Source organism: Hemiscyllium ocellatum, chromosome 6, assembly GCF_020745735.1.
Source record: "Hemiscyllium ocellatum isolate sHemOce1 chromosome 6, sHemOce1.pat.X.cur, whole genome shotgun sequence".
Lineage (NCBI taxonomy): Eukaryota > Metazoa > Chordata > Chondrichthyes > Orectolobiformes > Hemiscylliidae > Hemiscyllium > Hemiscyllium ocellatum.
The window spans coordinates 118,610,462-118,682,550 of NC_083406.1; the positions used below are offsets into that span (position 1 = coordinate 118,610,462).

The following is a 72,089-nucleotide window of genomic DNA, read 5'->3' on the forward strand; positions in this document are numbered from 1 at the left end:
AATAGTGAATTCACCAAAAATTTATTTTTTCTTCAACAGATGTCGAAGTGTGCAGTGGGTGATGATGGCAAGCCTAATGTTTCATCTCCTTTCCTTGCTACCTTGACAAGGCAATACTGGAATCGTGCTCTCAGTGCAATCTATACGATTTCACAATAGTTTTTAGATTACTTACAGTGTGGAAACAGGCCTTTCGGCCCAACAAGTCCACACCGACCCTCCGAAGAGCAACCCACCCAGAACCATTCCCCAACATTTACCCCTTCACCTAACACTATGGGCAATTTAGCATGGCCAATTCACCTAGCCTGCACATTTTTGGACTGTGGGAGGAAACCCATGCAGACACGGGGAGAATGTGCAGACAGTCGCCTGAGGTGGGAATTGAACCCGGGTGTCTGGCGCTGTGAGGCAGCAGTGTTAACCACTGTGCTGTCTGCAAGGTGTTACTAAGGACACCCTGGAGCAAAAATCAGAGATAATGAGGAATGGTGATATAATTGCCGTAAGTCAGGTTTCTGTGTGAGTTTGTAGGAGACAGGAGAGGGCCTTCCAAATAATTCCTGCCTTTCCTCCTGTTAGTGGCAGAGATTTCAGGAGAGAGAGGGGCTGATAATTTCTGCTTATTTAAGGAGGGGTTGGAGACTGAGCACCCAGTAAGGAAACCCAGCAAAACTAAGTTAAAACTCACACAACACCAGGTCATAGTCCAACAGGTTTAATTGGAAGCACACTAGCTTTTGGAGCAATGCTCTGAATTAAACCTGCTTCCAATTAAACCTGCTGGACTATAACCTGGAGTTGTGTGGTTTTTAACTTTGCACACCCCAGTCCAACACCGGCATCTCCAAATCAGCAAAACTAAAGTCTTTTAGTCTTGAAGACTGACAGGGAACTGATTGAATGGACGACAACATGCCATTATTAGAGCCCCAAGTAATACAACCTGAAACGTCAAACCGGTCTCACCCACAGTGCACAGTCAACAATCGGGGAAAGTGAGGACTGCAGATGCTGGAGACCAAAGTCGAGAGTGTGGCGCTGGAAAAGCACAGCAGGCCAGGCTGCATCCGAGGAGCAGAAACATTGAAGTTTTGGACATAAGCCCTTCGTCAGGAATGAGCTTGTTTCTGATGCGTAACGTCGATTATCCTGCTTCTCAGACGCTGCCTGATCTGCTGTGTCTTTCCAGCACCACACTCTCTTTCCAGCACCACATCAGCCGGAATCAGTCCTGGGGTTAACACTGGTAAATCAACAGGAGATAAAAGCATCTTTGTTATTTCACTGGGAAGCTCTTAATTAGTCCCTGAAGCTCCATCACTGAATATCACCCTCCTAAGGAAATCTGCAAGCAGCTTACACTCTCACACCAGAAGCTTCGGCCGGAATAGTTTGCTTTTGCTGCTGGCGTACAAAATGAGAAACAGAAAAGCAGCTTCTGCCCAAGATGTTGTTGAGGTTTTAAGTCTCTGTCGTTGTTGCCCAGGTGGATAGGGACTGTTCCATCATTGTCTCCCTGCTGTAGGAAAGATGTTGTTAAACTTAAGATGGTTCAGTAAAGATTTACAAGGATGTTGCCAAAGTTGGAGGGTTTGAGCTACAGGGAGAAGCTGAATAGGCTGTTCACTCCATCAACTTCTCTGTGTGCTTTTGAAGTTTTTTTTTATTCATTCATTGGACTTGGGTGTCACTCACAGCCCAGCATTTATTGCCTGTCCCTAGTTGCCCTTGAGAAGGTAGGGTTGAGCTGTCTTCTTGTTCCCCTGCAGTCTATGTGCTGTAGCTAAATCCTTAATGCCCTTAAAGAGAGAGTTCCAGGATTTTAGCCCAGCGACAGTGAAGGAATGGTGGTGTATTTCTATGTCAGGATGGTGAATGATTTGGAGGAGAACTTGCAGGTATTCCCATGTATTTGCAGCCCTTGTTGTTCTTTGTGGAAGTGTTTGTAGGTTTGAAAGGTGTTGTCTAAAGATCTTTGGTGAATTTCTACAGTACATCTAATAGATAGTACACACTGCTGCTACTGAGTGTTGGTGGTGGAGGGAGTGGATGCTTGTGGATCAAGCAGGTTGCTTTATCCTGAATGGTGTCAATTTTCTATTGTTGTTGGTGCTACACCCATCAAGGCAAGTGTATTCCTCACACTCCTGACTTGTACCATGTAGTCAGTGGACATGCATTGGGAAGTCAGGAGGCAAGTTACTTGCCAGGAATTCCAGGCCTCTGACCTGCTCTTGCAACCAATATGTTTATGCGATGAGTGCAGTTGAGTTTCTGATTAATGGAAAACCCAAGAAATGTGGAGAGTGGGGCATTCAGCGATGGTAACAACATTGAATGTCAAAGGGTGGTGACTAAATTGTCTCTTATTGGAGATGATCAATGCCTGGTATTTGTGTGGCGTGAATGTTACTTACCACTTGTCTGCCCAAGCCTGGATAGTGTCCAGGTTTTGTTGCATTTGACTGTTTCAGTATCTGGGGATTCGTGAATGGCGCTGAACATTGTGCAATCATTGGCGAACATCCCTATTTCTAATCTCATGATGGAGGAATGGTCATTGATGAAGCAGCTGGAAATGGTTGGAACTAGGACACTGTCCCAACCTGGACCTGAAATGACTGACCTCCAACCACAACCACCTTCCTATGTACCAGGTGTGGCTCCAACCAGTGGAGATTTTGCCCCTTGATTCTGAATGACTTCAGTTTAGCTAGGACTCCTTGATGCCTATCCATCAAAAGTGGCTTTGATATCAAGGGTTGTCACTCTCACCTCCCCTCTGGAATTCAGCTCCTTTGTCTGTGTTTCAACTAAGTCTGTAATGATGTCAGGAACTGAGTGATACTGGCAGAACTCAAACTGGGTGTCACTGAGCAGGGTATTGCTGAGCATGTGCTGTTTGATAGCAACCTTCCATCACTCTACTGATTTGACCACTATCCTTCTCATAGTTTATAATTTTCTCAAACATCCACAAATGTTGAAATTGTGCATTATACACCAATGGCCTGATACTTAACTGGTTGAGGAAAATAAGAAGTCTCCAACTCTCATCTTTATGGAACTCCACTCCAGCCTGAAAAACATCGATTAACTATTACTTTGTTTCCCATTGCTCAATCAATTTTGTATCCACATTGCTACAGTCTCTTTTGTTACATAAGCTGTAATTTTCTCACAGTCTGTTATACCCCACAGTATTAAATGCCTTTTAGAAATCCATCCACATTGCATCACTGCACTACTGTTAGCTCTTCAAAAATAATCCTGCTATTGTTTTCCCATAACAAATCTGTGCGGGCTTTCTTTCGTTCATTTTCTTTTGTCTGTGTGACTATTAATTTTGTCCATAGCTTGATTCCCCATTTGGCTGACAAGGATAATCCCTGGAATTGAGGGATTGTCTTATGAACAAAGGTTAAACAGGTTGGGATGATCTACTCACAGGAGTGGAGTAGAATGAGCAGTGATCTCATTGAATCACAGGATTCATAAGCGGCTTGACAGGATAAGTGCTGAGAGGTGCAAAACCTGACCTACTCTTGGGAAATAAGGCAGGGCAGGTGACTGAGATGTCAGTGGGGGAGCACTTTGCGTCCAGCGACCATAATTTTATTCATTTCAAAATAGCGATGGAAAAAGATAGACCAGATCTAACAGTTGAAGTTCTAAATTGGAGGAAGGCTAATTTTGATGATATTAGGCAAAAACTTTCAAAAGCTGATTGGGTGCAGATGTTCGCAGGTAAAGGGACGGCTAGAAAATGGGAAGCCTTCAGAAATGAGATAACGAGAGTCCAGAGATGGTATATTCCTGTTAGGATGAAAGGAACGGCTGATAGGTGGAGGGAATGCTGGATGATGAGAGAAACTGAGGGTTTGATTAAGATAAAGAAGGAAGCATATGTCAGGTATAGACAGGAGAGATTGAGTGAATCCTTAGAAGAGTACCAAGGCTGTAGGAGTATACTTTAGAGGGAAATCAGCAGAACAAAAAGAGGACATGAGATAGCTTTGGCAAATTTGGTTAAGGAGAATAAAAAGGGGTTTTACAAATATATTAAGGACAAAAGGTAACTCGGGAGAGAATAGGGCCCCTCAAAGATCAGCAAGGCAGCCTTTGTGTGAAGCTGTAGGAAATCAGGGAGATACTAAACAAATATTTTGTATCAGTGTTTACTGTGAAGAAGGACATGGAAGATACAGAATATGGGGAAATCTTCAAAAATGTCCATAATACAAAGGAGATGTCTTGAAACACATAAAGGTGGATAAATCCCCAAGACCTGATCAGGTGTACCCGAGAACTCTGTCGGAAGCTAGAGAAGTGATTGCTGGGCCTCTTGCTGAGATATTTGTTTCATCAATAGTCACAGGTGAGCTGGAAGACTGGAGGTTGGCAAATGTGGTGCCACTGTTTAAGAAGGGTGGTAAGGACAAGCCAGGGAACTATAGACCGGTGAGCCATACGTCGGTGGTGGGCAAGTTGTTGGAGGGAATCTTGAGGGACAGGATTTACATGTATTTGGAAAGGCAAGGACTGATTAGGAATAGTCAACATGGCTTAGTGCATGAAAAATCAAGTCTCACAAACTTGACTGAATTTTTTTGAAAAAGTAACAAAGAGGATTGATGAGGGCAGAGCAGTAGATGTGATCTATTTGGACTTCAGTAAGACTTTTGACAAGGTTCCCCATGGGAGACTGGTTAGCAATGTTAGATTCATGGAATACAGGGCGAACTAGCCATTTGAATACAGAACTGCTTCAAAGGTAGAAGACAGAGGGTGGTGGTGGAGGGTTGTTTTTCAGACTGGAGGCCTGTGACCAGTGGAGTGCCACAAGGATCGGTGCTGGGCCCTCTACTTTTTGTCATTTATGCAAATGATTTGGATATGAACACAGGAGGTATAGTTAGTAAGTTTGCAGATGACACCAAAATTGGAGGTGTAGTGGATAGCGAAGAAGGTTACCCCAGATTACAACAGGATCTTGACCAGATGAGCCAGTGGGCTGAGAAGTGGCAGATGGAGTTTAATTTCGATAAATGTGAAGTGCTGCACTTTGGGAAAGCAAATCTTAGCAGGACTTATACACTTAATGGTAAGTGTTGCTGAACAAAGAGACTTTGGAGTTCAGGTACATAGCTCCTTGAAAGTGGAGTTGCAGGTAGATAGGATAGTGAAGAAGGTGTTTGGTATGCTTTCCTTTATTGGTCAGAGTATTGAGTACAGGAGTTGGGAGGTCATGTTGTGGCTGCACAGGACATTGGTTCGGCCACTTTTGGAGTATTGTGTGGAATTCTGGTCTCTTTCCTCTCTGAAGGATGTTGTGAAACTTGAGAGAGTTCAAAAAAGATTTACAAGGATGTTGCCAGTGTTGGAGAATTTGAGTTTAAGGGAGACGCTGAATAGGGTGGAGATGTTTTCCCTGGAGTGGCAAGAGGCTGAGGGGTGACCTCATAGAGATTTATAAAATCATAAGGGACATGAATAGGATAAAGAGACAAAGTCTTTTCCCTGGAGTAGGGGAGTCCACAATTAGAGGGCACAGGTTTAGGGTGAGAGGGGAAAGATTTAAAAGGGACCTAAGGGGCAACTGTTTTACACAGAGGGTGGTACGTGTATGGAACGAGCTACCAAAGGAAGTGCTGGAGGCTGGTACAATTGCATCATTTAAAAGGCATCTGGATGGGTATATGAATAGAAAGGATTTGGAGGGATATGAGCCAGGTGCTGGCAGGTGGGACTAGATTGGGTTGGGATATCTGGTCGTCATGGATGAGTTGGACTGAAGGGTCTGTTACCATGCTCTACATCTCTGTGACTCTATGATATTTCACCTCATGGGAGAGTCCAGGACCAGTGGGCATAGTCTCAGAATAAAAGCGCATCAAGTTAAGACTGAGATAAGGAGGAATTTCTTCTCTCAGAGGATGTGAGTCTTTGGAATTCTCTGCCACAAAGAGCTGTGGGAGCAGATCCCTTGGATATATTTAAGACTGAGAATAGATAATACATAGATAGATAATCGTGAGTTATCGTAAAGGGCAAGAAAGTGGACATGAGGAATGTCAGATCAGCCATGATCCTATTGAATCATGGAGTAGGTTCAAGGGGCTGAATGGCGTACTGTTGTTTCTATTTCTTCTGGTCAAATAGTTCCAAATTATTGTTTCTAGCCTTTTGGAAATCTGTGCACACTACGTCCCTGCATTACCATTATCAACCCTCTCTGCTAGCTCTTCAATCAAACTCCTGCAAGTTTGTTAAATAAATTGGAGAGAAGTTATGAGCAGAGGCAGCAGCCTATTTAAATATGATGGGGATCAGGTACTGTGTTAATAAGACGCCAGCAGCTGTAACTTTGTATTCCTCACTCTGTCAATCAATCTGATTTTTATACGCAGAGGTGGGTACTCTCAGCTACCTGCTCCCCAGCCCCACCCTGCCCCCATTTATCTCTCCAATTCCAAGGTTCCCAGCTCATTCCTGATGAAGGGCTTTTGCCTGAAACAATAATTTTCCTGCTCCTGCGATGCTGACTGACCTGCTGCACTTTTCCAGCACCACTCTCGTCTTGACTCTGATTTTTATGTCTTTGTATGTTACGTTCTGCTTATACGGCACACAAAACAACATTTTTCATTGTACTTAGGGACATGAGACAATAATAAATCAAATATTACCTTACCATAATGGCTAAACCCTGATTCACTGACATCACCCACAATTTCAGAAACATGATCAAACTTTAATTTCGGTGTATCTGACTGACTGTACAGTTGACCAAAAAGTGAAAATTGTGGGGTGATCTAATTAAATATAACGAAAATTATGTGAGTCTTTAACAGGTTAGCTGGGGAAAAGATGGTTCAGTTACTTTTCCAGGGGATATCAGTCACTAATTAATCCATTGGCGAACTCAGGAGAAACTAGTTTTGCCCTGAGATTGTTGGGAATCCCTATCACTGTAAGTGGTTGAAGATGAATTTATTTAATGGGAAAAGCCAATTTTGGGGAGACAGGAATAGAAGGCTTTACTGATAGGTTGGGAGGAGACTGGTCTGAGACATACGCTCTGATCCAGATGTTTAAAGTCTATATCTTTGTTTTCCCTGCTGTCGAGGGATGAGAGAGAGGCACCAGGACCCAGCGTCCGACCAATGACTCACCACGACTGAACCTCCCAGATATTCCATGATTTTTTTTTCGCCGTCTTCCTAATATGGTTGTGAGCAGGAGGCATATTTTCTCAACTTCCCCCTCCTCTCCTTTCCCGTTCAGTCAATGGGGATGGGATGTACGAACACAACAGGAGGGAAGAAAGCGCCCTCCCTCGTATTAAATGGGTGCACAGCCAGCGAGCAAGACTTCAGTAAAAATGTGAGACAAAGTGTTGGGGAGAGAGATCTGAATGTTGCTTACTTTCTCTCCATCGGCTCTGCTTCCAGACAGGTAACTGAAAACTTGTCCACTGATTGGGAGGGGGACCGTGCTTGCCTTTTTACGTTGCTTTTGTATTTCAGACCTGTCTTGATTATTATTGTATTCCCCTCTTCCCCTCCTCTCTTGTTTAAACCTGCTTATCACTGATTGCAGCAGACTGTGTGTATAGACACAGATTTTAAAGTAATCTCAGCCCGGAGATTTGATGCTCCTGTTTTCCCCGGGGGCTTTTTATTGAAAACATTATCAGTTTCTGAGAAATTCCACGATTTATTTTGATGAAAAGTTATTAACAAGAGAACAATCAAATGTCAGATGCCTCTTGCTCTCTGCTGTCCTTGGCTAAATCCTCTGTGAATGTCTTATTTTGTTTAATTATTTTATATGGTTATTGTCACATGTACTGAGATGCAGTGGAAAATATTGTTTTCTGTGCTATCCAGACAAATCGTACCTTACATAAGTTTCAAGGTAGTAGATTAGAATACAGAATATAGTGTCACAGCTACAGAGAAGATGCAGAGAAAGATCAACTCTAATATTGGAGAGGTCTCTTCAAAAGTCTGATAACAGTGGGGAATAAGCTGTAATTCAATGCAAGTATTAAGAATTTTTTTAAAAAGTTACCTTTTACAGGTAGGTTTTAATTATGTCTATTTTAATCTGGACAGCAAGCTGCTTAACATATATGATTTTATGCGATTCAGTTCAAATAGGGAGTATACCCAAGGAGGAGAGAAGTTCTTTTACAGAAGTGTTTGGGCATTCTAAACTCCAAGAGGAAAACATTTTATTTCATTCAGCAACAAGGGGATGTTTACTCCAAACACTTCTCCCGAACTCCCCACATTCGAAGAAGAGAGCTGTTTGTCAATGAGAACTTAAATTTAAAGCTGCAACTTTATTTATTACTTTTTAAAAAATTGATACTTAAAGGGGCAACTGTCATTTGTGTTAAGACTCTTTCTATTTTGAAAGGTTCTTGCTGTAGAGACTTGGTGCAAAATCTTGCAGGTGCTGGGAATGAAGATAAAAAAGTACTCAGCAAGTCACATATGACAGCACTTTCAGAACTGCACTGTTGGACATGAACTCCGTATCTCTCTCCATCTTGCCACGGATGCTGCCAGATCTGTTGTGTATTCTCAGCACCTTTCTGCTCTCATAGCTGTCATCTGAAGAGGGTTGGGGCTGATGTGTGCTAATGTGAATGGTTTAACTGCGGTCCCAGTGTGAATGTGCTCTGTTTAGGCTATTCTGCCACCTGCAGTACATTGCTGAGATGGTATAGAATAGATTCCTGAATCTTGGGGAGCAGTTGTAATGTCCCTGTCTCTCATACGGGAAGGTCTGGGTTCAGATTCCCATCTGCTCTGGGCAAATATAACATGTTTTAAACAGCTTGATCGCAAAGTGTAGGGAAGAGATTCCTTAAAAGTTGTTATATTTTGTAATATTTTATTTCTAAAAATTGCATGAATGTTTGATATATTAAGAGTATGAATGAAGTTGATGGGCTTACTGAACCCATGAAGCATATTTAGAGATTTCATTTGTATGGTTCACTGTTGGGGATGTGGACATCTCTGGTATTTATTGCCTGCCTCTAGTTGCCCCTTGAGAAGGTGGGGGTGAGCTGCCTTCTTGAACCGCTGCAGTCCATGTGCTGTGGGTTGACCCACAATGCCCTTAGGGAGCGGATTCCAGGATTTTGACCCAGTCACAGCGGAGGAGTGACGATATATTTCCAAGTCAGGATGGTGACTGACTTGGAGGGGAACTTGCAGGAGATAGTGTTGCCATGTATCTGCTACCCTTGTTCTTCTGGATGGAAGTGGTCGCGGGATTAGAAGGTACTGCCTGAGGATCTTTGGTGAATGTCTGCAGTGCATCTTATAGATGTACACACACTGCTGCTAATGAGCATTGGTGCTGGTTTCTAGAGAGAGTGTATAGGGAAAAGCTATTTGCACTTACGAGCATTTCGAGAACCAGAGGCTATGGTTTTCAGGTATTTTGCAAAAGAAGCAACTGTAAGGTGAGACAAAGCTTGTTTTTTCACTCAGCGAGTGGAATATGAACCAGGAAATACAGTGCCCTGAGGTGTAGTTCCGATGAGGTATTCAAGAGAGCATTGGATCGTTATTTCTACTGACATTTAGTGGAAAAGGCAGGATATTGGCAATAAATATTCAGATACCCAGTGCTAACATGATGGGCTGAATGGCCTCCTTCTATACCATTTCAATTCTGCATTGTAGAACATGGAGCAAACACCACTGAGTTTCAAACCTGACTGGGAGAGGTAGTGGCCTACTGTTAACATCACTGGTCTTGTAATCCGAAGACTGAGGATATTGGTTGAAACCTCCCAGAGCATTTAAATTCAATTACTAAAATCTAGAATTGAAAACTACTATGGGATGATCACTGTCAAGCTGGCATTGTTATGAAAACCCTTTTGGTTCAGTAATGTCCTTTAGGGAAAGATATCTGCCATCCTTACCCATCTTGCTTGCATGTGGCTCCAAACTACCGTCTGAAATGGTCTGGCAAGCCACTCAAAGGCAACTAGGGATCTGCCACAAATGCTGGCCTTTCCAGTTAATGTGGATCCCACTCTATAAATGTAAGACCTTTTCAGACCAAGGTCTATCACACAGTGGAAGCAGTTCAGCTGGTCATTAATGTCATTAGCTTTGGGTGGGATCATACTATGTGCAGATTGGCTGTTGTATTTGCCTACAGAGCAATTAATTGTTTCACCAGGAAGCACTGTGAAATGCTCTAAGGATGTGTAACTTGAGTCTTACTGAAAAAGGGCACATTTTGTCAGAGCTTTTTGGCTGACACTTATCAGGACAATTCGCAAGAATACCAAAGGGAAGCCAACATTGACCAAGCATGAGAAGAGAACGCTGACTGGATCTGTAACTCCCCCTACACCTACCTTTTCTACTAACGTAGGAGATATTGAAGTCTTTGCTTCTCAGACTTGAATGAAAGAACTTGCATTTATATATCACCTTTTATAAGCTTGCTATATCTCCAAAGTGCCGCAGCCAACTAAGCACTTTTTGGAGAGTGCTGTTTGAATTTAGGAAAGAATTTGATCACAGGAAGCTCCCAAAAATTGCCATATCGTATAAAGTTTTTTTTCTGTGCCATTGACTGAAGGACAAATATTGACCGGGACACCAGGGAGAAGACCTCTGTTCTTTTTTCCCAAAATGATGCCTCAAAATCTATTCCATTCACCTAAAAGGATAGATGGGACCTGGTTTAACTTCAAGTGAGAAGGACTGCATTGCCAACCAAGCAGCATTCCCTGAGTTTGTACTGAAATTTCAGATTTTTATGCTCAAGTCTTTGGAGGCAAGATGGAAATCACTAACTGCTGGCTCAAAGTGATACATCGACAAAACAATTTCTCATGAACGTATTGTGGGCTGTGATGTTTAGCAGACATTCGAGTGGTGTCACTAATCAGCTGTGCGACAGGTTTTAGCCTTTATTTTTCCATGGGATATGGGCCTCACTGGCTGGACCAACACTTTTTGCCTGACCCTGGTTATCCCGGACAATGGGATGGTGAGCTGCCTTTTTGAGCGGCTGCAGTCCTCCCGGTGTAGATGCCGATAAGCAGGAAAGGAGTTCCTGGATTTTAATTCAGTCACAGGGAAGGAATGGCAATGTTATTGCAAGCCAGGTTTGAAGGGAAACTTGGGTTCTCCCATGCATGTTTGTCTTTCTAGAATGTAGAGGTCACAGGTTTGGAAGATGTTGTTGAAGGCGCTTTGGTGAGTTTCTGCAATGCATTTGGAGGTGGTACACACAGGGAGAGGGAATGAATGCTGAATGTGGTGGATGTGATGCCAGGTTGTTTTAATGAGCTCCTTGTATTGTTCAAGCAGACTCCATAACCTATCTCAACCATGACTTGTCCCGTTTAGGTGGTGGGAGAATGTGAGCATTGCAGATGCTGGAGATCAGAGTCGAGACTGTGGTGCTAGAAAAGCACAGCAGGTCAGGCAGCATCCGAGGAGCAGGAGAATTGACGTTTCAACCATAAGCTCTTCATCAGGAAAGATCTTCATCTGATGAAGAGTTTATGCTCAAAACATTGATTCTCCTGCTCTTCAGATGCTGCCTGACCAGCTGTGCTTTTCTAGCACCATACTTTTGACCCTTTTAGGGGGTGGATAGACTTCAGTGATGGTAATAATATTGAATATCAAGAGGTGATGCATAGGGTCTCTCTTGTTGGAGGCTGTCATTTTCTTGCACTTTTGTGGCACAAATGTGACTAGCCACTTGTCAGCCCAAGACTGGATAGTGACCAGTCTCGGTGCATTTGAATATTGATTGATTCGGTTTCTGAGGAGTCATGAATCGATCAGTGAACAATTCTGACTTTCTGATGGAGGGAAGGTCATCGATGAAGCTGCTGAAGATGGTTGGGCCTAGGACACTACCCTGAGGAACTCCTGCAGGGATATCCTGGAGTTGAGATGACTAATCTCCAACAACTATGACTATCTTCCTCTGTGCCAAGTATGACTCTAACCAGCATTTGGAGATGCCAGTGTTGGACTGGGGTGTACAAAGTTAAAAATCACACAACACCAGGTTATAGTTTAACAGGCTTATAATTGAACCTGTTGGACTATAACCTGGTGTTGTGTGATTTTTAACTCAAACCAGCAGGGAGATATCCCCCCACCAACCGATTCCCATTGACTTCAGTTTTCCCCAGGCTGCTTGATGGCACACATGGTCAAATGCTGCTTTAATGTCAGGGGTAGTCGGTGTGAAATGGGATTGGTCACAATCTGTTAAAGGCATGTACTTGTTGGACAAAATGACGGCTCCTACTTTCATCTTTTTTTCCTCTCCCTTTCCACTGAAAAGGGCCTGCCCTGGTCAGCTTGAGAAGGATTCAGACATCCCCTTCTTCCCTTGGTGACTGGTCATTCCAGTAACCCTACCAGGGAGGGAATGGGGTGGGCTTAGTCCATGCGTCAATTCATATCCCCACCTAGCCTCCCAGCAATGAATAACCGGGGCTATAATTTCACCATCAAAACTGCAAAGTGTAATTCTGTGATGAACAGGAAGCCTGGCTGATTTTATTTCCTCTCTCTAGCCCAAAGCTAATGACTCGTTTTCTTAATGATAGGGATCTGTGTCTGCATCTGGTACTGTGTTGCCTGTATGAATCAGTATCCACTTTGTCCAGGGTGAGGAAGGAACACACTGCTGAAAGTCTGGAATGAAGAGCTGGAATGGCAAAAGTCCTTTATGGGGTATATAGAGATGTCTTGGAGCAAAGGGCCTGTTAATGTACGGGGCACTCTGTGTAACTGCATGTTACACCTTAGTATGGGAGACAGAGTTATGGTGACAAAGTGCAGTTTTTACATGTATATTGTTGCCTGGAGCTGTGCACAGTGATGGTAGGTGCTCTTTCCATGACATGAGGGGCATGGAGAGGGTGAATAGTTAAAGTCTTCTCCCTGGGGTGGTGGAGTCCAAAACTAGAGGACATAGGTTTTAGGCGAGAGGGGGAAGATTTAAAAGGGACCTGAGGGGCAATATCTTCATGCAGAGGGTGGTACATGTATGGAATGAGCTGCCAGAGGAAGTGGTGGAGGCTGGTAATATTACAACATTTAAAAGGCATCTGGATGGGTATATGAACAGGAAGAATTTAGAGGAACCAAGTGCTGGCAAATGGGACTAGATTATGTTAGGATATCTGGTTGGCATGGATCAGCTAGACCGAATGCCCTGTTTCTGTGCTGTACATCTCTATGACTGACCAGGGATCTCTCCTGTTCCTACCACCCACCAGTGATGTGAGTTCAGAACAACTTGCAGTTTGACAATCAACTGCGTCATGAGAGTGCCTTCCACAGCTACTGATTCCTGGGTGGGAAACGAACCCCGAGCTATTGGCTCTCAGAAGCTGGGACACTAACCCTACGTCACTACCCCCCCCGCTGCTCTGTGCAGCACAGTGTAAATAATCCAAATCAAGAAACTGGTGTATGAATGAAAGGATGGATTTGTGAGACACTTCGGCCTAGACATCAATTTTATTATTCACCAGAAAAGGATATGTGAAACAAGTGAACCACAATGTAAAACATCATGGCTGTGTTTAGATATTAGTGCATTGTAACAATGAGTTAAATCTGTGTGTGTGTGTAGTAATTAAATAGTTGTCTCCTTAATGCAAAGAGCTTTATGGACATCTTCCAGAATCTGAGCTGTATTGTTTTTGCAATAGGAATATTGTTTGTAAATAAACTAATTGGAGCATTGAGCTATTTTTCCTTCTGTCTCTTGGATGTATAATTGTGGCTTTTTTTTTTCATTTTGTACACTGCCACTAGGCTTTCCTATTTGCACTCTGTGTTCCCTTGCCAGTAATCTGATCTCCAGCCGACAGGAGACAAAATCACCCAATGCTGCTTGGTACAGCAGGGAGTTCTAGGAAATGAGAATACCGCTCTCCCCATCCCACCACCCAGCCTGAGTGGCATTTCAGGTTCTGGATGTGAATCTCTGAACTGTTCCCCAATGTAAATGGTTAAAGGTCTACAGCCACACCTTGCCCGCTACGTTGACTCCTGAAGTGTGCTTTTATACAGACAGTTCATATGTAGCTTTGTGCCATTTTGCATTGAGTTAAGTCAGAGTTAAACAGGTTAATTAGGAGGACAGATTTGTAGAGACAGCCATCTTACTACATCAGTCCACGTTCTCTGGACTACAGGTTAGCGGGTGAATGAGGCGATGACAGTAATTGATAGTGACTGTCCATCTAATGTATTTCCTTGAAGTAGAGTCAAGGATGAGGAGAGCATAAAGCAATAACCCTAATTTTAAGTCATTCAGGAATGATGTCAGGAAGAAAACCAAAACAAATTGCTGAAAAAAATTCAACAGATCTGGCAGCTCTGGGGAGGGGTCACTTGACCCGAAACGTTAACTCTGATTTCTCTCCACAGCTGCTGCCAGACCTGCAATGTTTTCCCAGCATTTGTTGTTTTTGTTTCTGATTTCCAACACCTGCAGTTCTTTTGTGTTTCTTTTGGGGATGTCAGGAATTACTTCTTCACATTTAGAGCACACTCAACATGTGTCTGAGCCAGTAAAATCGAAACTGAGGTGGATAGATTTTTGTTGGGTGAGGGTATTAAGAACTATGGAATCAAAGCAAGTAATAAGTCATGAGCGTGTTTGAATACTCCCCAGTTGTCAAGATGGATGGGGAGTACAACACTGCAGAATCTTAGCACTATCCAGAACAAAACAGTCCCCTTGTCTGGCACCCCAAGCATAAACATCCACTCCCTCCAGCATCGATGCTCAGTAGTAGTGTGTACCATTTCACCAAGGCTCCTCAGACAGCACCTCCCACAGCTACTTCCATCTCAAAGAACAAGGCTAGCAGACACATGGCACCATCACCCCATGCAAGTTCCTTTCCAAACCACTCACCGTCCTGACTTGGAACTACTTTGCTGTTTGTCATTAAGCCAAAATCCCAGTATTCCCTCCCTAAGGGCATTGTGGGTCTACCTTTTGGACTGCAACAGTTCCAGAAGGCAGCTCGCCACCACCTTATCAAGGGCAACTAGGGACGGGTAGTAAATTCTGGCTCAGCTAGAGATGGCCTCTCATCCAAGGAATGAGTTTTCTTTTAAAAACAAGGAATACCCTGAATTAAAATATAGGTCAACCATGCTGTGAAATGAATAGGTTCAAATCCTGCTAAGATAGATGGTGGAATCTGAATTCAAAACAAAATATGGAAATATGAATCTCATGGTGACCGTAAAATATTGTCGGAAAACCCCATCCAATTCACTAATGCCCCTTTCAGGAAGGAAGTTGCTATCCTTACCTGGTCTTGCCTTGTGTATCACCCCAGAGCCACAGCAATGTGATTGACTCCTAATTGTCCTCTGGGAATATATGACCAAGACAGCAATACCCACGTTTCACAAATGAATAATTAAAAATAACGACTTAGTTTGCATCATTTGGAAACTCCTGGATTGGCTAAGGTGACAGCTAGTGTTGGATTTTGTTTTCCCTTTATACTGCTTATCAAATCTGCCATGAAACCTGATAATGCAAAAGGCTGGATTTTCCCTGCTCTGTACTTTCCGGTTCCTACCACTGGGAGCAAAACACTGGCAGACTTCCTTGATTTCAGAATGTTGTAAAATCAGTGAGTGATTTCTCCTGTTAGCCCTCTTTCTCACATGAACTCCTTGGCAAGAGTTAACCTCAGTTTTCCCTGCACCATCCTGGTAACATCCTCCTGGTCACTTCTAAGCTGTTGGCTACCAATTGGATTGAATCTCAGCGCAGGTATGTGTGGTGAGTTTCATTCTGATCGAGTCTGTGCAGTGATGATGCTATTAATCCACCTTTCTTGGTTATAAAATTCACATCTCAAGGGGAATTTCAAAAAGGCTAATGGTTTGAAAAGAGGGGCGTGTTGGGGGTAAGAGGTAATGTGGTTTCCCAACAACTGAAGGGAGTGTGTTGGTGGGGCCACTACTAGATAATTGAGTGTCTGTCATTTGGAAAAACATGACCGAATTAAGATACCTTTTTATTAAATGCAGTTTGCTGTAGGGTGTGCTGCACATCACACAAAGTTAGCTCTGGTAAGAAATCAGACTCTACAAAACTCCAGTGGGAGATTTGATGGATCACACCTTGATAGATTAGTGGAACTTCAAAACAGGGAGTGGTCTACCAACCACTGTACCAACCAACCGATAGATAGATTTTACATTTTTTAAAGGAATGGAAGGTAGGTGGGTGCAGTACTGAGGGAGTGCAGCACTGTTGCAGGCTGTCTTTGGAATGCGACTCCATAGCAAAGCTCTGTCCACCCCTTTAGGTACATTGTAAGAGGTCCCACAGCCAACATGTAAAGCAGTTAAGATCTCCCCAGTGCCCTAGCTAATATTTATCTCTCAACCACTGACAGAACAACATATTACCTCTCATTATTGCATTGCTATAGTGGTAGCTGCTGTGCACCAGTTGGCAGCTGTGTTACTTGGGGGGACTATCAATCCAGAGACCCCTGTTTATATTCTGGGGAAGTAGGTTAGATTCCCTTTTTGAAAGGTGACCTGTACAAATTTGTTCTTTCGTTTAGCAATGGTTTCTGATCATCGTCTAGGGTTGGATGTAGTTAATCAGGAGCTCCTAGTCTCACCGAGGTAACAGCCCAGTAATGATCAGCCATGATCTAACTGAACGACAAAGGGGGGTCAAAGAGTTGAATGGTCTACTATTGTTTCTTGTGCACATTATTTGTAACCTGTTGTACCATCAGTCCTGCTAGCAAGTTGATACAAGTTTCTTAAGCTTTCATTATTCATTTGCAACACTTGCTGAACAGCTCTGCGTGTGCTAATAACTGCTGGTGACTACTTTAAGATAATCAGGACATAGGAATTGAGAGCGACAGTAAGTTCTATAATCCTCGCCATAGTCTGAATCAGTTGAGCTCATAACATGATTTATTCATACTTGCGAGGAGCAAAACATATTCATAAGTAGCACCCCCGCCCCTCCATATCTCTTCAAAATAAAAGGAATATGTTCAACTCTCGTGCCTTCTTTGAATTGCCAGGAGAAGTGGTGCCTATTGATCGCCATTAGCAATGATGTTGTCATGGAGGAAGCAATCAACTTGCCAATGAACCAATTTCCTTTTCTCCTGTAGTATAAATGTGTGTGCCTGTTAAACATCCTTGTATTTGCCCTGATGATTGCAAAACAAGAGGATTGGTAACATGTCTTTTTTTTCCAATAATATTTGATAGAATCATAGAATCCCTATAGTATGGAAGCAGCCCATTTAGTCCACACCAACCCTCCGAAAAGCATCCCACCCAGACCCCCTACCTCCCTTCCCTATCCCTGTCATCCTGCATTTCCCACGGCCCATCCATCTGACCTCCACATCTTTTGGACTGTGGGAGGAAACCGGAGCACCTGAAGGAAACCCAGGCAGAGACAGGAAGAATGTGTAACAACAAAAGATCGAGAGTTTGCACAATCAACCCTATTCAAAGTTCCTGAAAACTGGTCAGTTGAGTGAGGAGCCTGCTCAATCTGTTGTGAGTCAGTGCCTTCAGATGGGGAATTCATTCTTACTAATTCATGGGACGTGAGTGTCATTGGCCAGGCCTGTGTTTATTGCCTATCCCTAATTATGAATCATCCACATAGCTCTAGGTCTGGAGTCACATGTAGGCCAGATCAGGTAAGGACAGCAGAATTCCTTCCCTCAAGGCCAGGAATGAAGTAGATGGGTTCTTTTCTCCCCTCACAATCAACAACAAAGAGAAAGGAATGTCTCACAAAATCTCCCCGTCAGCCACCATAACCTCAGAAGATTGGACATGACTTGCATTTATATAGCACCATTCATAACATATCAGAGTGGGTTTTCAAAGTGTGAACAGCTGAAACCATGATGAAGTTTTAAAAGGGATTCTTCACTGTGAGTTAGGGTGTGTCGTTGAGGGGGTGTTCTGTGCTTTGATTTTAGCCAGCCTCTCCCTTGGTACCCTGTTGCCATCTTCTGTCACCTATTGAACATTAACTCTAATCTGGTAGAAAGATAGCCAAAGACCACTTGTCTTTAAGTGATAAGAGACAGTGCTGCTTGCTCTCTTTAGTCTGGACAGATGAGGTCGGAGTCAATTGTCTTCAATCTGAAGCGCTTTGACTTTGATGTTTTATCTCCAGTCAGCAGAGAGATCAGAAACTCACTTAGCCACCAGACAGTAAATGATTTGAGAGAACTCCATGAAGCTGAAGGTTACTCCTATGCGGGTGTCGGTCTGTTACAGAAACATTCCTGCGGAGTGTTTATCTCAAACCAGTTGCATTTCTGAAAATGGTCCTGCTCGAAACCGCCTGAGGTAAGAGCATATTTCTTCAGCCTGTTGACTTTCTTTTCAGTTCCTTCAGAATCAAGGAGACCATTTGGCCTGTCATTGCTGTGCTGACCCGTCTAATGCAAGCTACCCAGTTAGTCGGTATGGTGGCTTACTGGTTAGCACTGCTGCCTCACAGCGGTAGGGCCCTGGGGTTCGATCCCACCTTCTGGCGAGGGTCTGCATGGAGTTTGCACGTTCTCCAGTGTCTGCTTTGGTCCTCTCTGGGTTTCCTTCCACAATCCAAAGATATGCAGGTTAACTGGATTGGCCATGCTAAGTTGCCTTCGGAAGAGCAGGCTAGGTGGATTAGCCATTTGGAATGCAAGGTTACAGGGATGGGGTGGGAGGCTGGGTTTGGGTAGGATGCTCTTCGGAGGGACAGTGTAGACTTGATGGGCCAAGTGGCCTCTCTCTGCACTGTAGAGATTCTATGGATCTGCTCTTTTCCCCCTTGCTTTGCAAGCTTTCTCCCCTCTGTGACCAATTCTTTGCACCTTTTCCCACCAAGCTTTCAGGCAGTGTACTGTAGCTTGCCACTTTATATCCCAGAGTTAGCAAGTAAACACTGCAAGGCATGTGGGGATAGACTGGCCAAGACACAAGGCATGTGGGGATAGACTGGCCAAGACACAAGGCATGTGGGGATAGACTGGCCAAGACACAAGGCATGTGGAGATAGACTGGCCAAGACACAAGGCATGTGGGGATAGACTGGCCAAGACGCAAGGCATGTGGAGATAGACTGGCCAAGAGGCAAATATAGAAAGCATCCCTCAAATCACCAAATCCATCCACTACTCCCCACTCCAGTGCAGACCTTTTTTTTCCACAACTCGATTGGTTCACCTGCACTTATCTTTAAGATCGATTTTGGAATGACCAGCGATGCTGAAAGGTGCTATATAAGTGCAAGTCTTACCAGCCGGATTTTTTTTTTTAAAAAAAAAAGAAAATCATACTATTCATCTCCTCTGTGGATCTTTGGCTGTGTTAACAGAAAGGGGAATAGCTGGAGAAACTCAGCAGGTTTGGCCGGAACTGAAGGAAGGTCAGTTTGTTCCGTTTCTCTCTCCACAGATGCTGCCAGACCTGCTGAGTTTCTCCAGCAATTTCTGATTTTGTTTCAGATTTACAGCAGTTCTTCGTTTTAGGTGAAGTCTGTGATCTGTGATTAGTGATCACGGGTCGTTCTTTATAACGTGTTGCGTCAACCCGAATTCGGTCTTGACAAGTTGGGGATACCGCTTCCACCGTGCAAGCGTGTGTCGGCTGTAATGCAGTTACAACACCAACACTTTCAGTGCTGTGTCTTCAAGCGCAAATCCTTCTGTGAAGCGGGGTTAACACACAAAAAAAACATCCATCATGTTATACAAGAGCTGACTGTACCCTGTGTCTAACTACTCAGTTAAAAAAAACTCTAAAGAACTGCGGGTGCTGTTCTGAGGATGGGTTACTCAACTCACATTCTCTTCACAAAGCTTTTCCAGCAATTTCTATTCTAGTCTATCCACTCCCCTCTGTCAAAATCACTTGAAAATTCAAGTATTTGTTAAATCTCTCCTCCTGCCTTCAATGGAGGACAATGTTTTTCCAAGAGTAACCATTTAACCTGGGTGAGCTTCCCCGGGGTGTCCCAGCGATCTGGCTGCTCCCATTTCTAACTTTTTCCAGGCAGTGCTGGAAAATTGTGGATAACAATTGTCTAACTCCTATGGGGAACAATCCATCTGTTTAATTAATATCGCCAAGCGCAAGATTTCATTGGTTCCGTGCTTGAATTAAAACCCCGGTTCCAGAGTTGTTTATATTACTCGCTGTTAAGTTTCTGACACTGTCCAAATGAAAGAGCTGTTTATACAACAGATTGTTCAGACCATGCTTATAGCAACGTGTTCCTTATTTATCTCGGGACGCTTTTTGTATTTTCATCCCTTTTATATGTAACAACAACAACTAGCTTAATATGGCACCTTTTTTTTATGAAACACACTAAAACTTCTTGCAGGAGTGTACTGAAGCAAAATCTGACACCGACCCACATAAGACGATGTTGGGTCAGACAGTCCAAACCTGATTCAGAAATAAAGAGAAACTCCAGAGAGAGAGAGAGAGGGAGGCTGGGGGAGTTGGGTGGGGAAGAGAGAGAGGCTGCAAATAGTGAAGGAATGCAAAAGGTACATTCTTGAATGGCTGGAGTTTTTTTTATTCATTTATTGCCCATCCTTAGCTGCCCTTGAACTGAGTGGCTTGCTGGGCCATTTCAGAGGACAGCTGAGATTCAACCACATTACTGTGAGGCTGGAGTCACATACAGGCCAGACCAGGTAAGGATGGCAGTGTCCTTCCCTGAAGGACACTAGTGAACCAGATGGGTTTTTCCTGACAGTGGTTTTATGGTTATTAGTAGATTCTTAATTCCAGAATCTTTATTGAATTCACATTCCACCATCTGTAGTGACGGGTCCCCAGAACATTAGCTGAGTTTTTCGGTTAAGGGTCTGGCGATGATACCACTGGGGCATTGCCTAGGGATAGCGAGACTGTGGGGTTGAAAAGTATTTGAGATCAGAAATCTGTGAACGGATTTGTAAAAGTTAAAAACCACACAACCCCAGGTTACAGTCCAACAGCTTTATTTGGAAGGAAGAGCTTTCGGAGCGCCGCTCCTTTGTCGGGTTACAGTTCTCTGAAAACTTATATTTCCAAATAAACCTGTTGGAATGTAACCTGGCTTTGTGTGACTTTTAACTTTGTCCACCCCAGTCCAACACTGGCACCTCCACATCATGGACTTGAAAAGGAGGGTGTGTTTTTTTTTGTAAAGTGTAGCATTGTTTCCAGGTTAAGTAATGTGGGCTCTGCAGCACAAACATACAAACAAGGGGTGGGAGTAGGTCATCATGGCCTCTGAACCTCCAAGACCATTCAATGAGACCCATGGCTGATCTACCTAATCCACTCTTCGGAGGGTCAGTGTGGACTTGTTGGGCCGAAGGGCATGTTTCCACACTGTAGGTAATCTAGTTTCCATTGGTTAGAGAGACCAGGACCTGAGGACACAGCCTTAGAGTAAAGGGAAGATCTTTTAGAATGGAGATAAGGAGAGCCTTCTTCAGCCAGAGAGTGGGGAACCTATGGTACATTGCCACAGAAGGCACTGGAGGCCAAGTTATTGAATATGCTTAAGACCGAGATAGATAGGTTCTTGATTATCAAGAGGATCAAGGGTTACGGGACGAAAGTGAGAGAATGGGGTTGAGAAACTTATCAGCCATGATTGAATGGCAAAGCCGACTTGATGGGCTGAATGGCCTAATTTCTGCTCCTTTGTCTTATAGTCTAACCCCAGACCTTAGGTATTAGTCTGATTTTAAAAAAAACAGGAAACGAAGGATAATAATTGACCAAAATGTTTACAACAGGCATGTGGTTTCAATGGCTTTCCACAGGGCTCTGTTGTGGTTCCCTTGCTATTTGTGGTGTTTCTTAATGACTTCGACTTGAATGTGGGAAACAACAGAAAAATTGGCCAGGTTGTTTCCAGTGAGGAGGATGGCTATTGATGGCAGGATGATATCACTGGTGTGGTTGAGTGGGTGGAAAGCTGACAAATGGAATTGAATCTTAAGAAGAGTGAGATAATGCATTCAGCGAGGACAAACACTCAAGGTAAACAGGAGGGTATTGAGAGACCTTGCAGTACATGTTAACAGGCCCCTGAAGTTGGTAAAGAAGGTTTACGAAATATTTACATTCCTGTTCTTATATTCAGTTCCTCGCCCAATGCAGGAATGCTGGAAGTATATAAGTAAGTGCTGCAAATGTGTTGCTGGTCAAAGCACAGCAGGCCAGGCAGCATCTCAGGAATAGAGAATTCGACGTTTCGAGCATAAGCCCTTCATCAGGAATAAGAGAGAGAGAGCCAAGCAGGCTAAGATAAAAGGTAGGGAGGAGGGACTAGGGGGAGGGGCGATGGAGGTGGGATAGGTGGAAGGAGGTCAAGGTGAGGGTGATAGGCCGGAGTGGGGTGGGGGCGGAGAGGTCAGGAAGAGGATTGCAGGTTAGGAGGGCAGTGCTGAGTTGAGGGAACCGACTGAGACAAGGTGGGGGGGAGGGGAAATGAGGAAGCTGGAGAAATCTGAATTCATACCTTGTGGTTGGAGGGTTCCCAGGCGGAAGATGAGGCGCTCCTCCTCCAGCCGTCGTGTAGTTAGACACAGGTTAGGCCACAGCTGGGGTTTTGTGTACAGTTCTGGTCACCACACTACAGGAAGGTCATGATTGCTCGAAGAGATTACAAAGAATGTTGGAAGGGCTGGCAGCTATGAGGAAAAAGAACGGGGCTGCCACGGTTATTTTCCTTAGGACAGAGGAGACTGTCAGCTCACCAGCTTCAGGTAAACTAAGGTGGGGTCAGAGGTGAGAGGAGATGGTCTTTGTGTTGGTGCGTAAGTGGGAGATGAGTTTGACAGCAAGATTGCCAACATTCTGCCCGTCCTGAGACAGGGAAAGGGATGCAATGAAGCTCTGACAGGGGTGTGTAGTGAATAAAAAAACTGTCCCTTTTTATATATAAACCACATCGGGTTTGGAGTTGATCAAGATCAGGTGTCGCTGATTGAACTTTGCATTAATTGAAAGGTTTCTTATGCCACAGCCCCTATCTCTGAGTTAGAAGGTCTGGGATCACATCCCACCTGCTCCAGAATTGCGCCTTTATGTCTCAGAATAGGTTGTTTACAAATAATATTTTGATTAATTATGTGCTTTTGTAGCGCAGTGGTAATGTCCCTGTCTCTGGACCAGGAGGCATGGGTTTAAATACTACCTGCTCGAGTGGTGTGTGATAATATCCCTGAGCAGGTTGATTAGAAAATATGCAATGCAATTGGAAACACAGTGGTGGATAATAGATAAAAGAGGATTTAGTGGGAAAGGGCAATCAATTGTATGTAATACCACTGCTGGATGTTTAAAGAAAACTGTTCTCGATTTCTTTTCAACTTGGTTCCCTTCTGTGTTTCTACACTATTTTTAATTGGTTATTGTTATACTTCCCCTAATGTTTGTAATTTGTTGTTTGTTCATTAGGGGATTGCTTCAGATGGTGGTGGAATTATCAAACTTTAAAAAAAATGCTTGATTCTCCACCCATGAGGGAGGTTGGCTGCTGGATGGGGATAGGCTCTGGAAGGGATTGTTAATGTTAAACTATAGATTTACCATCATACCCTTGTAAATCGCTGAAAGTCTTTCTCTGCTTTATTCAACATTTGGATAACAGTCTGTTAAACTGTGAGCAAAGGTATTGTTTTCTGTCTTCGATTTTTCTGCTCATCCAGTGTGGATGTTAGATGAAAGTGAGGACTGCAGATGCTGGAGATCAGAGCTGCAAATGTGTTGCTGGAAAAGTGCAGCAGGTCAGGCAGCATCCAAGGAGCAGGAGAGTCGACGTTTCGGGCATTCCTGAGGAAGGGCTCATGCCCGAAATGTCGACTCTCCTTCTCCTTGGATGCTGCCTGACCTGGATGTTAGATGAGCAAACTGACAATATTATAACAGCGTAGGAGCCAAGAGGGGTGGTTGTGAGCTAGCAGTGAGCATAGACCAGTGGATTTTACGTTGTTCCTATAGAACAGTTTAATCAAGTACAACATTGTCTATATGATAGGAATTTTACAATGTTTTACTGTTTGTAATCTAGTTAAAGAGTTATACAGCATGGAAAAAGACCCTTCGGCCCAACTCATCCATGCCAACCAGGTATCCTAAACCTGGGCATCATCTACAAGCAAGCGATCACATATTTAGGACAGAGATGAGCAGGAATTTCTCCTCAGAACTGTTGAGGTTGTGTTGTTAAGTATATTCAAGGCTGAGATAGATGGATTTTTAATCAATAAGTGAAGGTATTGGGAAAAAGGCAGGAACTGAGGATTATCATATCAGTCATGATCGCATTGAATGGCAAAGTCATGTCTTGTGGTCTTAAATCTCGCTGAAAAGTGACACATCTTGTTGAAGCTTTTTGTATCACTTTCATCAACATTCTCTTATGAATAATGAGTAATAATGTGTAGTGGGAAGTTCCATACTGTAGGGGAAGAGAATGTTGATAAATGGACTCCCAGTTTGTAAAGTGGACAATGTACAGTTAGATAGAGCTAACAGTCAACTGCCAAACCTGGTTTAAATTGAAACCAAACCAGTGGAATCTGATTGGTCAAGGCATTGCCCTGAAGAATGAATCCAAGAATAGTCATGTCCGCTTTGGGGACCTGCCTAGACCCACCTTGCTGAGAGGAGGTTTTAAGGTGAGACTCCACCTTCTGTCTCTGGAGGATTCCCATTTAACCTGCACCCAGTCCTGACAGGTCTTTAGCCCCAACAGCCACTGAGGAGTGGCTCAGTGAGGAGTGGTGAAGGGAATGAGGGCTAAATTTGAGAAGCTGATGAGTCTAAGAGGGGTGAAAAAGGGGTGGGGTGTTTTGGGGTGTGAGGTGGAGAGGGGAGAATGGGCCAAAGGAGACCTCAAAGGAGATTACCTCACCAACCCCCACCTCCACACCCCCTGACCATCACCATGGCGAAATATTGGTAGTGGTGGGATGAAGTCCTTTGGCCATTAACTGGCCACCTAAAGAACATGATAGGCCCAGGTCTTTGCCCAACTATTTTTTCTCTCCTCCACCCTCTAGCAAACAATGGTTCAAGCTGGCTGGCCTGGTGAGCAGTCAGCTGGAAAGCCACCCATTCAATTTTGCGTGTTCCCAGCTTCAATGCTCATGGGGTGGGGAAGGAGGGTATATAATCAGCTTCAATCAAGTTAGCCCTCAACCTTCTCTTCCCTCACTCCAGCCTACCTACACTGCAGTAATTTAATGACGCCTATCAACAATAGTCAACGATATGGTACTTTTAAATTATATGTTATATCTATTTCTACAACTCAAAGTTGTTCAACATTTATGTTAGAACTGTAAGCATTTCCACTTTCTTTACATTTACAATGTGTGCTGTTTGCTGTATTTTGTCACTGATTCCTATTACTAAACATTGTTTTCATCTTATATTCCCTGTAGAAACTATGGAACATTTCCTCCTCCTTCTGATAGCTGTGCGCAGTGTGGCAACAACTTCCCGACCACTGGAGTTCCATCCTTGCCAGACGGTGAGTGCCAGGAGACTTGGAGTTGAGGTTTGCTACCTCACGTATATAGATGCAGTCACAGCAGTGCAGCCGTATTTGTGGAAATCAGGAAAAGAGAAGTTTTCTCCCCCCTTTTTATTCATTCATGGCATCGCTAGCTAAGAGGCAGTTAGGAGTCAATTACATTGCTATTGGCTTGAAGTCACATGTAGGCCAGACCAGGTGAGGATTTCCTTCCCTAAAGGGCATTAGTGAACCAGATGGGTTCTTCTGACAATTGATTTATTGTCATTATTAGACTCTTAATTCCAGATTTTTAAAAAAAATTGAATTCACATTCAACCATCTCCTCTAGTGGGATTCAAATCCAGGTCTCCAATCTATTGGATTAACAGTCTATGGATTGTTTGGCAGTTGACTGTCAGTCCTTATCTAACCGTACATTATCCACGGCAACGCTCTACAAATTGGGAGTCCAGTTATCAACACACTGTATGGATCTTCCCACTACACATTATTACTTGTTATTCATGAGACAATGTTGATCACCGTCTAGTGGATTAACACTCCAGTGATAATGCCACTTGGCCATCACCTTCCTAGTGTGTAGAGTGTTTCTGCAGTTCAGGGTATCGCAAAGTACGTTTTAGCCAATGATGTACAGTTACTACTGTAATATAGAGAACAATTCAGCTAGACTGTGCAGCGTAAGATCCAATAACTATCAAATAAACTGGGTTTCTCTCTTTGAAGTGTTGGTTGAGGGTTAAATATTGGCCAGAACTCTGGGGAGAGGCCCCATGATCTTCTTCACAATAATGCTATAGAATCAGTTTTATATCCACAGAGAAAGGCAGAGGGGATTTTGGTTTAAAATCTCACCTAAAGCGCTGATCCGCATCTGTGCAGTATCCTTGTGTGGTATTGCGCAGGGAGTGTCAGCTTCAAATACCGTGCCCCCTGGTGTTGGAACTTGTAAACTGCTGACAGTTCTCTCAGCCGCCATTTGTATAAAAAGACAGGTGAAACGGAATTGAGAAAGGCTTACGGTGCAGAAGGAGGCCATTCGGCCCAGCGTGCTCCTCAAAGGAGCATCGTTACCTGGTGCCATTCTCTTGCCTTGCTCCATATTCTTACGCATTTTTTTAATCCAAGTAATTGTCCAATTGTGAATGCCTCAATTGAACAGGAAGTATTTCTAGAAAGGAAGACTTTTGTCCACACTTAGGCTAAAATGAGGAGTGCAGATGCTGGCGATTAGCGTCGAGAGTGTGGTGCTGGAAAAGCACAGCTGGTCAGGCAGCATCTGAGGAGCAGGAAAATCGGTGTTTCCGGAAAAAGCCCTTCAAAGGAATTCCTGATGAAAGGCTTTTGCCCGAAACGTCGATTCTCCTGCTCCTCAGATGCTGCCTGACCTGCTGTGCTTTTCCAACACTACACTCTCGATTTCTCTCCGCATTCACTATTCTAAGGTGATCCCTTAATTAGGAAACCATTTCATCACTGGATTTATTTGCAAAGAGCTAGATTTAAGGCATATTGAATCTGCAGGATTGAACCTAGCATTATGGTACGGGGAGATAATATCAAATAACAAAGTAAAGTTATTCCAGCGATTGCTAAGACCTTGGATATAATTAAAACCATACTTTGAAAACATTGAGGCCTAGTTTGAAGAGCTGACTTTGAGCAGTAGAGTAGCAGTCATATTATCATGCCTGTGCAGTAACCGAGAGATTGATTTAGACCAATTGACTGCTCTGAATGGTCAGCTCTAGTTCTGGACCTAAATTCACAGGACTACTTTCTCGAGGTACAAGGGGTGATCTCATGGGGATGTGAGCTTGTACTCATAGTAATATTTCTGCCCTTGGCCTCCTGCCATGGTGAAGCCCAGTGTAGACTGCAGACATTTATTCATTCATGGGATGAGGGCATTGCTGATAGGCCAGCATCTAGTGCCCATTCCTAATTGCCCAGTGGTCAATGAGGAATCGATCAGGTTGCCATGAGTCTGGAGTCCTATGTAAGCCAGAACTGGGTAAGGGCAGCAGATTTCCTTTCCTAATAAAAAGAAGTGGATTTTTATGACAATCGGTAAAAGTGACATGGACTCCATGAGACTAACTTTTTTTAATTTCAGGTTTTAATTTAATTAAATTTCCAGTAGCTGCCATGGTGTCCATGCCTCCACAATTTTAGCCTAACTCGTCCAGTAATGTTAGCACTACACCACTGCCTTCCCAGATCTTTAGCACCTTGTATATGGTGCTTAGACACATTCAGATATCAAGCCACAACATTGAGTTCAACAAGTTCAGAGAATAAACACTGTCCTCCAATTTGAGGTTCACTAACCTCCTGTATGAAAGCTTTCCAAAAAATCCAAATACACCACATCCACTGGTTCTCTCTTTTCTACTCAGCTAGTAACATCCTTAAAAGGAACTTTCCACCAGTTTGTCAAAACTGATTTCCCTTCTTTAAATCCATATTGACTCTGCCTCAGGAGAAAGTGAGGACTGCAGGTGCTGGAGATCAGAGTCAAAGGGTGTGGTGCTGGAAAAGCACAGCCGCTCAGGCAACTACTGACGAGCAGAAGAGTTGACATTTCAAACGTCGACTCTCCTGCTCCTCGGATGTTGCCACACTGGCTGCGCTTTTCCGGTTCCACACCTTTTGACCTTGACTCTGCTCCACCCTACCATTATTTTTAAAATACTAGTTATGCAGAGCTTTGTAATAGGTTGTAGTATTTCCCTTACTACTGACACTTACTACTGACAGTTCTGTAGTGCCCTATTTCTCTCTCCCTTATTTCTTAAATGCTGGGGTTATATTTATAATCTTCCAACATGCAGGCACTATTCCAGAATCTATAGCATTTTGAAAGATGATCACCACTGCACCCATTAGCTTGATAGTCAACTCTTTCAACACTCTAGGGTGGAGAACATCTGGTTCTAGGGAGTTGTCAACTTTCAGTCCCTTTAGTTCCTCCAGCTCAACTTTTTTTTAATGATTTTTTTTTCATTTCCTTATTCTCAGTCCCTTGGACTGTAATTTCTCTGGAAGATTTTATGCATCATCTTCTGTGAAGGTAGAAACAGGTATTATTTAGCTTCTGTGCTACAACTTGTTTCTCTGCTGATTCACATCCTGTCTGCCTGTAATAGACCCACATTTGCCTCTGTTAATCTTTTCCTTTTCACATAGCTATCGAAGCCTTTACCATCTATTTTGCTACTATATATTCTATTCCACCCTTTGTTTTATCAGCTCCTTGACTTTCCTTTGCTGAATTCTTAAGTACTCCCAATCTTCAGGTTTTACATTTTTTGGCAACTCTATAAATGTCTCCTTTGACCTAATGCAACCTTGAACTCCTTTTGTTGGTCAAGGTTAACTCTCTTTGTCTCTTGGGGCTTTATGCTTTACAGGAATGTATGTTTCAAACCATGCATAATTCTTCAAATACTTTCAATGTATTTTCCCAACTCACTGCAGCCAATCACCTGTCAACCTTCAAAGTTTTCCTGCCTCAGATTTAAGGCACTCATTTGGATCAAGCTACCCTATGACATTATGTTTGAAGACATTCTGCCATATTATGGTCACTCTTCCCTATAGATTTTTTTACAACAAGATGGATTAGCCCTTTCTCATTGCACACTACGAAGTCTAACGTAGCCAGTTCTCTTATTGGTTGCTGTCCTTGAAAACCATCTCATACACATTGCAGAAATTTGTCCTCCTCAGAATTGGTGCTCATTAGATTCAAGGAGAAAGTGAGGTCTGCAGATGCTGGAGATCAGAGCTGAAAATGTGTTGCTGGAAAAGCGCAGCAGGTCAGGCAGCATCCAAGGAACAGGAGATTCGACGTTTCCGGCATAAGCCCTTCTTCAGGAATGGATTCCTAAAGAAGGGCTTATGCCCGAAACGTCGAATCTCCTGTTCCTTGGATGCTGCCTGACCTGCTGCGCTTTTCCAGCAACATATTTTCAGCTCATTAGATTCACCCAGTTTATGTATAGATTTAAGTCACCCATGATTACTGCATTACCTTGTGACAATAATGGTCGTTCATTCATTCATTGCTGCCTGCATCTCTAGTTTTCTGATTTATACAACACCCCACATTACCAATTTCCATTTATTTTGATACCCATTGCCATTCATTAGCTCCACCGAAGGAGATCAAACATCCTAAGCAAGGACCTCCATTTCATGGAGAGAATGCAATGGAGATTTGACACGCTACTTCCTGGGATGGAGTGACTATCCCATGGAAAGAGATTGAGGTATCTGGACTTGTATTTTCTGGGTGATCTCACTGAAGCTTGCAAAGTTCATTAAAAGGCTAGACCGTATGGGTAAAGAAAGGATTTTTCCTCAGAGCTGTTGGGGTGGTCTAGAACCATGGGATACAGTGTCAGAATTAGGCCATTTCAAGAGGAAAAACATTGATGAACCTTTGGAATTCACAACCGCAGGAGACTGGAGCAGCTCAGTCATGAAGTTCAAGACAAATACAAATAATGAGAGAATGTGGGTATAGATGGGAATCATTGGAATAGATAATCAACCATGATCTAGATTAATGGAGTAAACTCAAAGAGCTGAATGGCCTATTTCTGTTCCTATTTTTATGTTCACTGGGCAATGTCCCTTTGTTGTTAGCCTACAATGGAAGACAATAATGTCAGTAGCACCCTCATATTTAAGACTTAAGAGCTCACACCTATCAGAGGGGAGCCCCTTTCTCTAGAAAGAGAAAGATTAGAGGTAACTTCCTTCTGGTGATATTGGTAGTGAGCATCAATATAATCTGGTCATTAGCCAACCCATTCGGGAATTCAGAAGGGAAGTATGCCAGAGGTTTATGGAGCCAGGTAGGTGGGAGAAGTTGGAATGTAGATGAGTCATGAGATGATTGAATGGTGGGACATTTTCAGGGGGCTGCCTACGTTGAAACAAGAGATTAAGATTTGGAGCACATACCCGGGTGACTCAGTGGTTAGCACTGTTGCGTCAGCACCAGGGACCTAGGTTCCAACCTCGGGTGACTGTCTGCGTGGAGTTTGTATGCTCTCACCATGTCTGCTGAGTGCCCCAGTTTCTTCCCATACTCCAAAGATGTGCAAATTAGGTGAATTGGACATAACAAATTACCCTGCAGGTTTTAAGGCTGTGTAGGTTAAGTGTTAGACATGGAAAATGCAGGATTACAGGAATGGGACGGGTCTGGATGGGATGCTCTTTGGAGGGTTGGCATGGACTTGTTGGACTGAATGGCCTGTTTCCACGCTGTAGGGATTCTCTGAATACCACAAGGAGTACTGATGGCATAGATGCATTTCAGGGGATGCTGGCTGAACATATGTGAGAAAGAAACGAGTAGATGATTATGTTTGTGAGGTTAGGTAGGAAAAGGCTGATGGGGACTGGCCCATTTGGGCTGAATATAGAGTCATACAGCAAGGAAACAGACCCTTTCATCCAACCTATCCATGCTGGCAAGTTTTCCAAGCTGAACTAGTCCCATTTTCTTCCATTTAACCCATATCCCTCTAAACCTTTCCTATTCATGTATCTGTCCAAATGCTTGTTAAATGTTGGAACTGTCCCTGTACCTACCACTTCCTCTGGCAGTACACTTCACATATGAACCACCCTCTGTGTGAAAAATTTGCCCCTCAAGTCCCTTTTCAACCTTTCTCCTCTCACTTTAAAATTACACCCTCTAGTTTTGAGCTGTCCTACCCCAGGAAAAAGGCCTTTGCTGTTTATCCAACCCCTTATGATTTTGTGAACCTCTATAAGATCACCCCTCAACATCCTTTGCTTCTGTGATAAAAGTCCCAGACTTTCCAGTCTATATTTATACTTCAAACAGTCCATTCCCGCCAACATCCTGGTAAATCTTTTCTGAACCCTGTCCAATTTAATAATCTCTTTCCTATAACAGGGCGACCAGAACTGGACATAGCACTCCAAACGTGGCCACACCAATGTCCTGTACAATTCAACATGACAACTCAACTCCTGAAGTGAAAGAGTTTTGGAGATTGAAGTAAGAAGGAAGGTTGAGGGCTGTGTCCTGTGCTGTGAATTGACAGCATCAAACAACACGTAATGTTCACAGATTGACAGTGGTTGCTTTTGTGTAAAATGAAACCCAATACAAATATGACACAGCTTAATGCAAAATAATATGGTTCATGTAATTGAGATTTTGGTGAGGAAGCAATGCAAAAAACAATGTTGGGTAACAGTTGGGGAATACCGGACAGTACGTACAATGCCATTTCATTGCAGGGGACCTGTTAACAATTAAAACAGGATGTTGGTTGTGTTGAAATTGGGTCATTAGATTCCTGGATAGGTTTCACTTGGAAAGAAAGGTTTGCATTCAGACAGTGTCTTTTGTCACCACGAGATGTGCTGAAATATTTTACAGCCCATTAAAATGTTTTATTGAAGGAGTGATTATTGTTGTTCGTAGTTCCTTGCAAGTGGAGTCGCAGGTAGGTATGATAGTGTAGAAGGTGTTTGGTCTGCTTTCCTTTACTAGTCAGAGCATTGAGTATAGTAGGTGGAAGGTCATGTTGTAATATTGGAAACACAACAATCAAGTCCCCCTGCACAGAGGTATGATGATGACTAATAGCTACCTTTAGGTTGACCACTAAAGACTTTGTGGTGTCAATGTTCAGGTGAATCCAATAGATACCAGAGCACACGGGACATGGATGGGAAGAGCTGAGAGATGGGGTGTGAGGTTGCGGAGGCACTTCTGTCCAGTGTCCTCGGCCAATGTTCAGCCTCCATCCAAACGTTTTGCAATAGGCCTGTCAGAAATCATGTCATGTAACTACCTTTCAATTCCAGACTATTAAGTGACAGTCTAGCAGCTGCCATGGTGGGATTTAACCCGGTGTTCCCAGGGTAATGGCCCAGATTGCTGGATTATTCAACCAATGATTTTCTAACTTATCACCATCCTTATTTCCCCCCGCCCCTCCAATGTCTGTTACCCAGACATTCTCCTGATGTATCTCGATAGACACAGATATACAGCATGGAAACCAACCTTTTGGACCAACTTGTCCATTCCAATCAGATATCCCAACCTAATCTAGTCCCACTTGTCAACACTTGGTCCATATCCCTCTAAACCCTTCCAATTCATATACCCATCCAAATGCCTTTTAAATATTGTAATTGTAACAGCCGCCAGCACCACATCCTCTAGCAGCTGATTCCATACACGCACCACCCTCTGCATGAAAGAGTTGCCCCTTAGATCCATTTTAAATTTTTCCCCTTTCACCCTAAGCCTATGTCCTCTAATTTGACCCACCGACCCCAGTGAAAAGACCTTTGTCTATTCACCCTATCCATGCCCCTCATAATTTTATAAACCTCTATAAGGTCACCTCTCAGCCTCTGACGCTCCAGGGAAAACAGCCCTAGCCTGTTCAGCCTCTCCCTATAGCTCAAATCCTCCAACCCTGGCAACATCCTTGTAAATCTTTTCTGAACCCTTTCAAGTTTCATAACATCCTTCTGATAGGAAGGAGACTAAAATTGCACACAATATTCCAACAGTGGCCTAACCAATGTTACAGCTGCATCATGACCTCCCAACTCCTGTACTCAATACTCTGACCAATAAAGGAAAGCAAACCAAGATTATTAAATTGGACAGGGTTCACTATCCTATCTACCTGCAACTCCACTTTCAAGGAGCCATGAACCTGCACTCCAAGGTCTCTTTGTTCAGCAACACTCCCCAGGACATTACCATTAAGTGTATAAGTCCTGTCCTGCTTTGCCTTCCCAGAATGCAGCACCTCACATTTATCTAAATTAAACTCCCATCTGCCATTCATCAGTCCAATGGCCCATCTGATCAAGATCCCATTGTACTCTGAGGTAACCTTCTTGATGTTAAACTCTGTTCTGTAATACTTCCGTAAAGGATGTTGAGATGTTCCGTTGCATAAAAGGTACTGTATCAGTGGAAGTTGTTGTAAAGTGCTCTGGAACGTTCTGACCAATGGTTTCTCAAAACCTGGATGTTGTGACCAATTCTGAGAAGGAGATGCCTCTTGGGAGTTAATTTAGTGCACTTTGGCTGCACTGAAAAAGTAGTTAGGGGGGCATTGGTCTTGAGGTGGTGGCGATAAAAATATCAGCCCTCCTTTCCACATTTCTTTCTGACAGCAGAAGTTTCTGTTTTAAATGGCCAAAGCAGATGTTGTCACTTTGTCACTTTTAACTGTGTGAATAGCTCAGAGATGCTAAAGAGTGAAGTCCAGACAATATTAGCTGACAGACCGCGGGTGTAACAGAACTGAGGAGTTGCACTTTATAATAGGACACCTTCTGTAAGATGTGTAACCAGGTCTACCCCTTTCTTTCTAAAGGCAAAACATTGAGTGACACCAAACCTGGGTTTTAAAAGCCAGTGGACTGCAGGCAGAAAGGAAAGAGGGGTTGGGTGGAGGGGGGAGAGGACAAGGTGAAGCCATCTAATGCATACCAGGCACAGTTTGGATTTGCAAACTGTGTATAACACAAATTTGTTCTTTTGTTTTCCCCTTTCTCCTTTTTTAGGTCGAGTCAGAAGCATTATGCCAGAATAGAGACCTTAACATAATCCCCACAGGTCTCCCTTTCGACATATGGAAACTGGATTTATCTGTTAATCGCATTAAGAGGCTGACAATGGAGAATCTGACTCTCTACCACTTCATTCAGTACCTGGATTTACAATCCAACCGCCTGGAGTTTATCCAACCAGGGACCTTTGCCAGCCTGTCTCACCTGGAGGTGCTTAACCTCGCAAACAACCTCTTGGATCTCAGTAAATATGGCCTCGGTAGGTTACCGCATGTGAAAAGGCTGGAGCTATCGGGTAACAGTTTGTACACTGACGTGGTTGAGGATTTTCTGAAAGAGGCCCCCTTGCTCGAGGAGCTGTCCTTGGCTAGGAACAGCATCACCAAACTCTCGGACCACACCTTCCGAGGGTCCCCCTCTTTGACCCACGTAAACCTACAGCACAACATCATCATTGAGATTGAGTCGGGGGCGTTTCAGTCGCTCTCCAATCTGTCTGTGCTTGATCTGGCCATGAACTCCATACCCTGTATCTCTGACTTCGACCTCAAGCAACTTCAGGTGCTGAACTTGAGCAAAAACAGCATTGAACACTTCCTCATGGCTGAATCGGAGGAGGAGTACTCTCTGCAATGGTTGGATCTCAGTGACAATAATTTGCTCTATTTTCCCCTCTTTCCCAAAAGGAACCGCCTCCAGCACCTCGACCTCTCACGGAATTCACTTCAAGGGCTGTCCCTACCGCCCTCCCACCTGGAAGGGAGCCTCAATCGGAATTTGCAGACAAACGTGACCAAGTCCTCTCTCTCACTGCACTTGACTGAATTGGTCTACTTGGATTTGAGCTACAATGAGATAACCTCCATCCCATGGGAATTCTTCCGAAACATGAACTCCTTGCGGTTCCTCAACCTCAGCAGGAACTGCCTGCACAGTTTCGTCATCGGTGAGGCCAACATGCTGAACTCGCTGGTCAACCTCGACTTGAGTTCCAACGCGTTACTGAACCTTTCACTGGCTTGGGGCAGCCTCAGCTTCCTGGAACACTTGCACCTTCAAGACAACCATCTACAGAACCTACCTTCCAATACCTTCAGGGGCCTGACCAGGATTCGGATCATTAGCCTTCATAACAACAATGTCAACATTTGTTGGGGCACCCGTTGGCCTGAGGACCATGAGAATGGGTGCACAAGTTTCTCCCGAATCAATACACTCGGGTATTTATATCTATGCAACAACAACATTAAGCACTTGCCTCCTCATGCTTTTCATCAAACTCCTCTTGTGGAGTTGGACCTGTCCTTGAATCCTGGAATGAGCATTCATCCTGAGGCTCTATCTGATCTGGAGGCTTCATTGACCAACTTGTCTTTGAAAGGCAACAGGCTTCTCTCGTTGGGCGTGAACCTGTCACGTTTTTCCAATCTCCGGACGCTGGATGTGTCTGAGAACCAGTTGACTGAGCTTGCCATCTCCAGCAGGAGCTTGTCGCTAGAAACCGTGGATCTGCGCAACAATCAGTTCAGTACCTTGCAGCAAACCTCCATGGAGCTGCTGAACGGGACCCTACGTACCCTGCTGCTCTCTGGCAATCCATTTGACTGCTGCCGGTCGACTGAGGTCCGGTGGCTGACCTGGGTCGATGTCCCAGACAAACGGTCAGTGCTGTGCCATTACCAGACCAAAGATGGATACTCGCAAGCGCAATTGTTTAGCCCACGGCCCAGCCTCTGCCAAGAGGGCACACGAGACTGGACGACATGGAGTCTCTTGTTGCTGATACTGATGATTGTAATATTTCTCACCATTGTCGTAGCTCTGGGTTGCTGCCTGACACGGAGGCAGAAGGTCAAAGGGATATTCTTGCACCATGTAAAAGCCTAGGCAATGGGCTTGCTCTTTTCTTGGTCAATGTTTAAATGAAGCGAAGTGAGGAGAATAAACATTTTATATAATCTGCGTATCAGATGGCCAACACAACCAAAGGGGTTTCGTAAAGAAGGCCAGGCATTTTGCACTGGCTTTTCCCATCTTTTGAAAGTTGGTCTTCTCCTCAAACCAAGGGGTTCGCAGTATCCAGCAATTCACAGAAGCTCCCCACCCCACCCCAAGTAAATCAATTTCAGACTAGATCGCTGACACTAGATTACTTCCCTCACCGAGTGATTATGAGGACAGTGGCCTTAAAAGGTAGGATAACCATGGATCCATCTTACGACTGTAAGGTCTGTAGTCTGCCCCAACGGCTCATGATTAACGGCACAGTTGATCAGGTAGTACATTATGGTGGAAGCGAGTTCAATAATAATTTTAGTACAATCGTAACAAATGAAGGAAAAATGTTTACAGCGCTACATGGAAAGGGTAGGATTGCATCACTTGCATCAAACTTTCTGGGAGGTGTCACAGGCCCAAGGACCCAAATGGCCTCCTTTTGGTAGTTTCTCATTTTGCATAAAACCGGTTCACCCATCCTCATTGTTTTTAAAAACTCTGTTAAGAGAGAACTGTTTGAGTTGATGATGGGCTTATAGACTGGATTAGAGTAGAGGGTCTTGAGTCTAGATCAGAATGGCGCTGGAAAAGCACAGCGGGCTAGGCAGCATCCGAGGAGCAGGAAAATCAACATTTCAGGCAAAAGCCCTTCTTCAGGAAGGTCCTGAATTCAGTCTGCAACAAACTCAAAAGTCTAAATTTCCTATTCAGTTTTCAAGGCTTTGTGAGGTGGAGAAAAACAAATCTTTTGCTCTGGATCACTATTCAACAAGCAGGAGGGAATGGGATTTGCAGACTGGGTTAGGTGACTAAGGGGTTGCGTATGTTCATATGTTGTGTAAGATACCAATTGCGCCAAATGGCCTTGTTCTCTGTTGTGCATTCTCTCCCCTTCTGTCTCTTTTTGGAAGTGCCACTGTTGATAACAATCAGCTGGTGATACCACCCCACTGTCAAATTACCAAGCAATTCCTGACACCTAGGCTCTGTCGGTAGTCCCCACATTCACAGATGCCAATTCGATTCATTCCATGCGATAGCATGAAACAGTTTAAAGCACTGCAGAGTCACCTTGAAGAACATTTCAGCAATAGTACAGAAGCCTTGTCCTCCAGAACCTGCTGCACCTCTGGATGAGCTGTTCCAGTACAGCCACAACATTGGCATCTACCAGCTACTGTCCAATATGTCCTGTCCACAAAAAGCAAGGTAAACCCAACTTGGCCAATTACCAAAACATCACTGTACTCTCAATTATTAGTAAAATAATGGAAGGTGTCAGTTACAGTGCTGTAAAGTGACAGGAGGTCCTCAGGGTAGTGTCCTAGGCCCAACCATCTTCAGCTGCTTCATCAATGACCTTCCCTCCATAATAAGGTCAGAAATGGGATGTTAGTTGATTTGCGTAATATTCAGTACCATTTGAAACTGCTGAGATACTGAAGCATTACATGTTCAATTGCAGCAAGACTTGGACAATATCCAGGCTTGGGCAGACAAGTGGCAACCAGACTCCACACATGCCAGGCAATTACTATTTCCAGTGAGAGACAATCTAGCCATTGTATCTTGACATGAGTGTCATGACCATCACTGAATTTCCCACTATCAACATCTTGGGGGTTACCATTGACCAGAAACTGGACTGGGCTAGCCATATAAATACAGTGGCTGCAAAGGTTAAGAATCCTGCAGCAAGCAACTCACCTCCCAACTTCCCAAAACCTGTCCACCATCCACAAGGCACAAGTCAGAGTGTGATGGAATATTTCCCACCTTGCCTGGATGGGGGCAGCTCCAACAATACTCAAGAAGCTTGACACCTTCCAGGACAAAGCAGCCCCCGCTTGATTGGCACCACATCCACCACCTTCTATATCCACTTCCCTCACTGCCACTGATGCAAACTTTCAGCAGTTTGTACCATCTGCAATGACTCACCGATGCTCCTCAGACAGCACCATCAAACCCATGACTTCAATCATCTAGAAGGACAAAGGCAGCAGATTGGTGGGAGCTCTACCAGCATCACGTTCCCCTCCAAATCACGCCATTCTGATTTCGAAATGTATCGCTGCTCCTTCAGTATCACTGGGTCGACATCCTGGACCTCCCTCCCTAACATGGGTTCCCACACCCCACAGGACAATTGGAGTTCGGCAGCAAATATTAAAATGTAAAAGATTCCTCAGGGGAATCTTGTTGTTTCCCATGTGGGAGAGTGTAGGACCAAAGAGTGTAATCTCAGAATAAGGAATTGCACATTTATGATAGAGATGAGGAGGCATCTGTTCTCTCTGAGGGGAGTGAACCTGTGGAATTTTTTACCACAGAGTGCTGGGTCATCAAGTATATTCAAAGCTGAGATAGACATTTTTAATCAGGAAGGGAACCAAGGGTCATGGGGAAAAGGCAGGAAAGTGGAGTTGAGGGTTATCAGCCATGATCTCAGTGAATGGTGGAGCCGACTCGATGGGCTGAATGCCTAATTCTGATCCTAAATCATATCGTCTTAAATCCATATCCCATGAATAAATCTTAAAAATCATTTAGATTACATAACAACAGGGTAGTAGCAGCTTTGGGATTGTATTACTAAATGAGTAATCCCCAGAAGCCTGGCCTAATTATCCAGGGACAAAAGTTCCAGTCCCTCTATGGATGTTGGCACATTTCAGTTCAGTTCATTAAATATATCTCACAAAGCTAAGGTCGAAAATGGTGACCATATAATTGCGAGATTGTAATTTAAAAACCCACCTGAATCATTAATGTCATTCAGGGGTGGAAATCTGTCATCCTTCCCTGGCCAGGCCTATATGTGACTCCCAACCCAATACAGTGACATTGACATTCTCCAAAATGGCTGCAGCAAGCTTCTCAGTTGTGACTCATTGCAGCCTTCTCAAGGGCAATTAGAGATGGACAATGAACACTGATCTTTAAACAAACAAATTGGCTTAGTTAATCTGTGGTGAAAATGTGTTGCTGGAAAAGCGCAGCAGGTCAGGCAGCATCCAAGGAGCAGGAGAATCGACGTTTTGGTCATGAGCCCTTCTTCAGGAATGAGGAAAGTGTGTCCAGCAGGCTAAAATAAAAGGTTAATCTGCCCTTAGTTAATCTGTGCCAGAAAAGGTACAGTTTCCTACTCACCCCCACCTTGTTTTCCTTTCACTTGGTGGCACAGACAATTGATGGCTTTGGATGTGTAACTGTGTAATACAATACATACAGCAAACCAGGTTGGAGAAGTGGAAGAAGCTGGGAAGTGATTAATCATGATAGCAATGGTTTGTATGATTCCATCTTTGAGTTTGAGGAAGATATGGAGCCCCATGGATTTCGGGTGCTGGGAAAAGGTTATCGGAGATGGAATTTGGAACAATACACCTTGATGTGTTTGGATAACATAGTGAACAATGGGAGGGTGAGCATTCGTGCATTCCACAAATGCTGGTGCTTCTCACAAATGGGAGTAGAAGGAAGCCATTCAGCTCATTGAGTCTATTCTGCCATTCTATTTGCTTGTAGCCGATCCATATACTCACCTCTGTTCCATAACTCCTATTAGCCTTGGCTAACAAAAATCTATTAATCCCCTTCCCAAGCCAACTATCCAATGTAATCTGGATATAGTCAAGATATAGTCACATAGTCATACCATGTAAAGAAGATTGGTGGTGTTCAAGATGGGTGTAAAATGAAAATTCTGTTCATTGACTAGACTGGTGTTTTGTGTAAGTGATTTTGTTTTAACATGATTGTTTGTAATGAAGAGTATTTCTGTAATGTATTATAGATAGGTATACAGTATATATATATTTAAGCAAGTGTCAATGTTTCTATTAAGACAGTTTTACCAATTCATCTTTTAAGACCACCCTCAAAAGGACACCATTGTTGTGTGTCTTTGTAACAATTGACCGATAGAAGGGCTGAACTAAAGAGGTCAGAGAGCAGACAATACAGAGAATGGAAAGTGAGGAAGAACTCAGAATGGGGGCGTAACTGAGATGCTCTTGCAGAGAGCTTGTGTAGGCATGATGGGCCAAACAGCCTCTTTCAGGGCTGTAATAATTCAATATAACATCCATGGGGCATCCCAACGTGTTTCAGAAATTCAGTGGAGTACTTCTCAAACTGGAGTGTGTATTATAAAATTGCCAACTGTGAAATGAAGGCAACTTGCGGCCTACAGGCTGCTCTCTCATTGAAAGGGAATGACTATTAGTGAGTTTAATCGGAAAGCCACAATGTAAGGGGTGGGGTTGAGAAGGCAGCGTCTTCACGGGGTGATCTTAACCAGTATGGGAATAGAACCCACACTATTGGTCTTGCCTTGCATCAGGAACCAGCTGTTCAGCCAACTGAGTGGCCGAGCCCCAAGTCAATTTGCACTTGACTTGGAGTCATCGAGCCATATAGCAGGAAACAGACCCTTCGGTCCAACCAGTCCATGCTTACCATAATCCCAAACTAAACTAGTCTCATCTGCCTGCTCCTGGTCCATATCTCTCCAAACCTTTCCTATTCATGTACCTATATAAATGTCTTTTAAACGTAGCAATTCTGCCCACATCCACCACTTCCTCAGGAAGTTCATTCCAATAACAAGTGGCAATAACAAGTAGCAATGTGACAAATGCCTAGCTCATCCAATTTGTCTTTTAGTGGGACCGAATGAGGATTCTGGGACAAAAATCCCCTGATTCACTTTGGAGGAATGTGTGATTTTTCCTCCCCATTTGAGAAGACAGCCACGGCGTCAATTAACATGTCATCCAATACGCACCTCTGACAGTGCAGCACTCTCTGAGTGTGGTGGGCTTGGTTTTTGTGCCTGAACCTCCAGAAATGGGGCTTGACTCCTCAATCTTCTGACTCCCAGCCCCAACTCAGTAATACTGGGAAGCTCAGTTGCAAAGCCAAGCTATTTCTCCTTCCTAAACCTCTGACTCAAAGATGAGAGTGCTGCCACTCGTGACATCAGACACACAGCTTATGGCCCATGGCAGTGGCCATTCAGGAGAGTAAAGCTTGGAAATTCCACTCTTTTTTTATGCTGCATACATTGATGTTCCTTGTCTCAGAACAACTTCTTGCACTCTGGGTGTGATGAATGAATGACCGAAAGCTTGGACTTTGAACAAGACCACAGTTCTGTACTATCAAGCAATTGCTTAATTCTGCTGGTATTGTATAGATTTTCAATCAATCTGTTCAGATATGTCACCTCTGGACAGTTGGGACTGGATCCTGGGTCCCCCTGATCCAGACCAAACTTGTCAGAGAGAGCAATCTGACACTGTGTCAAAGCACTCACATGATGACATTGACTGTAATCACTCTACCCTTCTGTGAAGTTCCTGTGACTCTCGCAGTGTAAAGGTTAATACCTTATTTTAAACTGTGATTAATGAAGAAATAAAAGTCAAATGCTATTTTCTGTTATTGGTCATTTGTGTTGTTAGCCGATCGTGCGGGAAAATCATTGGTCAGCGGATTGGGAATGTGCAGCTCTGTGCTTTGAAAGGAAGTTCAATTTCGATTCCGAATAAGGTCAATAGTTCATGGTATGGCCATGAATAAAGGAGGTACCCTCTGCTGGGAGTGAATATAGTTTTGACATGATCATAGAATCATAGAATCTCTACAGTGTTGGAACAGGCCATTCAGCCAAACAAGTCCGCACCCAGAGCATCCCCCCCAGACTCATCCCCCCATCTTATCCCTATAACCCTGCATTTCCCCTAGCTGATACATCTAAACTACACATCCCTGGATACCATGGGCAGTTTATTATGGCCAATCCACCTTAACCTGCACATCTTTGGGTTATCAAAATTAGAAATCACACAACACCAGGTTATAGTCCAACAGGTTTATGTGGAAACACTAGCTTTCAGAGCGCTGCTCCTTCATCAGGTGGTTGTGGAGAATAAGATCATAGGACACAGAATTTATAGCAAAAGTTTACAATGAGATGGAACTGAAATTATATATTGAAAAAGATCTGGATTGTTTGTTTAGTCTCTCATCTTTTAGAATGGGCATGTTGGTTTCAGTTCTTTTGCATGGCTGGCATGGTGGCACAGTGGTTAGCACTGCTGCCTCACAGTGCCAGGGACCTGGGTTCAATTCCTGCCTCAGGTGGAGGCAGGAATTTTGTGGAGTTTTGCACGTTCTTCCCGTGTCTGTGTGGGTTTCCTCCCACAGTCCAAAACTGTGCAGCTTAGGTGAATTGGCCATGCTAAATTGCCAATAGTGTTAGGTGAAGGGGTAAATGTAGGGGAATGGGTCTGGGTGGGTTGTGGGTCGGTGTGGACTTGTTGGACTGAAGGGCCTGTTTCCACACTGTAAGTAATCTACTCAAATAAAAATGTAAATCCCAGAACTTTCTTCAAGTTACATTCTCAAGTGAACTTGAACAATAGGTGCCATGTTGGCCAGATAATGCATTGAAGGTGTGAGGTGCCCTGTGTGAGGCTGTCTGTGTCACAACAGGGCTAGTTCCTTTTGCTTTCTAAAAGCTGTTCCTTGGCTCAAGGAGACTCTGTCCTTGATTTTTTTCAGAGGGGCAATAAACCGGGCCAGGCTCTGATCAGACTGGTTTGGTACAGAGACTAAAGGGTATTGAGAGGCCTTTTTGTTTATATGTAAACAGATGAAACTTCAGACCAAAGTGGCCATGTTTTAGAAGTGACCTGTATAAAGAAAGGGGAGTGGTCAGTTCTCTAGTTGAGCTGAGCAGTTTAGTTCAGTCCAGTACTGGTTGGGAGTTCAACAGTGAGCTGTGTGAAAACTCTCTCTCTCCTAACTTCAACCTGTAAGCGTGTGTTCCATGTGTACTGGTTTTTAAAGGGATTTGCTTATTGGGACTTTTGTGTATATTCGGAACAGGCTACTTAAGTCTAGTTTGGATAGACTGAGTTCTGTAGGTTTTTTTTATTCCGTTCTTCATGTTTCATTGTGCGATTATGTGAATAAAGTTTTTGTCTGTTTTAAACCTGGTAGTTAACCTCGCTATCTTAATCCGGGTAATTTGCATTGTACACTTATCAAAACAAATTGCAAAATTTGGGCTGCCTGCTTAAGAATGTTTTGAGTGGTCTGGCTTAGCCCATAACATCTGTGCCCAATGTTCAGACTAATTCTAATCTAAAAAAGGAATTTACAGAGTCTTACATGGATTCATGCAGTTTTTGAACAAAATAAAATGTAACTCTGCAAGTACAAATTCACTTCATAAACTTATATGTGTGAGTGTGTATGTGGGTGGTGTGTGCGGGGGCGTGGAGAGGTATGAGTGTCTGTGAGATGGTGTGTGAGTGTGAGTGTAAAGGGGTATAAATCTGTGAGACGATGCATGTGGGAGTATGTGAGTGTATTTGTAAGCGTATGAGAGAGGATCTCTGTGAGTGTATGGGTCTATAGGTGTTTGTGTATGTCTGTAGGAGTGTCTGTGTGTGTGTGTGTGTGTGTGTGTGTGTGTGTGTGTAGAACAGTGGGGTCATCTGCAGAGTGACATGAACCCAAGGCCCCAGTTGAGGCCATCCCCATGAATACCGAACTTGGCTATCAGCCTCTGCTCGGCTGCTTTGCGTTGTTGCCTGTCCCAAAGTCCGCCTTGGAGGATGGTCACCCAAAGGTCCGAGGCCCAACTGGGAGGGAACACTCCTGTCTGTTGATTGTTGTGCGGTGTCCATTCATCCGTTGCCGTAGCCTCTGCTCAGTCTCACCATTGCACCTTGCCTCAGGGCATTCTTGCCTGCAGCGTATGAGATAGACAATGTTGGCCGAGGCACATGAGTACCTGCCACATACACGGTTGGAGGTGCCTCCACGCATAATGATGGAATCTGAGTCGACACTCTGGCACATCTTACGGCGTCCACCGTGACGAGGTTGCATGGTATTGTCCTGAAGGCAGGGCAGTTCGCTACAAACAATGATCTGTTTGAGATTTGGTGGTTGTTTAAAGGCTAGACGAGGAGGCATGGGGAAGGTCTTGGCCAGGTACTCATCCTCATTGATAATGTGTTGCAGGTTGCAAAGAACATGGCGTAGTTTTTCAGCTCCTGGGAAGTACTGGACAAACGACGGGTACCCTGTCGGTTGCAGCCTGTGTCTGTCTCCTGAGGAGGTCATTATGGTTTCTTGCTGTGGCACATCAGAACTGGCAGTCGCTGAGTTGAGCATCATACCCCGTTCTTATGAGGGCATCCTTGAGTACTTCCAAGTGCCAATCACATTTCACCTCATCTGAACAGATCCTGTGTATGCGTAGGGCTTGTCTGTAGGGGATGGTTGTTTTAATATGTTTCGGGAGAAAGGTAGAGAAGTGTAGCATCATGAAATTATCCATGGGTTTGCAGTAAAGTGAGGTGCTGAATGCCCATCCTTGATGGAAATGCATGTGTCCAGGAATGAGACAGATACTAGAGAATTGTCCATGGTAAGTCTGATGGTGGGTTGAAACTCGTTGATGTCACTGTGTAGTTGTTTCAGTGACTCCTCGCCATGGGTCCAGAGGAGAAAATGTCATCAATTTATCTGGTGTGTAGTGTTTGTTGGAGGTCCCGTGTAGAGAAGAAGTCTTGTTTGAACATGTCCATCAAGATGTTGGCATATTGGGGTGCAAATTTGGTCCCCATGGCTGTTCCATGTGTCTGGATGAAGAGCTGGTTGTCAAAGGTGAAAATGTTGTGGTTGAGGATAAAGCAGACGAGTTGTGGGGCGGTGTTTGGGGATTGGCAGTTGTTGTGTTGAGGACTGAGACTGTTGTCGCAATGCCGTCATTGTGGGCGATGCTGGTGTAGAATGTTGAAACGTCCATTGTGATGAGGAATGCTCCCGGTTTGACTAGTCCATGGGTGCTAAGTTTCTGTAAGAAATCTGTAGTGTTGCGACAGAAGTTGGGGTCCCCTGTACAATGGGTTTCAAGATGCTTTCAACATAGCCAAAGGAGTTCTCACACAGAGTCCCAGTGCCTGATACGATGGGAAGTCCTGGTTTGTTGACTTTGTATATCTTCCAAAGACAGTAGAAGTCTCCTATGCGAGAAGTACATGGGATGAGGCCACAAAAGGAACTCTGATCAGGAATTTGGATCCAGTCCTTCAATGTGTTTAGTTCACGGGTGTGCTCTTTAGTCAAATTGGCTGGTAGTTGCCTGTAGTGTTCCTGGTTGTTGAGTTGTCAGCACGCTTCCTTGCAGTAATCTGTTCTATTCTCAATGACGATGGCTCCTCCTGTATCTGCTGGTTTGATGACAATGTAGAAGTTGGTTTTGAGAGCATGGATGACATTGCATTGTGAACGGGTGATGTTTTGCTCTACCTTGTGGGTGCGGCTGATGAATGTGGCATTTATATATTTCCTGACAGTTTGAGCATACATGTCAAATCCAGGGCAGTGGCCCTCCGGTGGGGTCCAAGTTGACACCTTCTTTAGTCCCCCCTCAATGGCTCCCTGTGATGACTGTTCCGGTTCCTCGGTGGCCTCATTGGGATCACTTGCCAGGTGGGACCATGATGCTGCAGCTCAGTGAGGAACATTGTTGCCTCTTTTAGTGACTGTGGTTTCAATTCTCACTCTGAAGACTTGAGCACAAGACCTCGGCATTGTGTTCCAGTGTGGCACTGAGGGAGTGTTGTGATGTTGAAGGTAGCATCTTTACAGATGAGATGTTAACCTGAGACCTCATCGGAGAATCACAGAAGAATGTGAAAGCTCTCTGATGTTATTTTTGAAGAAAAATGTGGAAATTTCTACCAGGGTTCTGGACAATGACTACCCTTCAACTAACATCATTAAGAATAGTGAATATGAAGCCGTTAATCTATTACTCTTGCTGTACACAAACTGGCTACAGACTATCCCCAGGTTGCAAATGGGTTCTGTTCTCTCTGTTCTCAATTTGTCCACGAGTTGGGACGTAATGCAGGACAAGATGAATCAGCCCACAGCCAATGATTGATTGTCAGTACGGGAGATTAACATCTGTCAGATCTTTGAACTGACAGAACAGAATAGTAATTTATTGTCACTTTGTATTTTTACAAAAAGGAATACAGCAAAATGTGTTTAAGTTGCCATGTTCCAGTGCCATTTTAATAATATAAATTATATATATTAAAAAAAAGAATTAAGACAAAGTCCATCTTAGTTCAATTCACGGCTCCAGGACTCTCAAGGTAGAGGAAACTTGAAACCAAAGCCATCACAAGGAATCCCAGGATGCTGCCGATGAAAGCGATGATCAGTATTCCGGGAGGAGCACTGCAGATGCTGGAGATCAGCGTCAAGAGGTATGGTGCTGGAAAAGCACAGCAGGTCAGGCAGCATCCGAGGAGCAAGAGAATCGACGTTTCAGGTATAAGCCCTTCATCAGGAATGTGTGTTGAAGAGCTTATGCTCGAAACATCGACTCTCCTGTTCCTCAGATGCTGCCTGACTAGCTGTGCTATTCAAGCACAACACTTTCTGACTCTAGGTATTCTGGGACATTGGAACCCCGGGCTGGGCTCACCAAGACGCCATGGAAACCACTGAAGCTGCTGCAATAAGATTTTTATAAAACCTTAAGTTATCTCAGGACTGTCACCTGAATGATAATCTGGGATTCACATACTAATCAATCGAAAGCTGCGCCCCATTCGAAGTGATTAAAGACTTAACTGCAATCTAAGTTTGTTCAATCAACTGCATCAGTTGAATGACATTTTGATCTTTTGCTGTAAATTCTGTGTCCAATGATCCTGCCTCACTGATGACGGAGCAGCGCTCCAAAAACTTCTATTTCCAAATACACCTGTTGGACAATAACCTGGTGTTGTGTGATTTTTAACTGATGATCAAAAGCAGGAGCCTGACCACTTCCTACCCTGCTGTCACAATCTTGAGAGGAAAGAAGATCCTTACAAATATGAATTACAGTCCGAATCCATACTGTGGTGTAACAATGAGCATTTGTAAATTGAGTATTCATAACCCAGAGACTCACTGCACTGTGTTTCCCACATTACAGTAATGACTATACCTGTACTTCATTGCCTGTAAAGAGCTTTGGGACACAATGAGCTGGTAAAAGATATAATAGTGATGTTAGCCTTGTTTCTTTCTTCTGAATCACTCATTATTGACCCTGATTTCCATCTCCACACGTTTAAATGAGTTGACAGAGCAGATACCAGATTCAGTGCTAATTCACTCATGCTATAGGCACCAACCCCTTGTTCTCATGATTAGTTCATGGAGTTGTCAGTCATCAGCGATGACACAAAGTTTCCTTTCTAAACTCTTGACTCCGGCTGTCATCAGTGGTTTGCTGGGGCTGATTGTTTCAGGATGTTTTCTTTCACAGTCCAGCAGCTACGCTGGGGTCACAAAGTGGGGCAGCTTCCTGTTTACCAGCGTTCCGTCGCTTGGAAGATTTTTGTTTAGAATTCCAAGTTAATCTCCTGGAGGACAGGCTGGCGATGTTGATCCTTGGACTCGGTGCATGAAGACTCTGCTGTTCCAGGATCATTGTGCGGTGAGATCCGGGAGAATTTGCTGGACTTGCATTTGCCAAGTTCCCTAATGAGGTAATTAAGCCTTGCGGCCAACGAAGTACTTTTGGAAGTGCAGTTACTGGTGTTCAAATCTCACCATGGCCTCGCCCTCTTCCTATCCTCCATCAGCCCTATAACCCTCCAAGTGCTTATTTAATTTGAGCCTTTTAAACATTTCTGATGTTAATTGCTCCCATCATTTGGAACCCATGCCTTTAGATGCCAAGTTCTTAAGCTCCAGAATTCACACCTCCCTCTACCCTCATAAACCTCTCTTTGCCCTCATTCTCCCCTTTAACCTTCTCCTTAAAACCTCTCTCTTTTCATTTACCAGCCCTAATACTGCCATATATGTCTTTCTTATTCTCTCATGGGACATGGGTGTCTTTGGTTGGACCTGCATTTATTGCCCGTCCCTAGTTGTCCCTTGAGAAGATGGGGGTGAGCTGCCTTCTTGAACAGCTGCAGGCCATGTGATGTAGGTAGATCCACAATGCCCCTAACATCCTGGAATTCCAGGATTTTGACCCAGCGACACTGAAGGAACAGTGGCACATTTCCAAGTAAGGATGGTGGTGTCAAATCTTGTTTTAGAAGACTCTTTTGAAGAATCTTGAAATGTTCTATTATTCATAGTTACAAGTTATCATTATGCAGAAAATACAGCAGCCATTTTGTGTACAGTAAGCTCTCACAAACCGCAATGTCATACTGACCACTGAGTTGATTGAGCAAGAAACATTAGCTAGGACACCGAATTTTCAACCAAAGTTCTGATAAAGGCCATTCAGCCCCTTGAGATAGTCTGTCATTTCATACTGACCTGATTGTGGCTTCTATTGTCCTTTCTTCTCATATGCCATACTTGTTAGGGCTAAAGTGGTGAAAGGGCATGGGGAGAAAGTGGAAATTGGGCACTCAATTTGATGATCAGATTGATTGACAAGTAATATTACCGAGACTGGAGAGTTTGAGTTAGGAGGATACATTAAGGACAAAAGGGAGAGAACATGGTCCCTTAAAGATCAGCAAGGCCGTCTATGTGTCGAACCTTGATGGGGGAGGGGGATACTAAATGAATATTTTGCATCAGTGTTTACTGTGGAGAAGGACATGGAATATATAGAACATGGGGAAATAAACAGTGACTTGCCCGTAGTGTTAGGTCAGGGGCAAATGTAGGTGAATGGGTCTGGGTGGGTGCGCTTCGGCGGGTCGGTGTGGACTTGTTGGGCCGAAGGGCCTGATCCACACTGTAAGTAGTCTAATCTAATCTAATCTAATCTTGCAAAATATCCATATTGCAGAGGAGGAGGTTCTGGATGGCTTAAAATGCATAAGGGGGGATAAGCTCTCTCCTCCCCCCGAAAGACCTGATCAGGTGTACCCTAGAACTCTGTGGGAAACCAGAGAAGTGATTGCTGGGCCCCTTGCTGAGATATTTGTATCATTGATAGTCACAGGTGAGGTGCTGGAAGACTGGAGGTTGGCTAACGTGGTGTCATTATTTTAAAAAGGTGGTAAGGAAAAGCCAGGGATCTATAGACCAGTGAGCCTGATGTCGGTGGTGGGATAGTTGTTGGAGGGAATCCTAAAGGACAGGATTTACATGTTTTTGGAAAGGCAAGGACTGATTAGGAACAGTCAACATGGCTTTGTGCATGGGAAATCACATCTCATGAACTTGATTGAGTTAAAAATCACACAACATCAGGCTACAGTCCAACGGGTTTATTAGGAATTGCAAGCTTTCAAAGCGCTGCTCCTTCATCAGGTAGCTAGTGGGGCAGGATCACAGGACACAGAATTTATGCCAAAAGATAAAAGTGTCATACAACTGATACGATGTATTGAACAAATCTATATTGCTGTTAAGTCTTTAACCACTTAGAATGGGGAGGCAGGTTTCAATGGATTAATATGTAAATCCCAGAACTTCTTCCAAGTCACAGTCCTGAGATAACTTAAGGTTTTATGAAAAAAGGTGACAACTCAGCTCAGACAATGCATTAAAGGTGTGAGGTTAGAGTTTGTCTGTATCCCAACCTTGAGTCAGACTGGTTCTATTTCCAAAGCAGGAATTTATAAAATGTCACATGGACTGACAAAAAAAAATTGGCGGTGTAGTGGATAGCGAAGAAAGTTACCTCAGAGTACAACAGGTCCTTGATGAGACGGGCTAATGGGTTGAGGAGTGGCAGATGGAGTTCATTTTAGATAAATGTGAGGTGTTGCATTTTGGAAAGGCAAATCAGGGCAGGACTTCTCCACATAATGGTAAGGTTGTTGGAAAAAAAGAGACCTTGGAGTGCAGGTATGTAGTTCCTTGAAAGTGGAGTCACAGGTAAATAGGATAGTGAAGAAGGCATTTGGTATGCTTTCCTTTATTGGTCAGTGCATTGAGTATAGGAATTGGGAGGTCATATTGCGACTAACAGGACATTTGTTAGGCCACTTTTGGAATCCTGTGTCCAATTCTGCTATAGGGTCACCCTGCGATAGAAAGGATGTTGTGAAACTTAAAAGTCTTCAAAAAACATTTACAAGGATGTTACCAGGGTTGGAAGGTTTGTACTATACAGGGAGATGCTGAATAGGCTGGGACTATTTTCTCTGGACTATCAAAGGCTAAGGGATGACCTAATAGTTGATTATCAAATCATGAGGGACATGGATAGGATAAATAGACAAGGTCTTTTCCCAGGGTGAGGGAGTCAAGAACTAGAGGGCATAGATTTAAGGTGAGAGAGGGAAAAGATTTAAAAGGAACCTTAGGAGCAACTTTTTCATGTAGAATGTGGTGCACGTATGGAATGAGCAGGCAGAGGAAGTGGTGGAGACTGGTACAATTACAGCATTTAAAAGGAATCTGGATGGGCATATGAATAGGAAGGGTTTCGAGGGATATGGGCTAAGTGCTGGCAAATGCAACTAGATTTATCTAGGATAATTGGTCGGCATGTTTCCATGCTGTGCATTTTAATGACTCAATGAAAGGCTGAATGGGCTGGGATGCCTTTCCCTGGAGCATAGGAGCCTGAGGGGTAACCTTATAGATGTTTAAAATATCATGAGCAGCATAAATAGTGTGAATAGCCACGGTCTTATCCCCAAAATAATGGAGACCAAAACTAGAGGGCAAAGGTTTGAGATGAGAGGGGAGAGATTTAAAAGGGATCTGAGGGGTAAATATTTCACACAGAGAGTGGTCAGAGGAGATGGTAGAGGCAGCTACAAATACAACATTTAGAAGACATCCAGATGAGTACATTATTAGGAAAAGTTTAGAGGGATATGGGCCAAATGCAGGCAAATGGGATTAGTTCAGTTTAAGAAATGTGGTTGCCATGGACGTGTTGGGCCAAAGGGCCTGTCTTCGTACTGTTTGGCTCTATGACTCATTCACAACTCATCAGATACTAAAGCAATCCATATTCAACACAAGAAGACCTGAGAAATACCTAGGCTTGGTCTGACAAGTGACAAGTAACATTTGCACCACACAAATACCAGGCAAGGACCATCTCCAACAAGAAACAATCTAATCACTGCCCCTTAACATTCAATGGTGTGACCATCACTGAGTCCCCAACTATCAATATCCTTACAATCAAAGAATCACTACAGTGCAGAAGCAGGCTATTCAGCCCATTGAGTCCAAAGAGGGTCCCACCGAAACCCAGCCCCAGCCTATTCTTGCAACCCTGCACACGTCATGTCTAGTCCACGTAACCTATGCATCCCTGGACACTATGGGCAAATTCCCATGGCCAATCGCCCCTAACTTACACATCTTTGGACTCTGGGAGAAAACCGGAGCCCCCGGAGAAAACCCACGCAGACACAGGGAGATTGTGCAAACTCCACACAGACCATCACCTGAGAATGGGATCAAAGCCTGGCACTGTGAGGCAGCAATGCTAATCACAGAGGCACTGTCTCACCTCTTGCGTTTATCATTGACTATCTCTCCACATAAACACAATGGCTACAGAAGCAGGTCAGAGGCTAGGAATACTTTGGCAAGTAACTCACCTCTTGGCTCCTCAAAGCCTGTCCATCACCAACAAGGCACAAGTCAAGTGTGCGATGGAATACTCCCCATTTGTCTGGTTGGGAGCGGCTCCAACAACATTTAAGAAGTTTGACACTATCCAGGACAAAGCAGCGTCCACAAGCATCCACATCCTCCACCACTGATGCTCAGTAGCAACAGTGTGTACTATCTACAAGGTGCAGTGCAGAAATTCACCAAAGATCCTCAGGCAGCACCTTCCAACCCCTCGACCACTTCCATCTAGAAGGACAGAGGCAGCAGGTACTTGGGACCACTATTCCCTGCAAGTTACCCTCCAAGCCCCTCACCGTCACTGGGTCGAAATACTGGAATTCTCTCCCCTGGCCTGAGCAGGGGAGGTATGAGTGGCCTTCTCCTGTTCCAATTGTCTATGTTTTTATGATTCCATCTACTTGAATCTTAAAAATACTCACTGACACTGCTCTCTGGAGAACAGAAAACATTTCTCATCCTCTGTGTCTTAAAAGGGCAACCTGTTATTTTCAAACTTTGCTTCCTTTCACTGGGGAAAACACCCTTTTCCCAGTGACCCTCTCAAGTCTCCTCGTGATCTTCACATGTTTTGAACTAATGACTGAGGGACTTTTTTCCTCCATCTGATAGGACAGTTCAGAGATCTTAATTTAATATTGCATCCAAAGTTTAAATTCATGAAATCAGATTGTCTGACGCATGTTGATGGTTGATTTATTGTTCTACAGGAAATGTGGGGGAAATAGGAAGATGGCCAATAAGCAAAGGAGACACCAAATCCCATCCAAATGCTGTAGGATTAAGTGACGACTATGTTTCTATATTTGCAGCAGGAAGTATTTTGGGCAAAAGCATTGGTAAAAGCCAAACTGCTCAGGATGGTCTGAATAATGTGGAAGAAGAGAAAGAGCAAATGAATATTGCACTCAGCAAGCAAACTACTGAGTTAATTATTAATAGTGGGACACGTATGCATAATTATTTTTCCAAATGGGAGTTCATTTAAAAAAACCACTCAGCAGCTGTAAATATTGAAACAAAGTCCCTGCGGATCGAAACTCGTTAATTGTAGTGAATCAGCCTCAAAAGCAATTCTATGGAAAGGAGCAGCAACAGAACTGATTTGGTGGATTGTTCGACCAGCAGATCTAGAAAGCAATTTCTAGTCTGTTTTAACAATAACAGAGTCAGAGGTCACACAACACCCGGTCATCGTCCAACAGGTTTATTTGAAATCACAAGCTTTCAGAGCGCTGCTCCTTCATTGGTTGAAGTCACTTTTCTGACCTTGTGCACCCCAGTTCAACACCCGCACCTCCACATCTTAACAATAACAGAAAGCAGCTTTTGCATGTTCCTGTTTTGTGGGACATTATCGAACAGTAAGATTTCCTTAGACTTTTCTGCCCTTTTCCAATTCCTGTTATGTTGCTGTTCTACTCAGCATTGGTGAACATGGGAGATTTATAATTTCAGACAGTCGCCATGAAGACACATCAGTTTTAGTGTTTCTTGAAGATTCATGTTGAAGGATTCTGGACAGTGGCTCATCTGGAACCTGTTTCTTGGGATCACTAAAATGATATTGGATCTTTAAAGACACCTGTTCGCAGTCCCATATCTTAAACTAATTGCTTGAACATGTTTACTGGGAAGTGCGTTCCTTGGTTCATGGCTTTGTTTTTGGGTTTTGTTTGGAATTTTCTTGGCAGACAACTTACTAAGTGAGAGAAACTACCCAACGTAAGGCAGTACAGGCACCCTCACAGAGTCATAGAGTCATACAGCATGGAAACAAAACCTTTGGTCCAACCGGTCCACCTGGATCTGTTTCCAAACTGCACTAGTCCCATATCCCTCCAAACATTTCATATTCACATACCAGGTGCCATTTAAACATTGTAAACGTATCTGCATCCATCACTTCCTCTGGCCGTTCATTCCACGCACAAACCACTCTCTGTGTAAAAACGTTGTCCCCATGTCTTTCTTAAATCTTTCTTCTCTCACCTTAAAAATATGCCCACTAATTTTGAACACCCCCACCCTAGGGAAAAGACCTTTGCTATTAACCTTATCTTTACCCCTCATGATTTTATAAACCTTAATGAGGTCAACCCTCAACCTCCTACGCTCCAGTGAAAAACGTACCAACTTATTTTTATGTCTCAAACCTTCCAGTCTCAATAATATCCTTGTAAACTAATGTGATCATTGAACTGAGTGCCCCATCCTACTTTTTCCCCACTGACCCTTTTAGCCCTAAAAAGATGATTGATACATGGGTTGAAAGGAAAATAGGAGCCATTATCAGCTCAGTCATGATCTTATGAAATGAAGGAATACCTCTAGCCAGTCTGTCTAACCTAAGGGAAATAATTAGAAAGAATTCTGAGAGACATAATATGTCTTCACCTAGAGAGGCATGGTTCAATTAGGGATAGTCAGCATGGATTTGTTAAGGGAAGTCATGTTGACAAGTTTGATCAAATGCTTTGAAGAGATAACCAGGAGTGATGATGTTGGTATTGTATTTGATGTCATCCAAGGAGCAGGAGAATCAATGTTTTGGGCATGAGCTCTTGCTGAAGAAGGGCTCATGCCCGAAATGTCGATTCTCCTGCTCCTGGGATGCAGCCTGACCTGCTGCGCTTTTCCAGCAACACATTTTCAGTTCTGATCTCCAGCATCTGCAGTCCTCACTTTCTCCTATTGTATTTGGTGTGGTCTACATAGGCTTTAATGAGGCTTTTGATAAGGTCCCTCATGGCAGACTGGGCAAGGAGACCATGTGATCCGAGACAAAGTGGTACGTTGCATCCAAAATTAACTGAGAGGCAGGAAGCCGAGGGTGATGGTAGAGGGATATTTCCCTAAATGGAAGTCTGTGGGTTCAGTAGGGCTTAGGGCTGGGGCTGATGCTGTTTGTGATGTAGTTACTGATTTGGACTTAAATGTGATGGTATAATCAAAATGTTTGTGGATCACATGAAAATTGTTAGGGTGTTAAATTATGAGAAAGATAACCGTAGACTCAGGGATGATATTTACAGGTAGGCAGAGCCAGCAGCAAATGAAATTCAACCAGGAAAATGCAAAGTAACGCATTTGCAAAAGGCTAACATGACAATGAAAGGTAGGGTCTTGGAAAGTATTGGTATTCAGAGAGACATTGGTATAAGTATCCAGAGAAGATAGCAGGGCAGGTTGATAAGGTGGCTAGGAACACATATAGGATATCTGTCTTAAATAGCCAAAGCACAGAATACAAGAGCAGCAAGGTTATGCAAGAATTGCATAAAATGTGCTAGTTAGGGTGCAACTGGAGGACTCTGTGCAGTCTTGGTCATCACATTGTGGGGAGAATGAAATTGCACAAGAGACATTGGAGAAGAAATTTACCAGAATGGTGCATGGGTTGCAGGCACTGGGCCAAGGGAGAAGATTGGATAGGCTGAGGCGGTTTTCCTTGGAATAGTGAAAATTGAGAGATATGCACAAGATGGAACTAAGATTATAAGAAGCATTAGTAGAAGTGTCAATAACCAGAGGGCATAGGCTTAAGGTCAGGGTAGGAAGTTAAGATGAGAGGATACATCTTTTCGCCCAGAGGCTGATGGGATCTGGAACCCACTACCTGAATCATAGAATCCCTACAGTGCAGAAACAGCCTATCACGTCCACACCAACCCTCCAAGGAGCATCCCACCCAGTAGGCAGTGAAAAATAGCTAATAACATGCTGGCCTTCATAACAAGAGGAATTGAGTATAGAAGCAAAGAGGTCCTTCTGCAGCTGTACAGGGCCCTGGTGAGACCGCACCTGGAGTACTGTGCGCAGTTGTGGTCTCCAAATTTGAGGAAAGACATTCTGGCTATTGAGGGAGTGCAGCGTAGGTTCACGAGGTCAATTCCCGGAATGACGGGACTACCTTATGCTCAAAACTTGGAGCAACTGGGCTTGTATACCCTTGAGTTTAGAAGACAGAGAAGGGATCTGATTGATATGTATAAGATTATTAAAGGATTGGACACTCTGGAGGCAGGAAGCATGTTTCCACTGATGGGCAAGTCCTGAACCAGAGGACACAGTTTAAAAATAAGGGGTAGGCCACTTAGAACAGAGTTGAGGAGAAACTTCTTCACCCAGAGAGTGGTGGATGTATGGAATGCTCTGCCCCAGAAGGCTGTGGAGGCCAATCTCTGGATACTTTCAAGAAAGAGTTGGATAGAGCTCTTAAGGATAGTGGGATCAAGGGTTATGGGGATAAGGCAAGAACAGGATGCTGATTGAGGATGATCAGCCATGATCATAATGAATGGTGGTGCTGGCTTAAAGGGCAGACTAGCCTACTCCTGCACCTATTGTCTATTGTCTATTGTCACCCAATCCCTATAACCCTGCGTTTCCCAGATCTAATCCACCCTAACCTACACATCTTTGGACTGTGGGATGAAACGGAATCACCCAGAGGAAACCCATGCAGACACGGGAGAATGTGAAAACTCCTCAGAATCAGTCAACCGAGGTTAGAATTGAACCTGGGTCCCTGCCGCTGTGAGGCAGTAGTGCTAACCATGGAGCTACAGTGCCATCCAAAAAGAGTAGTTAAGTCAGAAACTCACATAACATGAAAGCAGTATTTAGATTTTCACTTGTGTTGCTGTAGCCTCCAGGGCTATGGGCCAAGAGATGGAAAATGGGATTAGTGTAGTAAGACTTTTGTTGGCTGGCATGAACATGCTGGGCTGAATGACATCCTTTTGTGGCGTAAAGATCTGTGCAGCAGGAAGGAAACTGATTCCAGCTGAGCAAGAAGCTTAGCATGGAGATTAGGGTGAATCTTCACCGAGGGTTGAGTATCTGTAAGGTTATTGCTGGGATAGTAGGTTGATTCTTTCCTTCTGATATTTGGGAATAGAGCCATTCCAATAGTTCTTGTATAACACAGTGGGAACATAGGAACAGGAGTAGGCCATTCAGCCCCTTGAGCCTGTTCCTCCATTCAATGAGATCATGACTAACTGTGGCCTAACTCCATATACCTATTCTTAGCCCATATCCCATAATACACTTGCTTAATGTAAAAATATCTGTCTCATATTTAAAACTAACAACAGATCCAGCATTCACTGTCACTAATGGAAGAGAGTTCCAAACATCTCCCACCCATTGTATATCAAAGTGCTTCCTAACATCTCTCCTGAACAGTCTGGCCCTAACTCCCTAGTTTATGCCCTTAATCCTAGAAGCTCCAACCAGTGGAAACAGTTTATCTTTACTTATCTTGTCTTTTCCTATAAATATCTTGAAGACTTCAATCAGATCACCTTCTAAGTTCTGGAGAAAACAGGTTAATTTGTATGATCCTTTTCCTTTCGCACAAAGCACCTTTATGTTCTTTTGTTACAAGTACATTGATGGGTCCATTCAAATGCGTACAGCGATTGTCCTCCATGATAAACAAGAAGAAAAATAAATAGAAAAATATTTGTGGTAAACTAAATCAAATGTCACTCTGGGATCTGTCTCGTCAAGTATTACCATCAGCTGGGATCATAACACTGGCCAGCATTTCCCTGAATAGCAGAACAAGATACCGCTAGTCAGGACTCAATGGTCTGAGTTATAGGGAGACATTGGACTAGGTGGGACTTTTTTTCTTTAGAGAATAGGAAACTGAGGGGGGATCTTATAAAAATGTGCAAGATGATGAGAGGCATGGATAGGGTGAATGCATTCAGACTATTCCCAGGGTTGGGGAATCAAGGCCAGAGGACTTCAGTATAACGTTAGAGGGGAAAGAATGAAAGGGAACCTGAATGACAACTTTTATACACAAAGGGTGGTATGCATATGGAATGAGCTGCCAGCGAAAGTGGTTGATGCGGGTACATTAACAACATTTAATAGACATTTGGATAAATACATGGATAGGAAAAGGTTAGGAGGATATAGGCCAAGTACAGGGAAATGGGGTTAATGTCGATGGACATTTTGGTCGGCGTGGACCAGTTTGGGCAGAAGGGCCTGTCTCCATGCTGTATGGCTCTATGACTCCATGGCTCTACCTAAATGCATTGTGGAGCATCTGCAAAGAGTCCAGAGCAAAGCTGACCACCACATTCTCAAGGATCACTGGTGATGGTAAATAAATGCCCATCTTGCCAGGGACACCCACATCTGGAGAGAGAATTTTCTAAGATAGAGTGAATAGTCAATCACCTTGTTACTGCTCGTGGGATCTTTCTGTGTGCGAGGCTGAGTGCACTTCACTTTATTAACCATAGTGCATGGCATGTGAAATGCAAATGCCAACCTTTCTTTGTCACTTGGCTGGGAAGAATCCAGCCTTGGGCAACAGTGTGGCATTCGCTCATTCTTCCCGTGTCTGCATGGGTTTCCTCCGGGTGCTCTGGTTTCCTCCCACAGTCCAAAGATGTGCAGGTCAGGATGGATTGGCCAAGGGAAGTTGCCTCATACTGTCCAGGGATGTGCAGGCTAGGTGGATTGGCCATGGGAAATGTGGGATTACCGGGATAGGATGGGGGGGTGGGTCTGGATGGGATGCTCTTTGGACTATGGGCGTGGATTCGATGTGCCTGCTTTCACACTGTAGGGATTCTATGATTCTATGATATTTCAGAAAGCACAGGGGATATCCCGAAGTCTTGTCCCCTTCTTTCCCTTAGTCCCAGTTTGCCTTTAAAGATTGTTGGCAGCTTAATCCTTGGGATTGAAATGGAATTCAGGGTGCCTCTGAATGATATTTGTTACTGACTGAGCAGATTGTGAAAGCATGACCGACTGTGAGCAGATAATGGGAGGGAGTTGGCTTTCCACAGCTCAACCCTGCGACAAAGAAGTGAAATGGTTTTGTCTTACTGCAATGAGGCATGAAACAGCACTTATTAACTGTGCTGGCTATTTATAGTGTCAACGAGCAGGCAAAGAGTTTTCATTGTTGGCTCGCAAGTCTGTACATTATTGGAATTATAATGACATTGGTGGCAAGAAATGTTTGCTTGGAGCACATTAAGGTGAGAAGGTATGAGGTGAATTGAACTGAGGCTCATTCATGAATCTCCAACCTTCCTATTATTCCTGATACACTGTAGAAAACAATGCTTCATAATTATGGACAGTTTTTATTAAATCTCACCTTCACCTTCAGTGCTCTGAGGCCAAATACCTCTGCAGCATGGGAGTGCAGGAGAGAGGTGGTGGTGTACTGGTCTATGGCCTTGGCCTATGATCCCAAAATGCACGAGGTGCAAATCCCACCACGGTTGCTGGTGGAATTTAAATTCAAATACATTTGGAATTGAAAGTCAATCTCATTCATGGTGACCATCACAGAGTCGAATTCCACAGAAACAGAACCTTTGGTCCAACTTGTTCATACCAACAAGGCATCCTGAATTAATTTAGTACCATTTGGCCCATATCCCTCTAAATCCCTCCTCTTCATAAATCATGAATAGGTACCTTTTCAATGTTGCAATTGTACCAGCCTCCACCACTTCCTATGGCAGCTCATTCCATATGGCACCACCCCCTTCATGAAAAGGTTGCCCCTTAGGACCCTTTTAAATCTTTTCCCCCCTCACCTTACCTTAATCCAATGCTCTCTAGTTTTGGACACCCCTAAATTGGGAAAAAGACCTTGGATATTTACCCTATCTATGCCCCTAATGATTTTATAAGCCTCTATAATTCGCCCCTCAGCCTCCAAGGCTTCAGGGAAAACAGCCCCAGCCTGTTCAGCCTCTCCCTGTAGCTCAAACCCTCCAACCCTGGCAACATCCTTGTAAATCTTTTCCGCACCTTTTCAAGTTTAACAACATCTTTCCTATAGGAAGGAAATCAGAATTAAACACAGTATTCCATAAGTGGCCTAACCATTGTCCTGTACAGCAGCAATACAACATCCCAACTTGAGTGTTTTAGAAGTCCATCTGGTCCACTAATAGCCTTTAGGGGAGAATATATGCCAACCTCACCCAGTCTGGCCTACATGTGACTCCAGTCCCACGGCATTGTGGATGACTGCCATCTGAAATGGCCGGGCAAACCATTTAGTTCAAGGAGTATGAGGGATGAATAACAAATGCAGGCCTTACCAGTGTCACCCATGTCCTATGAAAAAACAAATCAATGAAAACTCATCTCCCTCTCATGAGGGACTGTGCAAAGGTCAGGCAGGACCCACAAGCAGCGATGATATTAATTAAAAACATCCCGTGATCAATCCGCTGTTGGACTTGATTGACATGAATCCTCCCACTTCCTCCAGACCAAAGGGGTAGCCATGGGCACACGTATGGGCCCCAGCTATACCTGTCTTGTAGAACAGTTGATCTTCCATAATTATACCGGCACCACTCCCCACCTCTTCCTCCGCTACATTGATGACTGCATTGGCGCCACCTCGTGCTCCTGCGAGGAGGTTGAGCAATTCGTCAACTTCACCAACACATTCCACCCTGACCTTAAATTTACCTGGACCATGTCTGACACATCCCTCCCCTTCCTGGACCTCTCCATCTCCATTAATGACGACCGACTTGACAATGACATTTTTTTACAAACCCACCGACTCTCACAGCTACATGGATTACACCTCTTCCCACCCTACCTCTTGCAAAAATGCCATCCCATATTCCCAATTCCTCCGCCTCTGCTGTATCTGCTCCCAGGAGGACCAGTTCCACCACAGAACACACCAGATGGCCTCCTTCTTTAGAGACCGCAATTTCCCTTCCCATGTGGTTAAAAATGCCCTCCAACGCATCTCACCCACATCCCGCCCCTCCGCCCTCAGACCCCACCCCTCCACCTGTAACAAGGACAGAACGCCCCTGGTGCTCACCTTCCACCCTACAAACCTTCGCATAAACCAAATCATTTGCCGACATTTCCGCCACCTCCAAAAAGACCCCACCACCAGGGATATATTTCCCTCCCCACCCCTTTCCGCCTTCCGCAAAGACCGTTCCCTCTGTGACTACCTGGTCAGGTCCACACGCCTCTACAACCCACCCTCCCATCCTGGCACTTTCCCCTGCCACCGCAGGAACTGTAAAACCTGCGCCCACACTTCTTCCCTCACCTCTATCCAAGGCCCTAAAGGAGCTTTCCACATCCATTGAGGTTTTACCTGCACATCCACTAATATCATTTATTGTATCTGTTGCTCCCGATGCGGTCTCCTCGACATTGGGGAGACTGGGCACCTCCTAGCAGAGCGCTTTAGGGAACATCTCCGGAACACCCGTACCAATCAACCGCACCGCCCCGTGGCCCAACATGGAGGTCCTGGGCCTCCTTCATCGCCGTTCCCTCACCACCAGACGCCTGGAGGAACAACGCCTCATCTTCCGTCTCAGAACACTTCAACCCCAGGCATCAATGTGGACTTCAACAGCTTCCTCATTTCCCCTTCCCCCACCTCACCCTAGTTTCAAACTTCCAGCTCAGCACTGTCCCCATGACTCGTCTGGACTTGTCCTACCTGCCTAGCTGCTTTTCCACCTATCCACTCCACCCTCTCCTCCCTGACCTATCACCTTCATCCCCTCCCCCACTCACCATTGTACTCTATGCTACTTTCTCCCCACCCCCACCCTCCTCTAGCTTATCTCTCCACACTTCAGGCTCTCTGCCTTTATTCCTGATGAAGGGCTTTTGCCCGAAACGTCGATTTCGTTGCACTTTGGACGCTGCCTGAACTGCTGTGCTCTTCCAGCACCACTAATCCAGAACTTGACAAGATAACTGCCGGGTGATTAACTGTTGTATTCAAATTGACGCCATCACAATGCAGAAGAAAAGGTCCACTTCATCGGAAAACAAAGACTTCCATTTACATAACACCTTTTATGGCTTCAGGCCAGCCCAAAATGTTTTACAGCTGATGAAAGAATCACTGTTGCAAGTTATTTGGGACGGAGCAGGTATCCACAAAGCAACATAAAAGTTGAATTATTCTGAACAGATTGGTTTGGCTTACATCCAATGGATGTACCACTCAGAATGAAGCCAGACATAGCTTCACTCCCCCTTGCAATTAAAGGAGAGGTGAATTTTGGCACATCCTGTGGGAGAAGTTCCTGTTCATTGATCAATCTAAAACTATGTAACAGTTGTCTAATACTTTCTTTCAGATAAGCATGAAGCGTATTAGACTAACAACAGTCTACTCGCCAGCCTAAAGATACTGTGTTTTGATTAAATAGCATCACCAATAACTCTTTCAAGGGTTGGCGTTTAAAAACCATGGAAAAGAGATTCAGGGGCGCTGCTGGACAATATGATGAATTCTGGGGTGACTCATCCATAGACTGTGACGAATCTTGACTCGACAAATCCTTACGAATCTAAGTTGCCGAAGCTCTTATCGAATGCTTCTTCACGTCATAAGGAAATGCTTTCACTGTCTATGTCTGGGAAAGGTTACAAGTTTGTCATAACAGTGCAGATTAATGGGTCTGCAGGCTTGAACTCTGACTTGCTACCCCTTAAGACTTCCCCTGCTCAGATTTGCGAGGCTGTTTCACGGAGAGGGGAAAATGCAATGGTGTCAGAGTGATGTGAGATTGGAACAGTAGACACAGTGACACCTGCTGACAAAGAGACTGAACAATTTTAGTTCTTTCCTAACAAAGGTATCAGTTGTTGCTCAGTCTCACCCCTGATCTATGATGGAGATGGATTGAGGAAAGATAAGGGAAGGTTCGAGTGGTAACTAGTATGGACTAGTTGGGTTGAATGGTCTGTTTCTGGGAATTAATCCTACAGGAGGTTTTTCACTCCACAGACCTGAACACTGACATTAAGCTGACACCGAACAGTGCAGTACTGCAGGAGCGCTGCACTGTCGGGGGGAGCTTTCTTTCAGGTGAAAAATTCCCTTAATAGGGAGTGTAAAAGATCTCAGGCCAACTATTTCAAGATGTAGGAGTTGAGAAGTGACCTTACAGAGGTTTATAATGTCATGAGGAGAACAGATGGGATTAATGATAAGTGTCTTTTCCCCCGGGTGGGGATTTCAAGACTAGAGGGCATACTTGTAAGGTGCAAGGAAAGAGCTTTAAAAAGGACACGGGGGACAATTTTTTTACACAGAAGGTGGTTTGCTTACGGAATGAACTTCCTGAGGAAGGGGTGGATGCAGGCACGGTTACAACATTTAAATAGCGCTTAGATAAGTTCATGAGTGGGAAAAATTTAGAGGGATATGGGCCAGGAGCAGGCAGATGGGATTAGTTTCACTTGAGATTAAGTTCAGCACGGACTAGTTGGACCAAAGGGTCTGTTTCCATGCTGTATGACTCTATCAGAGTAAGGGAAAGTTCTCTGTCATCCTGGTGAATATTTACCTCACAATTAACATTGCTAAAACAGATACTGTAGTAATTCATCTCCTTTATCCTTCTAGGAGTTTACTGTGATATAATTTGCCACTCTTATTTTCATTTATTCATAGGATGTGTGCATTACTGGAGAAACTCATCCCTAATTCCCACAGGATGGTTAAAAGTCAACCACATGTGCTGATTTCCTTCCCTAGACAACAGGATGGTTTTTGCAAGAATCAACAATGATTACATTTATCTCCATTAGCTGAGCTTTTAATTCCCAGTGATTTCAGAGTTTCACCCGTTACTGTGGTGTCATTTGAACCTACATCCCCAGAATATTAGTCTGGAGGTTCTGGGTTACTACAATAAATGCAAAATACTGTAGTTGCTGGAGGTCAGAAACAGAGGCAGGGAATGCTGGGGAAACATAGCAGATCCAGCAACATCTATGGAGAGAGTGTTTTGCAGAAGAGTCTTACCAGACTCAAAACCTGAACTGTTCCTTTTTCCATAGATGCTGCCAGACCTGCTGAGTTTCTCCGGCATTCTCTGTGTCTGGTTCTGGGTTAATAACCTTGTGGCATTTCCACTATGCCACTACATGTCCATCCCAGAATTTTCTGCACTTCAACAGTGACTACACTTCAAAAATATTTAATTGACTGTAAAGCACATTGGGATATCAATGAGGAAAAGCAGCCCATATAAATCTATCACAGTCTAAAGTCATGGTGGCTTTAGCCATTCTCAAGAGACCTCCACAGTCTTCATGCACAAATAGCACAGTAAGATAGGTTATTATTAATCTTGGATACCTCTATTCCTGACATGATAGGTTTAACAGCATATGTTTCAGATCATAGAAGACCTAGCTCAATAACAACAACTTGCATTTATATAGAAATCTATGTAATTCTAACAGGAATTGACTAGGAAAATGCAGAAAGGATGTTCCTGGTAACTAATGAATCCAGAATTAAGGGTTAGATTAGATCCCCTACAGTATGGAAACAGGCTCTTCAGCCCAGCACGTCCACACAGACCCTCTGAAGAGTAACCCACCCAGACCCATTCCCCTACCCTATATTTACCCCTGACTTGGCAATTTAGCATGGCCAATTCACCTGACCTGCACATCTTTGGATTGTGGGAGGAAACCAGAGCACCCGGAGGAAACCCACGCAGACACGGGGAGAATGTGCAAACTCTACAAAGACAGTTGTCCAAGACAGGAATCAAACACAGGTCCCTGGCTCTGTGATGCAACAGTGCTAACCACTGAGCCACCATTTCAGTTAGTCTTTAAGGATATGAGATCGGCCATTTAGGATTAAGATAAGGAGAAATGTCTTCACCCAGAGATTGAGGAGCCAGTGGAATTCTCTGCCCTAGAAAGCCGGTTGAGGTCAAAATATTAAATTGTTTTCAGGAGGAGTTAGATATATTTCTGAGAGCTAAACAGATCAAATGGTATGGGGAGAAGGTGGAAAAGGGGATTGAGTTGGATGAGAAGGCGTTTGGTATGCTTTCCTTTATTGGTCAGAGTGTTGAGTACAGGAGTTGGGAGGTCACATTGCGGCTGTACAGGACATTGGTTAGGACACTGTTGGAATATTGCTTGCAATTCTGGTCTCCTTCCTATCGGAAAGATGTTGTGAAACTTGAAAGGGTTCAGAAAAGATTTACAAGGATGTTGCCAGGGTTGGCGGATTTGAGCTATAAGGAGAGGCTGATCAGGCTAGGGCTGTTTTCCCTGGAGCGTCGGAGGCTGAGGGGAGACCTTATAGAGGTTTACAAAATTATGAGGGGCATAGATAGGATAAATAGACAAAGTCTTTTCCCTGGGGTCGGGGAGTCCAGAACTAGAGGGCATAGGTTTAGGGTGAGAGGGGAATGATATAAAAGAGAACTGAGGGGCAACTTTTTCACGCAGAGGGTGATACGTGTATGGAATGAGCTGCCAGAGGATGTGGTGGAGGCTGGTACAATTTCAACATTTAAGAGGCATTTGGATGGGTATATGAATAGGAAGGGTTTGGAGGGATATGGGCCGGGTGCTGGCAGGTGGGACTAGATTGGGTTGGGATATCTGGTCAGCATGGACGGGTTGGACCGAAGGGTCTGTTTCCATGCTGTACATCTATATGACTCTTTGATTCTATCAGCTATGATCATATTGAATGGTGGAGCAGGCTCGAAGGGCTGAATGGTCTACTCCTGCTCCTGTTTTCTATGTGTCTATGTCATATGTTGCCTGTCATGCAGTAAATTGCTCCAAGGTATTTTAAAGAGGCTGAAGTTAAAAAGAAAATGTGTGGCACTATGTCCCATGATGAAAACCTCATAACAATTGCAATGTATTTAGACATGCTCTTGGGATGCCAAGATATACAAGGCTATGGGCTGGAAAATGGGATTGGGTTTAGATTCATTTTCACATGTACTCAGGTATGGAATAAAAGAGTACAGTGCAAATGTCACCACACCTGGTGTCATCTTAGGTACAAAGTACCAACAAAATCTTAGTTACAGAAATAGAATAATAAAGAAATGTGGTAAAATATTTAGCACTGCAGACTTCTTAGCATGAAAGCAGAAAAACAAAGAAATAAAGTTTGGGTTAGAATGGATAAGTAGTTTTTATGACTGGCTCAGGCTCGATATGACTCAAACCCAATGACTCTGTGACTAAAAAAGATAAGAAGCATCTGGGAGCCCAGAAGTAATGTGGAGAGACAGAGAGGTGTAGGGAATGAATTCCAGAGCTTAGGACTTGGGCAGCTGAAAACAAAATGGTGATGCAATTAAAATTCAGGATGCTGAAGGGGCCAGACTTATTGCGCATAGAATGTAATTTATTGTGAAACGGCGAAGACAAGAGAAGGGGGCCTGGAAGAAGGCAGAAATATAATCAGGGACTCTTCAGTTTTACAATCTTTGATATAATATATAAATCGGGAGCTGGGATTTAATCTTTACATTCTGGCTGATCTTACTGTAACCTCAAATCTGAGTTCCTGCTTACCCCAATAACCTTTCACAAGAATAAATCTGAACTCAGCTTAAAAATATTCAAGGATTCTGCTTCCACCACTTCCTCAGGAAAAAACGTTCCAAGGATTCATGACCTTATGAGATGAAGAATTCACACAATCTCGCATCCCAAGTGGGATTTTTCGACAGTTACCCTAATCTTAGATTCTCCCATTGCTTGAAGTTTAAATAGAAGTTTGACGCTAGGAATTTTATGTCAAAACATTGGAGGAAGATGAGTGGACACAGCTTTATGAATTTGATCTGACATTTCCACTGGAATCACTGTGGCTGGTTGAGTGAACTTGACAACTTCTATGGATTTTAATACAATGTTTTCACTTTTTGGGAACTCCCTGTGCATTATAAACAATGTGAGAAATTCCCCTGTTTGGCAACTTCTTAGAGGGTTAAAGTCACCTTAAGTTAGAGGAAGTGCCCTCTAATGTCTCAGCAGCCCTCCCAACCCCTCATCATTCAATAGTCTACAACCTGATTTGCTGAAGGGCCTTTTCTGTCCTGGTATGATTCTGTGACTCTGTGACTTGGAATTGGGAACCCTCTTCATTCTGCTCCCTCATGAATGAGCTGAAGTGTAATCCTCCCAGTCCCTGTGGATGATATTCTGAAGAAGAGTCATACCAGGCTCGAAACATTAACTCTGTTTCTCTCTCCACAGACACTGCCCAGCCTGCTGAGTTTCTCCAGCACTTCCTTTCTGATTTCGATTCAGGTCTCCAACATTTGCTGCATTTTACTTTGATACCTTTGGATGGTTTCAGCTGGGACAGCTGTTAAGAAACTAAGTTGTAAGAGGACTTTACAACTGGTCTTAATGTCCACAAGAACCAGGAGTAGGAGGAGGCCATTCAGCCCCACGAGCCTGCTCTGGCCATTCAGTAGGATCGGGGCTGATTAGCTCTACTTTACTTCATGCCCTCCATAACTCTTCATTCCCATTATTAATTAAAAATCGATCTCCTCCTTAAATTTACTCAACATCCCAACGTGGGAGAGTGAATTCCAGATTCACGACACTTTGAGAGAAGTTTAGTGGGCGGCACGGTGGCACAGTGGTTAGCACTGCTGCCTCACAGCGCCTGAGACCTGGGTTCAATTCCCGACTCAGGCGACAGACTGTGTGGAGTTTGCACATTCTCCCCGTGTCTGCGTGGGTTTCCTCCGGGTGCTCCGGTTTCCTCCCACAGTCCAAAGATGTGCGGGTCAGGTGAATTGGCCATGCTAAATTGCCCGTAGTGTTAGGTAAGGGGTAAATGTAGAGGTATGGGTGGGTTGCGCTTTGGCGGGTCGGTGTGGACTTGTTGGGCCGAAGGGCCTGTTTCCACACTGTAAGTAATCTAATCTAATTCATCTTCATTTCTGTTTTAAATCTGCTGCCCCTTATCCTAAAGCTATTGCCCCTCATTCTAGAATCCCCCACATGAGGAGGCATCACCTCTAGGTTTACTTTGTCAAATGCCTTCAGTATTTTATACTGCTCGATTTGATCCCCTCTCATTCTCTAAAACGTTAGCCAAAAATAAGCCGAAATGGCTTAATCTCTCCTCAGGAAATGAAACTTTCATCTCTGGAATTGCTAGGTGAGGAATTGACAAGAGAAAGAGAAAATCAACTAGCATTCCATACTTCCCCTTAAAAAAACCCCAAAAGAAGTATGGATGCTGTGAATCAGAATCCAAAGCAGAAATTGCTGGAAAAACTCAGAGAGTTTGGCAGCATCTGTGGAGAGAAAGCAGAGCCATTCAACCCGAAACATTAATTCTGATTTCTCTCCACAGATGCTGCCAGACCTGCTGAGCTTTTCCAGCAATTTCTGCATTTTGTTTCGCACTCTTCATTAATTTTGCTGGAAATGTGTTGAGAGAGATAGAGAGAGAGAGAGACAAAGAAAGCTAGAGATAGAGAGAAGGGGATAAAGAAAGCAAGGGAGATACGGAGAAGAGAGGGAGAGAGTAGATGAGCCAAATGGAGAGAAAGAGGAAGAGAAAGGGAGAGAACTGAGAGAGTTTGTTAAAGAGCAAGAGAGCTTAAGAAATAAAGTGTAAGGGATTCCCACTGGGCACGGTGAAGATCAGATGAGATCGGACAGTGCTGCATGTTTTATTTGGAGAAAGTTGAAGGCTTGGGAAGTTGGACAGGACAATGGAGATCTGGCAGAGCCCACGGAATTCCGTCCTAGCCTGGGTCAGGTGACCTGCCATATAACCTACATTCTGAAATCACAAGATATAAATAGTCTGTACCATTCTGACCTGTTCAAGAAGAAACAACAGTGGTTGATCTCTGCTTTGAAATAAGAGCATCAGAACCTGCGGCAAAAGTTGTGGCGGTATTTGGGGACCTGCCAAATATCTGTAATAGCTGTTGGTTTGATTCATTAACTGCACAGCAGCAGGTTTCAGCTTCTCAAACTCCAATGTCGAACATCAGAGTTCCAGACTTGGTCATGGGCATCAGTCCAGTTGGTTGGACAGACTTCAAAGCTACCTTGATTGCCTATTCGTTGAGGAAACATAAAGAAAGAGTTGCATTTATATAGCACCCTCCATGACCACCAGACACCAACTTAAGGTGGTTGGTGCATGATGAACAAGATGACATTGCCACACAGCAAGTGATTAGCATCTGGCATGCACTGCCTGAGAGTGTGCCAGAGACGGTCAATGGCTTTCTGCATTGAGAAATCCTTTGATTCTGTAAGTTGATTTAAAACACTTTGAACCATGCATGTTTCACGACTGCTACCCTTCCCATTGAAGGGTCAGCCTCTATAATATATTAATTCTCCCATCCACTCTGTGCCACTAAAGAATCCCAAATCAGACTATTCTGATGGGATGCATGCACGACCTCAGCACTCCCATAAATCATCCGGTACAGGACTGAAAGGGTTAACAGAATTTTTTTTTTAAGATTAGATTACTTACAGTGTGGAAACAGGCCCTTCGGCCCAACAAGTCCACACCGACCCGCTGAAGCGCAACCCACCCATACCCCTACATTTACCCCTTACCTAACACTACGGGCAATTTAGCATGGCCAATTCACCTGACCCGCACATCTTTGTGACTGTGGGAGGAAACCGGAGCACCCGGAGGAAGCCCACGCAGACACGGGGAGACTGTGCAAACTCCACACAGTCAGTCACCTGAGGCGGGAATTGAACCCAGGTCCCTGGCGCTGTGAGGCAGCAGTACTAATCACTGTGCCACCGTGCCGCCCCTAAATCACAAGGCATTCTCTGCCCATCAGAATTATTGCCCTGCAGAACAAAATCCTTTCCTGGCACATCATACCAGTGCTCCAGAGATTGCTCTTAATGATGACAATATGTGAACTCAATAAACAAGAAATAAAGAACTGCAGATATAGGAAATCTGAAACAAAAACAGCCATTGCTGGAGAAAGTCAGCATGTGTGGAGAGAGAGTGGAGTTAATGTTTCAATTGAGTGATCCCTCTTCAGAAATCCTGAAGATCCAAATCATTGACTCTGTTTTCTCTCTCCACAGGTGCTGCCAGACCTGTCGTGTTTCTCCAGCTTTTATAATGTGAGCTTACTCTTCAGTTGAGCCTGTGTCTCACAACAGAACACATCATCTACAGTCTGTTCTGCTACAACGCGATAGTTCGATTCCCATGCAATGCTGCTTTATAACAAAATCGTGCAATAGCAGCAGCATTTAAACCAATGGGACCAGAACCTCATTATAGCCAATACAGGGAAGGAAAGTTTGCGTTCTACAAATAATGGTCTAAATTCCTCAATAGCATTATTGCCAATTCATGTTGAAGAAACACTCGTTATAGCAGAACCGACTGTATGTATAAAGTAATGTTAGTAAAAGCAAAATACTACAACAAAGGCCTGAAGAATCACACTGAATTCAAAAAATTCCACAAACACTGACAGACCTGTTGAGTTTCTCCAGCACTCGCTGTGTTTATTTTAACACTAAGTAACATCTAATAAACCTACCAGACCACACAGCTCTCTCCCATTAGAGACAACTGGTTGTGCTTTAAGCTGAGTGTCACCATGCCTCAGGCAAGGGGAAAGGTTGAGAAGGAGAGTCCTCCATGGTAACTTCAGCCAGTACAGGAATTGAACCCATGCTATCAGCGTTACTCTGTACTACAAACCTACAAGGCAGCCACCCAGCTAAACCCATCCCCTAATACCACACTGACGTTCAGTGGTGTTACTGTCACTGAATCCTACACTATCAACATTCCTGGAGTTACCATTGACCTGAAACTCAACTGGGTTTGCCATATAAACACAGTGTCCCAAGAACAGGCCAGAGACCTGCAGTGAGTAACTCACCTCCTGACTCCCCAAAACCTGTCCGTCATCGACAAGGCGCAAGTCAGGAGTGTGATGGAATACTCCCCACTTGCCTGGATGGGTGCAGCCCCAACAGCACTCAAGAAGCGTAACATTGTCCAGGACAAAGCATTTACATTTGATTGGCACTACATCCACAAGCATCCACTCCCTTTGCCACCAATGCTCAGCAACACTGCTGAAACTCACCAAAGACCCTTAGCCAGCACCTACCAAACCCCTCAACCACTCCCATCTAGAAAGACAAGGGCAGCAGATACACAGGAACCACCACCTGCAAGTTCCCCTCCAAGCCTTCCACCCTCTTGGGCAGAAGGTATAAAAGCTCCCCGCTGTAATCAGACTTTTGAATGGACTTCTCAAATGATCTCTCTCTCTCTCTCTCTCTCTGCACCTTCTCTGTGGCTGGAATACTGTATTCTGCAGGGAAACAGTGAGGTCTGCAGATGCTGGAGATCAGAGTTGAGAGCGTGTTGCTGGAAAAGCGCAGCAGGTCAGGCAGCAAAAGAGGAGCCCTGGCTCCCGCCCAAAACATTGATTTTCCTGCTCCTCAGATGCTGCCTGACCTACTATATTCTGCACTCTGTTCTTCTACCCTGACATACTTTGTATAGTAAAAAATGAGGTCTGCAGATGCTGGAGATCACAGCTGCAAATGTGTTGCTGGTCAAAGCACAGCAGGTTAGGCAGCATCTCAGGAATAGAGAATTCGACGTTTCGAGCATAAGCCCTGAAGGGCTTATGCTCGAAACGTCGAATTCTCTATACTTTGTATAGTACAATCTGCTTGTAGAGCGCACAAAACCACACTTTCCACTGTATCCTGGTACATGTGACAGCCTTAAATCAATTAACCAATCAAGCCACACACCATGCTGACTTGGTAAGCATCCTCCAAGGTGGACTTCGAGATTCACAACAATGAAAAATCCCCAAGCAGAGACTGATAGCCAAGTTCCGTACCCATGAATTCGCCCTCAACTGTGATCTTGGGTTCATGTTGCGCTATTGATGAATTCTTGATCTCGCAAGGAATTAATGGCTACAGGGAGAGTGCAGGTAAGTGGAGTTGAAATGTCCATCAACCATGATTAAATGGCAGAGTGGACTCGATTGGCCAAATGGCCTTATTTCCACTCCTTGGTCTTATGGTCTGACATGTGACCCCACCGCACTGTTCTGTCTGTGTAAAATCTTCCATACTGTCCTGTTTTGACACCATCACGTTGACAAGTTGTTATGATCACTCAATCTTAATTACCTGCACAGTTTTGAATTACTTATTACTTTGGTTAGACCCTCGGCAGTGAACTCTTATACCTATCATGTTATTCCAGTCATTTAGTTTGTCTCCAGCACCACCTTATTTTTAATTGTTTGTAATTATTTTTCTGATTCACTTAATCAGATTAGTGGTCACCCTTCAGTGATTATTCAGCTGCTGACACTTTACTGAGTAAAGTGGTCACCTGCAGAGATGTGTTATCTGACACTCCA

General features: G+C 44.0%; 1 protein-coding gene across 2 annotated transcripts; it reads left to right on the forward strand.

Moving 5' to 3' along the window:
- The first annotated feature begins 7,234 nt into the window (after positions 1 to 7,234).
- lrrc32 (leucine rich repeat containing 32) lies at positions 7,235 to 41,673 on the forward strand. Of its 2 annotated transcripts, none has more exons than XM_060826312.1 (3): positions 7,235 to 7,461; positions 25,529 to 25,617; positions 34,219 to 41,673. In XM_060826312.1, the coding sequence occupies exons 2-3, from the start codon at positions 25,534 to 25,536 to the stop codon at positions 36,109 to 36,111; spliced, it is 1,977 nt and encodes a 658-aa protein (XP_060682295.1). In that variant the 5' UTR covers positions 7,235 to 7,461; positions 25,529 to 25,533; the 3' UTR covers positions 36,112 to 41,673. The 2 variants fall into 2 exon arrangements, with proteins under 2 accessions (XP_060682295.1, XP_060682296.1); XM_060826313.1 differs by lacking the exon at positions 7,235 to 7,461 and adding an exon at positions 31,565 to 31,669 and having other exon boundaries at positions 25,535 to 25,617.
- Positions 41,674 to 72,089: the final 30,416 nt, after the last annotated feature.

Coding starts and splice junctions, on each gene's coding strand:
- lrrc32 (XM_060826312.1), top strand. CDS start 25,534: ATGGAACATTTCCTCCTCCTTCTGATAGCTGTGCGCAGTGTGGCAACA. Junction 25,618..34,218: donor AGTTCCATCCTTGCCAGACG/GTGAGTGCCAGG, acceptor CTCCTTTTTTAG/GTCGAGTCAGAAGCATTATG.